Here is a 61,293-nt window from a genome sequence, read left to right on the forward strand (position 1 = left end):
GTGTATACCTGCTGTACCCTGTACATTATTACTGTGCTCTGCTACTAGTGAGGCTAGGTGTATACCTGCTGTACCCTGTACATTGTTACTGTGCTCTGCTACTAGTGAGGCTAGGTGTATACCTGCTGTACCCTGTACATTGTTACTGTGCTCTGCTACTAGTGAGGCTAGGTGTATACCTGCTGACCCCTGTACATTGTACTGCGCTCTGCTACTAGTGAGGCTATGTATATACCTGCTGACCCCTGTACATTGATACTGTGCTCTGCTACTAGTGAGGCTAGGTGTATACCTGCTGACCCCTGTACATTGTACTGTGCTCTGCTACTAGTGAGGCTAGGTGTATACCTGCTGACCCCTGTACATTGATACTGTGCTCTGCTACTAGTGAGGCTATGTATATACCTGCTGACCCCTGTACATTGTACTGTGCTCTGCTACTAGTGAGGCTAGGTGTATACCTGCTGACCCCTGTACATTGTTACTGTGCTCTGCTACTAGTGAGGCTAGGTGTATACCTGCTGACCCCTGTACATTGTACTGTGCTCTGCTACTAGTGAGGCTAGGTGTATACCTGCTGTCCCCTGTACATTGTTACTGTGCTCTGCTACTAGTGAGGCTAGGTGTATACCTGCTGAACCCTGTACATTGTTACTGTGCTCTGCTACTAGTGAGGCTAGGTGTATACCTGCTGTACCCTGTACATTGTACTGTGCTCTGTTACTAGTGAGGCTAGGTGTATACCTGCTGTCCCCTGTACATTGTTACTGTGCTCTGCTACTAGTGAGGCTAGGTGTATACCTGCTGACCCCTGTACATTGTTACTGTGCTCTGCTACTAGTGAGGCTAGGTGTATACCTGCTGACCCCTGTACATTGTACTGTGCTCTGCTACTAGTGAGGCTAGGTGTATACCTGCTGACCCCTGTACATTGTTACTGTGCTCTGCTACTAGTGAGGCTAGGTGTATACCTGCTGACCTCTGTACATTGTTGCTGTGCTCTGCTACTAGTGAGGCTAGGTGTATACCTGCTGTACTGTGCTCTGCTACTAGTGAGGCTAGGTGTATACCTGCTGTCCCCTGTACATTGTACTGTGCTCTGCTACTAGTGAGGCTAGGTGTATACCTGCTGACCCCTGTACATTGTTACTGTGCTCTGCTACTAGTGAGGCTAGGTGTATACCTGCTGTACCCTGTACATTGTACTGTGCTCTGTTACTAGTGAGGCTAGGTGTATACCTGCTGTCCCCTGTACATTGTTACTGTGCTCTGCTACTAGTGAGGCTAGGTGTATACCTGCTGTACCCCTGTACATTGTACTGTGCTCTGTTACTAGTGAGGCTAGGTGTATACCTGCTGTAACCTGTACATTGTACTGTGCTCTGCTACTAGTGAGGCTAGGTGTATACCTGCTGACCCCTGTACACAGTACTGTGCTCTGCTACTAGTGAGGCTAGGTGTATACCTGCTGACCCCTGTACATTGTACTGTGCTCTGCTACTAGTGAGGCTAGGTGTATACCTGCTGACCCCTGTACATTGTACTGTGCTCTGCTACTAGTGAGGCTAGGTGTATACCTGCTGACCCCTGTACATTGTACTGTGCTCTGCTACTAGTGGGGCTAGGTGTATTCCTGCTGTACCCCTGTACATTGTTACTGTGCTCTGCTACTAGTGAGGCTAGGTGTATACCTGCTGACCCCTGTACACTGTTACTGTGCTCTGCTACTAGTGAGGCTAGGTGTATGCCTGCTGTACCCTGTACATTGTTACTGTCCTCTGCTACTAGTGAGGCTAGGTGTATACCTGCTGACCCCTGTACATTGTACTGTGCTCTGCTACTAGTGAGGCTAGGTGTATACCTGCTGACCCCCGTACATTGTTGCTGTGCTCTGCTACTAGTGAGGCTAGGTGTATACCTGCTGTACTGTGCTCTGCTACTAGTGAGGCTAGGTGTATACCTGCTGACCCCTGTACATTGTACTGTGCTCTGCTGCTAGTGAGGCTAGGTGTATACCTGCTGATCCATGTACATTGTACTGTGCTCTGCTACTAGTGAGGCTATGTATATACCTGCTGACCCCTGTACATTGTTACTGTGCTCTGCTACTAGTGAGGCTAGGTGTATACCTGCTGACCCCTGTACATTGTACTGTGCTCTGCTACTAGTGAGGCTAGGTGTATACCTGCTGACCCCTGTACATTGTTACTGTGCTCTGCTACTAGTGAGGCTAGGTGTATACCTGCTGACCCCTGTACATTGTACTGTGCTCTGCTACTAGTGAGGCTAGGTGTATACCTGCTGTATCCTGTACATTGTTACTGTGCTCTGCTACTAGTGAGGCTAGGTGTATACCTGCTGTACCCTGTACATTATTACTGTGCTCTGCTACTAGTGAGGCTAGGTGTATACCTGTTGAAACCTGTACATTGCTACTGTGCTCTGCTACTAGTGAGGCTAGGTGTATACCAGCTGTAACCTGTACATTGCTACTGTGCTCTGCTACTAGTGAGGCTAGGTGTATACCTGCTGTACCCTGTACATTATTACTGTGCTCTGCTACTAGTGAGGCTAGGTGTATACCTGCTGTACCCTGTACATTGTTACTGTGCTCTGCTACTAGTGAGGCTAGGTGTATACCTGCTGACCCCTGTACATTGTACTGCGCTCTGCTACTAGTGAGGCTATGTATATACCTGCTGACCCCTGTACATTGTTACTGTGCTCTGCTACTAGTGAGGCTAGGTGTATACCTGCTGACCCCTGTACATTGCTACTGTGCTCTGCTACTAGTGAGGCTATGTATATACCTGCTGACCCCTGTACATTGTACTGTGCTCTGCTACTAGTGAGGCTAGGTGTATACCTGCTGACCCCTGTACATTGTTACTGTGCTCTGCTACTAGTGAGGCTAGGTGTATACCTGCTGACCCCTGTACATTGTACTGTGCTCTGCTACTAGTGAGGCTAGGTGTATACCTGCTGTCCCCTGTACATTGTTACTGTGCTCTGCTACTAGTGAGGCTAGGTGTATACCTGCTGAACCCTGTACATTGTTACTGTGCTCTGCTACTAGTGAGGCTAGGTGTATACCTGCTGTACCCTGTACATTGTACTGTGCTCTGTTACTAGTGAGGCTAGGTGTATACCTGCTGTCCCCTGTACATTGTTACTGTGCTCTGCTACTAGTGAGGCTAGGTGTATACCTGCTGTACCCCTGTACATTGTACTGTGCTCTGCTACTAGTGAGGCTAGGTGTATACCTGCTGACCCCTGTACATTGTACTGTGCTCTGCTACTAGTGGGGCTAGGTGTATTCCTGCTGTACCCCTGTACATTGTTACTGTGCTCTGCTACTAGTGAGGCTAGTTGTATACCTGCTGACCCCTGTACATTGTTACTGTGCTCTGCTACTAGTGAGGCTAGGTGTATACCTGTTGACCCCTGTACATTGTACTGTGCTCTGCTACTAGTGAGGCTAGGTGTATACCTGCTGACCCCTGTACATTGTACTGTGCTCTGCTACTAGTGAGGCTAGGTGTATACCTGCTGACCCCTGTACATTGTACTGTGCTCTGCTACTAGTGGGGCTAGGTGTATTCCTGCTGTACCCCTGTACATTGTTACTGTGCTCTGCTACTAGTGAGGCTAGTTGTATACCTGCTGACCCCTGTACATTGTTACTGTGCTCTGCTACTAGTGAGGCTAGGTGTATGCCTGCTGTACCCTGTACATTGTTACTGTGCTCTGCTACTAGTGAGGCTAGGTGTATACCTGCTGACCCCTGTACATTGTACTGTGCTCTGCTACTAGTGAGGCTAGGTGTATACCTGCTGACCCCTGTACATTGTTGCTGTGCTCTGCTACTAGTGAGGCTAGGTGTATACCTGCTGTACTGTGCTCTGCTACTAGTGAGGCTAGGTGTATACCTGCTGACCCCTGTACATTGTACTGTGCTCTGCTGCTAGTGAGGCTAGGTGTATACCTGCTGATCCCTGTACATTGTACTGTGCTCTGCTACTAGTGAGGCTATGTATATACCTGCTGACCCCTGTACATTGTTACTGTGCTCTGCTACTAGTGAGGCTAGGTGTATACCTGCTGACCCCTGTACATTGTACTGTGCTCTGCTACTAGTGAGGCTAGGTGTATACCTGCTGACCCCTGTACATTGTTACTGTGCTCTGCTACTAGTGAGGCTAGGTGTATACCTGTTGAACCCTGTACATTGCTACTGTGCTCTGCTACTAGTGAGGCTAGGTGTATACCAGCTGTAACCTGTACATTGCTACTGTGCTCTGCTACTAGTGAGGCTAGGTGTATACCTGCTGTACCCTGTACATTATTACTGTGCTCTGCTACTAGTGAGGCTAGGTGTATACCTGCTGTACCCTGTACATTGTTACTGTGCTCTGCTACTAGTGAGGCTAGGTGTATACCTGCTGACCCCTGTACATTGTACTGCGCTCTGCTACTAGTGAGGCTATGTATATACCTGCTGACCCCTGTACATTGTTACTGTGCTCTGCTACTAGTGAGGCTAGGTGTATACCTGCTGACCCCTGTACATTGCTACTGTGCTCTGCTACTAGTGAGGCTATGTATATACCTGCTGACCCCTGTACATTGTACTGTGCTCTGCTACTAGTGAGGCTAGGTGTATACATGCTGACCCCTGTACATTGTTACTGTGCTCTGCTACTAGTGAGGCTAGGTGTATACCTGTTGACCCCTGTACATTGTACTGTGCTCTGCTACTAGTGAGGCTAGGTGTATACCTGCTGACCCCTGTACATTGTACTGTGCTCTGCTACTAGTGAGGCTAGGTGTATACCTGCTGACCCCTGTACATTGTACTGTGCTCTGCTACTAGTGGGGCTAGGTGTATTCCTGCTGTACCCCTGTACATTGTTACTGTGCTCTGCTACTAGTGAGGCTAGTTGTATACCTGCTGACCCCTGTACATTGTTACTGTGCTCTGCTACTAGTGAGGCTAGGTGTATGCCTGCTGTACCCTGTACATTGTTACTGTGCTCTGCTACTAGTGAAGCTAGGTGTATACCTGCTGACCCCTGTACATTGTACTGTGCTCTGCTACTAGTGAGGCTAGGTGTATACCTGCTGACCCCTGTACATTGTTGCTGTGCTCTGCTACTAGTGAGGCTAGGTGTATACCTGCTGTACTGTGCTCTGCTACTAGTGAGGCTAGGTGTATACCTGCTGACCCCTGTACATTGTACTGTGCTCTGCTGCTAGTGAGGCTAGGTGTATACCTGCTGATCCATGTACATTGTACTGTGCTCTGCTACTAGTGAGGCTATGTATATACCTGCTGACCCCTGTACATTGTTACTGTGCTCTGCTACTAGTGAGGCTAGGTGTATACCTGCTGACCCCTGTACATTGTACTGTGCTCTGCTACTAGTGAGGCTAGGTGTATACCTGCTGACCCCTGTACATTGTTACTGTGCTCTGCTACTAGTGAGGCTAGGTGTATACCTGTTGAACCCTGTACATTGCTACTGTGCTCTGCTACTAGTGAGGCTAGGTGTATACCAGCTGTAACCTGTACATTGCTACTGTGCTCTGCTACTAGTGAGGCTAGGTGTATACCTGCTGTACCCTGTACATTATTACTGTGCTCTGCTACTAGTGAGGCTAGGTGTATACCTGCTGTACCCTGTACATTGTTACTGTGCTCTGCTACTAGTGAGGCTAGGTGTATACCTGCTGACCCCTGTACATTGTACTGCGCTCTGCTACTAGTGAGGCTATGTATATACCTGCTGACCCCTGTACATTGTTACTGTGCTCTGCTACTAGTGAGGCTAGGTGTATACCTGCTGACCCCTGTACATTGCTACTGTGCTCTGCTACTAGTGAGGCTATGTATATACCTGCTGACCCCTGTACATTGTACTGTGCTCTGCTACTAGTGAGGCTAGGTGTATACCTGCTGACCCCTGTACATTGTTACTGTGCTCTGCTACTAGTGAGGCTAGGTGTATACCTGCTGACCCCTGTACATTGTTACTGTGCTCTGCTACTAGTGAGGCTAGGTGTATACATGCTGACCCCTGTACATTGTTACTGTGCTCTGCTACTAGTGAGGCTAGGTGTATACCCGCTGAACCCTGTACATTGTTACTGTACTCTGCTATTAGTGAGTCTAGGTGTATACCCGCTGTAACCTGTACATTGTTACTGTGCTCTGCTACTATTGAGGCTAGGTGTATACCCGCTGTACCCTGTACATTGTTACTGTGCTCTGCTACTAGTGAGGCTAGGTGTATACCTGCTGACCCCTGTACATTGTTACTGTGCTCTACTACTAGTGAGGCTAGGTGTATACCTGCTGACCCCTGTACATTGTTACTGTGCTCTGCTACTAGTGAGGCTAGGTGTATACCTGCTGACCCCTGTACATTGTTACTGTGCTCTGCTACTAGTGAGGCTAGGTGTATACCTGCTGTACCCTGTACATTGTACTGTGCTCTGTTACTAGTGAGGCTAGGTGTATACCTGCTGTCCCCTGTACATTGTTACTGTGCTCTGCTACTAGTGAGGCTAGGTGTATACCTGCTGTACCCCTGTACATTGTACTGTGCTCTGTTACTAGTGAGGCTAGGTGTATACCTGCTGTAACCTGTACATTGTACTGTGCTCTGCTACTAGTGAGGCTAGGTGTATACCTGCTGTACCCTGTACATTGTTACTGTGCTCTGCTACTAGTGAGGCTAGGTGTATACCTGCTGTACCCTGTACATTGTTGCTGTACTCTGCTACTAGTGAGGCTAGGTGTATACCTGCTGACCCCTGTACATTGTTACTGTGCTCTGCTACTAGTGAGGCTAGGTGTATACCTGCTGACCCCTGTACATTGTACTGTGCTCTGCTACTAGTGAGGCTAGGTGTATACCTGCTGACCCCTGTACATTGTTACTGTGCTCTGCTACTAGTGAGGCTAGGTGTATACCTGCTGACCTCTGTACATTGTTGCTGTGCTCTGCTACTAGTGAGGCTAGGTGTATACCTGCTGTACTGTGCTCTGCTACTAGTGAGGCTAGGTGTATACCTGCTGACCCCTGTACATTGTACTGTGCTCTGCTGCTAGTGAGGCTAGGTGTATACCTGCTGACCCCTGTACATTGTTACTGTGCTCTGCTACTAGTGAGGCTATGTATATACCTGCTGACCCCTGTACATTGCTACTGTGCTCTGCTACTAGTGAGGCTATGTATATACCTGCTGACCCCTGTACATTGCTACTGTGCTCTGCTACTAGTGAGGCTATGTGTATACCTGCTGACCCCTGTACATTGCTACTGTGCTCTGCTACTAGTGAGGCTAGGTGTATACCTGCTGACCCCTGTACATTGCTACTGTGCTCTGCTACTAGTGAGGCTATGTATATACCTGCTGACCCCTGTACATTGCTACTGTGCTCTGCTACTAGTGAGGCTATGTATATACCTGCTGACCCCTGTACATTGCTACTGTGCTCTGCTACTAGTGAGGCTATGTATATACCTGCTGACCCCTGTACATTGCTACTGTGCTCTGCTACTAGTGAGGCTAGGTGTATACCTGCTGACCCCTGTACATTGCTACTGTGCTCTGCTACTAGTGAGGCTATGTATATACCTGCTGACCCCTGTACATTGCTACTGTGCTCTGCTACTAGTGAGGCTATGTATATACCTGCTGACCCCTGTACATTGCTACTGTGCTCTGCTACTAGTGAGGCTATGTATATACCTGCTGACCCCTGTACATTGTACTGTGCTCTGCTACTAGTGAGGCTAGGTGTATACCTGCTGTATCCTGTACATTGTTACTGTGCTCTGCTACTAGTGAGGCTAGGTGTATACCTGCTGACCCCTGTACATTGTACTGTGCTCTGCTACTAGTGAGGCTAGGTGCATACCTGCTGACCCCTGTACATTGTACTGTGCTCTGCTACTAGTGAGGCTAGGTGTATACCTGCTGACCCCTGTACATTGTACTGTGCTCTGCTACTAGTGAGGCTAGGAGTATACCTGCTGTATCCTGTACATTGTTACTGTGCTCTGCTACTAGTGAGGCTAGGTGTATACCTGCTGACCCCTGTACATTGTACTGTGCTCTGCTACTAGTGAGGCTAGGTGTATACCTGCTGACCCCTGTACATTGTACTGTGCTCTGCTACTAGTGAGGCTAGGTGTATACCTGCTGACCCCTGTACATTGTACTGTGCTCTGCTACTAGTGAGGCTAGGTGTATACCTGCTGTATCCTGTACATTGTTACTGTGCTCTGCTACTAGTGAGGCTAGGTGTATACCTGCTGACCCCTGTACATTGTACTGTGCTCTGTTACTAGTGAGGCTAGGTGTATACCTGCTGTAACCTGTACATTGTACTGTGCTCTGCTACTAGTGAGGCTAGGTGTATACCTGCTGACCCCTGTACACAGTACTGTGCTCTGCTACTAGTGAGGCTAGGTGTATACCTGCTGACCCCTGTACATTGTTACTGTGCTCTGCTACTAGTGAGGCTAGGTGTATACCTGCTGTACCCCTGTACATTGTTGCTGTACTCTGCTATTAGTGAGGCTAGGTGTATACCTGCTGACCCCTGTACATTGTTACTGTGCTCTGCTACTAGTGAGGCTAGGTGTATACCTGCTGACCCCTGTACATTGTACTGTGCTCTGCTACTAGTGAGGCTAGGTGTATACCTGTTGACCCCTGTACATTGTTACTGTGCTCTGCTACTAGTGAGGCTAGGTGTATACCTGCTGACCTCTGTACATTGTTGCTGTGCTCTGCTACTAGTGAGGCTAGGTGTATACCTGCTGTACTGTGCTCTGCTACTAGTGAGGCTAGGTGTATACCTGCTGACCCCTGTACATTGTACTGTGCTCTGCTGCTAGTGAGGCTAGGTGTATACCTGCTGACCCCTGTACATTGTTACTGTGCTCTGCTACTAGTGAGGCTAGGTGTATACCTGCTGACCCCTGTACATTGCTACTGTGCTCTGCTACTAGTGAGGCTATGTATATACCTGCTGACCCCTGTACATTGCTACTGTGCTCTGCTACTAGTGAGGCTATGTATATACCTGCTGACCCCTGTACATTGTACTGTGCTCTGCTACTAGTGAGGCTAGGTGTATACCTGCTGTAACCTGTACATTGTACTGTGCTCTGCTACTAGTGAGGCTAGGTGTATTCCTGCTGTACCCTGTACATTGTTACTGTGCTCTGCTACTAGTGAGGCTATGTATATACCTGCTGACCCCTGTACATTGTACTGTGCTCTGCTACTAGTGAGGCTAGGTATATACCTGCTGACCCCTGTACATTGTACTGTGCTCTGCTACTAGTGAGGCTAGGTGTATACCTGCTGACCCCTGTACATTGTACTGTGCTCTGCTACTAGTGAGGCTAGGTGTATACCTGATGTAACCTGTACATTGTACTGTGCTCTGCTACTAGTGAGGCTAGGTGTATACCTGCTGTAACCTGTACATTGTTACTGTGCTCTGCTACTAGTGAGGCTAGGTGTATACCTGCTGACCCCTGTACATTGTACTGTGCTCTGCTACTAGTGAGGCTAGGTGTATACCTGATGTAACCTGTACATTGTACTGTGCTCTGCTACTAGTGAGGCTAGGTGTATACCTGCTGTAACCTGTACATTGTTACTGTGCTCTGCTACTAGTGAGGCTAGGTGTATACCTGCTGACCCCTGTACATTGTTACTGTGCTCTGCTACTAGTGAGGCTAGGTGTATACCTGCTGACCCCTGTACATTGTACTGTGCTCTGCTACTAGTGAGGCTAGGTGTATACCTGCTGTAACCTGTACATTGTACTGTGCTCTGCTACTAGTGAGGCTAGGTGTATACCTGCTGTAACCTGTACATTGTACTGTGCTCTGCTACTAGTGAGGCTAGGTGTATACCTGCTGTAACCTGTACATTGTACTGTGCTCTGCTACTAGTGAGGCTAGGTGTATACCTGCTGTAACCTGTACATTGTACTGTGCTCTGCTACTAGTGAGGCTAGGTGTATACCTGCTGTAACCTGTACATTGTACTGTGCTCTGCTACTAGTGAGGCTAGGTGTATACCTGCTGTAACCTGTACATTGTACTGTGCTCTGCTACTAGTGAGGCTAGGTGTATACCTGCTGTAACCTGTACATTGTACTGTGCTCTGCTACTAGTGAGGCTAGGGGCTTCATTCAGACCCACTCGCGAGGCCGCCCTGCTGAAGAGAGGCTGGTGTCTACCCTGAGGTATCTGGCTACAGGAAGGCCACTGGAAGACCTGAAGTTTGGGACCCTCATCTCCCCTCAGTCCTTGGGCGTCATCATCCCGGAGACCTGCAAGGCTATTATTAAAGTGCTGCAGTACCAGTATTGCAAGGTAAGAAAAAAATAAATAAAGTTTAAATATATTTTTGATGGTTGTTTTTAACCCTTTATATAACAGTACTGTCAGCCAATAAAGCTGTATTAGTAACACTGCACAGTAATAAATACCTTTTTTTTAATATAAATTTTTAAGTATGTATATAAAATGTAGAAAACAGCATTATCACCAAATGTTATCACTCCCTATAGGTAGGCTGCTGTATGCTATACGGTGGGTCAGATGCCAGACTGAACAGGCCAATACACACATGGCACAAGTACCGATTGTGGCCCCGGCTTCCATCAATCTGTACTTACGCCATGTGTGTAGTGACCTTGTCCAATCAGCGTCATCACCACCGTATAGCATACAGCACCTATTGGGAGTGATGAAATTTGGTGATGGTACAGGCAGTTCTGGGCTGGGGGAAGCCTCACAGAGGCGGTTGAGGCAGGTGAGGGTCTGCTATATATGTTTAACCATGTAAATTTGAATTTAGAGACCTAAAAAATAGCTCATACACCAGCCTCTAGAACTTTGTTTTTACGCACTGTGCTATTGATATGTGCCCTGAAGTCATCAATAACGTCCGGCTGTTTTTGGAGGATTCATTCTGCCTGCTGCAGGAATATGTCCTTCGGCCCTGTATATTGCTGCTGCTTTTTACCCTGCCTTTTTTTTCTTCTTTGGGGAGGTGCGGTCCCCGATCTGACTGATGTTGAGGAATATCAGGCTCTTGGGTGGGAGTCTATATATAGGAAAAAATGGAGAAACAATATTATGTCATGTTTTAATCCATTTTATACTATTTTTATAGTTTCCAAACACCGTGGAGGAGGGGACCAGCATCGCGGAAGATTTTGAACAACGTTGGAATTTCCCTAACTGCGGAGGAGCCATCGATGGGAAACACATCCGCATCAACCCACCTGCCAACACCGGATCATATTACTACAACTATAAAGGCTTCTTCAGCATCGTTCTCATGGCAGTAGTGAATGCTAACTACGATTTTTTGTTTGTGGATGTTGGCAAGAATGGCCCTGCTTCAGATGGTGGGTCCCTCAAACAGACGGCATTCTACCAGAGACTCACCAATAAAACCCTCAACTTGCCGTCAGTGGACGAGACAAAGCACGGCCTAAATTACGTTTTCTTTGCAGACGAGGCTTTTGCATTACATGAACATTTGATGAAGCCATTTGCACAGAGGGGCCTGACCAGAGAGAAGAGGATCTACAACTATTGTCTGTCCCGGGCATGGCGCATTGTGGAAAATGCGTTTGGAATACTGAGTAACCGGTTTTGCATTTTCTACACCACCATAAACCTACGTAATGACAACAGACTGGGTCGTGATGGCGTGCTGTGTGCTGCATAATTTTTTGAGAAGAAACGGGGGACCGGTCACAGCTAGACCAGAAGATGCTGGACCTCTGGAGGAGATTTCCCAGGTTACATCAGTGTCTGCACCTCCAATGCACACAACATCAACAGCATGTGCCAAAGAAGTGAGGGAGGAGTATATGGCCTATTTCAACGGACCAGGTGTGGTGCCATGGCAGGGTGTATAATACATGACCCAGCTACCGCAAGCCTCATATAAGTGGGCGATGGCTGGGTCATGCATTTACAGGGGGACAGTGGGTGGCTCACATTGGGGGATAGGGTGTATAATGCATGACCCAGCCACCGCAAGCCTCATATAAGCGGGCGATGGCTGGGTCAAGCATTTATAGGGGGACAGTGGGTGGCTCACATTGGGGGATAGGGTGTATAATGCATGACCCAGCCACCGCAAGCCTCATATAAGTGGGCGGTGGCTGGGTCATGCATTTACAGGGGGACAGTGGGTGGCTCACATTGGGGGATAGGGTGTATAATGCATGACCCAGCCACCGCACGCCTCATATAAGCGGGCGATGGCTGGGTCATGCATTTATAGGGGGACAGTGGGTGGCTCACATTGGGGGATAGGGTGTATAATGCATGACCCAGCCACCGCACGCCTCATATAAGCGGGATAGGGTGTATAATGCATGACCCAGCCACCGCACGCCTCATATAAGCGGGCGATGGCTGGGTCAAGCATTTATAGGGGGACAGTGGGTGGCTCACATTGGTGGGCAGTGGGTAGGTGGGTGGTTCACATTGGGGGACAGAGTGTATAATGCATGGCCCAGCCAGATTGGAAAATCTGCCCTACCGCACAGCAGATCTGAAGATGCGATGTACGACCAGCGGGTACGCGCATCGGCATCGTGAGTGGAAACTCGTGATTTGGCCATATTTTACACGATTCGTCGGAATCGGCCAAATCATGTAAAAAAATTGCCAAGTGTGTAGGCACCTTGAGTGTCAGGAGAGATGCTGTGCGTGAGACAGGTCACACTTGCCGCATATGCTGCACGGCTGCCCAATCTGCGTCCATGTTACCGATGTTTACGCTGGTGCACGACGTCGGAGGGATATAAGGCAGCCGTGGGCGTTCCTATACTCAGGTAAACTTTGGAAATATTAGCATATTTTCGTTATTGCAAACTGTGTGAAATGGCAGCTGTGATTGCGGTAACGTACAGCTGTGATTGCGGTAACGTACAGCTGTGATTGCGGTAACGTACAGCTGTGAATCAGGCCCTATGTTTCCAGGTACTACGCAGCCTAAATGTATCATGTAATAAATGTATCATGTAATAATCAGATTCAACTCCTGGCCAGTGTTTTACAGCACAGAGTAATGACGGGATATGAAAGAACCAAGGTATAAGATTGGCTATAGTTACTATAGAAACAGGACGGTTATCTTGTCAAGTGGGCGATGTGTGACTTGTGATGGACACCTCTCTTGCTTTCTCACTATATATAATATATGTATATATATATATATATATATATATACCAATCCTCCAACATGCGGCACACCAAGCATACAAGAACGACACTGGACTCACCGGCTATAATAGTCAACGTTTCAATAAACATCATTTTCATCAGGACAAGTGTATGTAACAATATCTTACCTTATATACAAACAGACACTTAGTAACAAACAGCGAAGCATGACCGGTGGTGGGACCACACACCCGGCCGACTCATAGGCACTTCACTCTGTGTACCATCACCATGGAAACAATAAAAACAACAACAGACTACACATAGATACACGTTGGGTATGATATCCCGGCCCTGAACCCTCCTAATATTCCACCCCTAACCCTCCCTTAGTGATGCCTAACCCTAATCTCCCCCCGAGGGTGCTTAACCCTAACTCACCCTCCCCGCAGCCTAACCCAAACCCTACGGGGGGGGGTGCCTAATCCGGTATACGTTTAGGAAGCCAGCGGACGGAATGCCGACCGCCGGCTTTCAGACAATTTAATAACGACGAGGGATGAATGACAGGCGTCTAAATCTAGATGCCTGTCATTTTACTGATGCTGGGAGACCGGCGCCCGGCATCCCGATCGAGCAGATGCCGGGCGCCATAGCGGACAGCCGCAGAGGGGGGAGGGTTAGGTTTAGGGCTCCCGGGGGGGATTTAGGCTAGGGGGAGGGAGGGTTAGTCACCCTCGGGGGGAGGTTAGGGTTAGGCACCCCCCCTGGGGGACTTAGGTTTAGACGGCGGGGAAGGGGGGCATTAGGTTTAAGCACTTAGAGGGGGGATTAGGGTTAGGCATAGGGGGGGGGAGGTTAGGGTTAGGCACCCTAAAGGAGGGTTAGGGGGAAAGATAGGTTAGTTGATACTTACCTAGGGACGATCGGGATTTCCTCCTCTGTCGGCCAGCCGCTGTCGGGATTTGAACCGCCGACCAGGGGTCCAGTGGTAATTCATACCGATTCCCCTAAACCTAACCCACCCCATCCCCGCGCTAACACTAAAAGTAAGCGGATACTTACCTACAGGATACCGGTGGCCGATGCCAGTATCTTCAACCTGTTCATGATTTCGGTGTCATGATTTAGACGGCGGGCATCCCGTCCTCTGGCATTTTGACTAATATATATATATATATATATATAATGAAGTGCCAAAGCCAGTCATGGGATAGATGCTTAGTTTCGTGTAGGACAACATCTAGCCCGGCGAAGTGCAGCAACTCAACGTGGCATCGACTCCACTAGTGGATGGAAGACCTATATTGACCCATGCCATCTGGATAGTGTAGGTCCAGAATCCTGGGTGCAAATGGACCTCTCCACCACATCCCATAAATTCTTGATTAGGTTCATGTTGGGCGAACGTGGTGGCCACACCATTCGTTAGAACTCTCCAGAATGCTCCTCAAACCAATTCTGGACAACCTGAGAACGATGACACGGTGCATTAACCTGCTGGAATATTCCATCGTTGTGAAGATACATGAAGTCCAGTGTTCTCCCCAGGCTGTTTGTTGCGGTCGCAACATCCGGGAAGAAATAGCTACTGCCTGGCACTTACCCCCGCCCCAATGCACAGCGTCCCCTGTCACCCTCAACGTGTCCTTGGTGCCACGGACACAGCTGCCACGGATGTGATGCCGAGCTGTGCCGACATCACATGTCCTTCACATCAGAGGCTCCTTGTCCGCCGGCAATCAGGACACATTAGTTAGGGTTCCGGACGACGGGTCGCAGCGCATTGAGGCGGGGGGGAGAGTTACAGGGCAGGGGACGTGGCATTGGGGCGGGGGGAAGTGCCGGGCAGGGGACGCGACATTGGGGTGGGGGGAGAGTTACAGGGCAGGGGACGTGGCATCGGGGCGGGGGGAGAGTTACAGGGCAGGGGACGCGGCTTCGGGGCGGGAGGAAGTGCCAGGCAGGGGACGCGAAATTGGGGTGGGGGGGGGGGGGGAGTGCTGGGTTGTCCATCACAGTGCAGGGGTGGTGTCAGGCTGGAAGGCAGAGATCCATCCTCCTGTATAAAAGCACGGGCGTATTGTTCAGACGGGAACAGTCGTCTGAACACATTAAAGAGAGTAGTCCTGCGTCCACTCTCTCTGTTTAGGAGCTGAAAAAAATAATCTGCGGGGCCAGTAACTGTGGAGCTGTACGAAATAAATTCTGTAGTGCCAGCAGCACTTCTGCTCCCATATGCCATGGAAGCTAAAGAGCGCTGTACTACCTTGCTGGATGTGCGTCTGTTACCTCCTGCTTTGAATGTGGATGTGATTTGAGCCAGTGTCGCTTGTCTATTACCACGGACAGTTCTGGGCATATGCTGCTGGTTACGATCATTAAGAACCTATGGTTGGCCACTCCGCTGTCCACGGTGGGTTATAATGCCTTCCATGAGGTATTCCTGGTACACACGTGGCAACGTAGATCGAGAAATGTTGAATATCCGCACAACTTCGGAAATGGAATGTCCCATCCGTCGGCCACCCAGTATCATGCCCCGTTTGAACTCTGATAATTCACGTCGCCACGCCACGAGCAGCCTAGCCGGTGTCCAAGCTGTCTCACAAGATGTCAGATTACAACTGATGCAGGTCTGGGCATTTCCAGCTGTTACAATATGGCGGCACCACCTACCATTACCTTTACATACTGCTATCACATATATATATATTTTCTGTTTTTATTTATTTAAGCAATGTGGCTACAAGCCACTTGCACCCCAAATCTGGGAGTGGCGAGTGCAGTGGATTTTTTACTTTGTTTATTTGGTTAGTTTCTAATTAGCCTTTTTGTGATCACAGCTTCCTCATGCGCCCCTGTGCAACCTCATTTATACTAACCTGTGTCAGCTGCCTTTTTGGTAATATGATAGAAGCTATGTTTGGTGACTGTCTTGCCTTGAAAAGCCATAAGTTAGTCGGCAGGTGAGCTTTCAGCCAGGTAACATTTGTCATTTATTCAGTTTAAACTCTGTGACAGCAGCTACCAGGTTCCCATAAGTATGACGGATAGTGTAGGACCTGCAGAGAGATGGGGTCCAGTGATGTGGGCTGCAGGCTTATATGCATTGATCAATCCATGAACCAAAACCCCATTATTTATGTATTACTGAGAGTGATTTAACAATGGTGAGTGCTGAGTTTTCTGTTTTTATCTATCTATCTATCTATCTATATATATATATATATATATATATATATATATATACATACACATATACATACACACACACACACACACTGACTTGCAAGTACATAATGAGGATAAGCAGGGCTTTGCAACGTTTCGATTTATTCAGCCGTCATCTGCCTGATTATCCTCATTATGTACTTGCAAGTCCTGGAGTGCCACCGTTAAAGAAGTCAGTGTGTGTATCTATCTTGGTTGTTCACCTAGGCCCGGTCTTTTGGAAGGGTGAGTGCCAGTTCTGTGACTATGTGTGTATATATATATATATATATATATATATATATATCTCGAAGGTTGCATGGAGATATACTGAGGTATACATCATCCTATAACACCTGGCATGGGGCTATACTGAGTATACTGAGGTATACATCACCCTATAACACCTGGAATGGAGATATACTGAGGTATACATCACCCTATAACACCTGCCATGGAGCTATACTGAGGTATACATCACCCAATAACACCTGGCATGGAGATATACTGAGGTATACATCACCCTATAACACCTGGCATGGAGATATACTGAGGTATATATCACCCTATAACACCTGGCATGGAGATATACTGAGGTATACATCACCCTATAACACCTGGCATGGAGATATACTGAGGTATACATCATCCTATAACACCTGGCATGGAGATATACATCACCCTATAACACCTGGCATGGAGCTATACTGAGGTATACATCACCCAATAACAACTGGCATGTAGATATACTGAGGTATACATCATCCTATAACACCTGGCATGGAGATATACATTACCCTATAACACCTGGCATGGAGCTATACTGAGGTATACATCACCCTATAACACCTGGCATGGAGCTATACTGAGGTATACATCACCCTATAACACCTGGCATGGAGCTATACATCACCCTATAAAACCTGGCATGGAGCTATACTGAGGTATACATCACCCTATAACACCTGGCATGGAGCTATACTGAGGTATACATCACCCTATAACACCTGGCATGGAGATATACTGAGGTATACATCATCCTATAACACCTGGCATGGAGCTATACTGAGGTATACATCACTATATAACACCTGGCATGGAGCTATACTGAGGTATACATCACCCAATAACACCTGGCATGGAGATATACTGAGGGATACATCACCCTATAACACCTGGCATGGAGATATACTGAGGTATATATCACCCTATAACACCTGGCATGGAGATATACTGAGGCATACATCACCCTATAACACCTGGCATGGAGATATACTGAGGTATACATCATCCTATAACACCTGGCATGGAGATATACATCACCCTATAACACCTGGCATGGAGATATACTGAGGTATACATCATCCTATAACACCTGGCATGGAGCTATACTGAGGTATGCATCACCCAATAACACCTGGCATGGAGATATACTGAGGTATATATCACAATATAACACCTGGCATGGAGATATACTGAGGTATACATCACCCTATAACACCTGGCATGGAGATATACTGAGGTATACATCATCCTATAACACCTGGCATGGAGCTATACTGAGGTATGCATCACCCAATAACACCTGGCATGGAGATAAACTGAGGTATATATCACCCTATAACACCTGGCATGGAGATATACTGAGGTATACATCACCCTATAACACCTGGCATGGAGATATACTGAGGTATACATCATCCTATAACACCTGGCATGGAGATATACATCATCCTATAACACCTGGCATGGAGCTATATACTGAGGTATACATCACCCTATAACACCTGGCATGGAGCTATACTGAGGTATACATCACCCTATAACACCTGGCATGGAGCTATACTGAGGTATACATCACACAATAACACCTGGCATGGAGATATACTGAGGTATACATCACCCTATAACACCTGGCATGGAGATATACTGAGGTATACATCATCCTATAACACCTGGCATGGAGCTATACTTAGGTATACATCACCCTATAACACCTGGCATGGAGCTATACTGAGGTATACATCACCCTATAACACCTGGCATGGAGCTATACTGAGGTATACATCACCCTATAACACCTGGCATGGAGCTATACTGAGGTATACATCACCCTATAACACCTGGCATGGAGCAATACTGAGGTATACATCACCCTATAACACCTGGCATTGGAGCTATACTGAGGTATACATCACCCTATAACACCTGGCATGGAGATATACTGAGGTATACATCATCCTATAACACCTGGCATGGAGCTATACTGAGGTATACATCACCCTATAACACCTGGCATGGAGCTATACTGAGGTATACATCACCCTATAACACCTGGCATGGAGCTATACTGAGGTATACATCATCCTATAACACCTGGCATGGAGCTATACTGAGGTATACATCACCCTATAACACCTGGCATGGAGCTATACTGAGGTATACATCACCCTATAACACCTGGCATGGAGATATACTGAGGTATACATCACCCTATAACACCTGGCAAGGAGATATACTGAGGTATACATCACCCTACAACACCTGGCATGGAGATATACTGAGGTATACATCACCCTACACCACCTGGCATGGAGATATACTGAGGTATACATCACCCTACAACACCTGGCATGGAGCTATACATCACCTTACAACACCTGGCATGGAGATATACTGAGGTATACATCATCCTATAACACCTGGCATTGAGATATACTGAGGTATATATCACCTGGCATGGAGATATACTGAGGTATACATCACCCTATAACACCTGGCATGGAGCTATACTGAGGTATACATCACCCTATAACACCTGGCATGGAGCTATACTGAAGTATACATCACCCAATAACACCTGGCAAGGAGATATACTGAGGTATATATCACCCTATAAGACCTGGCATGGAGCTATACTGAGGTATACATCACCTTATAACTGGCATGGAGCTATACTGAGGTATACATCATCCTATAACACCTGGCATGGAGATATACTGAGGTATACATCACCCTATAACACCTGGCATGGAGCTATACTGAGGTATACATCACCCAATAACACCTGGCATGGAGATATACTGAGGTACACATCACCCTATAACACCTGGCATGGAGATATACTGAGGTATATATCACCCTATAACATCTGGCATGGAGATATACTGAGGTATACATCATCCTATAACACCTGGCATGGAGATATACATCACCCTATAACACCTGGCATGGAGATATACTGAGGTATACATCATCCTTTAACACCTGGCATGGAGCTATACTGAGGTATACATCACCCAATAACACCTGGCATGTAGATATACTGAGGTATACATCATCCTATAACACCTGGCATGGAGATATACATCACCCTATAACACCTGGCATGGAGCTATACTGAGGTATACATCACCCTATAACACCTGGCATGGAGATATACTGAGGTATACATCATCCTATAACACCTGGCATGGAGCTATACTGAGGTATACATCACCCTATAACACCTGGCATGGAGCTATACTGAAGTATACATCACCCAATAACACCTGGCATGGAGATATACTGAGGGATACATCACCCTATAACACCTGGCATGGAGATATACTGAGGTATATATCACCCTATAACACCTGGCATGGAGATATACTGAGGTATGCATCACCCAATAACACCTGGCATGGAGATATACTGAGGTATATATCACAATATAACACCTGGCATGGAGATATACTGAGGTATACATCACCCTATAACACCTGGCATGGAGATATACTGAGGTATACATCATCCTATAACACCTGGCATGGAGCTATACTGAGGTATGCATCACCCAATAACACCTGGCATGGAGATATACTGAGGTATATATCACCCAATAACACCTGGCATGGAGATATACTGAGGGATACATCACCCTATAACACCTGGCATGGAGATATACTGAGGTATATATCACCCTATAACACCTGGCATGGAGATATACATCACCCTATAACACCTGGCATGGAGATACTGAGGTATACATCATCCTATAACACCTGGCATGGAGCTATACTGAGGTATACATCACCCTATAACACCTGGCATGGAGCTATACTGAGGTATACATCACCCTATAACACCTGGCATGGAGCTATACTGAGGTATACATCATCCTATAACACCTGGCATGGAGATATACTGAGGTATACATCACCCTATAACACCTGGCATGGAGCTATACTGAGGTATACATCACCCAATAACACCTGGCATGGAGATATACTGAGGTATACATCACCCTATAACACCTGGCATGGAGATATACTGAGGTATACATCATCCTATAACACCTGGCATGGAGATATACATCACCCTATAACACCTGGCATGGAGCTATACTGAGGTATACATCACCCAATAACACCTGGCATGGAGATATACTGAGGTATACATCATCCTATAACACCTGGCATGGAGATATACATCACCCTATAACACCTGGCATGGAGCTATACTGAGGTATACATCACCCTATAACACCTGGCATGGAGCTATACTGAGGTATACATCACCCTATAACACCTGGCATGGAGCTATACTGAGGTATACATCACCCTATAACACCTGGCATGGAGATATACTGAGGTATATATCACCCTATAACACCTGGCATGGAGCTATACTGAGGTATACATCACCCTATAACACCTGGCATGGAGATATACTGAGGTATACATCATCCTATAACACCTGGCATGGAGCTATACTGAGGTATACATCACCCTATAACACCTGGCATGGAGCTATACTGAGGTATACATCACCCAATAACACCTGGCATGGAGATATACTGAGGGATACATCACCCTATAACACCTGGAATGGAGATATACTGAGGTATATATCACCCTATAACACCTGGCATGGAGATATACTGAGGCATACATCACCCTATAACACCTGGCATGGAGATATACTGAGGTATACATCATCCTATAACACCTGGCATGGAGATATACATCACCCTATAACACCTGGCATGGAGATATACTGAGGTATACATCATCCTATAACACCTGGTATGGAGCTATACTGAGGTATGCATCACCCAATAACACCTGGCATGGAGATATACTGAGGTATATATCACCCTATAACACCTGGCATGGAGATATACTGAGGTATACATCACCCTATAACACCTGGCATGGAGATATACTGAGGTATACATCATCCTATAACACCTGGCATGGAGCTATACTGAGGTATGCATCACCCAATAACACCTGGCATGGAGATATACTGAGGTATATATCACCCTATAACACCTGGCATGGAGATATACTGAGGTATACATCACCCTATAATACCTGGCATGGAGATATACTGAGGTATACATCATCCTATAACACCTGGCATGGAGATATACTGAGGTATACATCACCCTATAACACCTGGCATGGAGCTATACTGAGGTATACATCACCCTATAACACCTGGCATTGGAGCTATACTGAGGTATACATCACCCTATAACACCTGGCATGGAGATATACTGAGGTATACATCATCCTATAACACCTGGCATGGAGCTATACTGAGGTATACATCACCCTATAACACCTGGCATGGAGCTATACTGAGGTATACATCACCCTATAACACCTGGCATGGAGCTATACTGAGGTATACATCATCCTATAACACCTGGCATGGAGCTATACTGAGGTATACATCACCCTATAACACCTGGCATGGAGCTATACTGAGGTATACATCACCCTATAACACCTGGCATGGAGATATACTGAGGTATATATCACCCTATAACACCTGGCATGGAGATATACTGAGGTATACATCACCCTACAACACCTGGCATGGAGCTATACTGAGGTATACATCACCCTATAACACCTGGCAAGGAGATATACTGAGGTATACATCACCCTACAACACCTGTCATGGAGATATACTGAGGTATACATCACCCTACACCACCTGGCATGGAGATATACTGAGGTATACATCACCCTACAACACCTGGCATGGAGCTATACATCACCCTACAACACCTGGCATGGAGATATACTGAGGTATACATCATCCTATAACACCTGGCATTGAGATATACTGAGGTATATATCACCTGGCATGGAGATATACTGAGGTATACATCACCCTATAACACCTGGCATGGAGCTATATACTGAGGTATACATCATCCTATAACACCTGGCATGGAGCTATACTGAGGTATATATCACCCTATAACACCTGGCATTGAGATATACTGAGGTATATATCACCCTATAACACCTGGCATGGAGATATACTGAGGTATATATCACCCTATAACACCTGGCATGGAGCTATACTGAGGTATACATCACCCTATAACACCTGGCATGGAGCTATACTGAGGTATACATCATCCTATAACACCTGGCATGGAGCTATACTGAGGTATACATCACCCTATAACACCTGGCATGGAGCTATACTGAGGTATACATCACCCTATAACACCTGGCATGGAGATATACTGAGGTATATATCACCCTATAACACCTGGCATGGAGATATACTGAGGTATACATCACCCTACAACACCTGGCATGGAGCTATACTGAGGTATACATCACCCTATAACACCTGGCAAGGAGATATACTGAGGTATACATCACCCTACACCACCTGGCATGGAGATATACTGAGGTATACATCAACCTACACCACCTGGCATGGAGATATACTGAGGTATACATCACCCTACAACACCTGGCATGGAGCTATACATCACCCTACAACACCTGGCATGGAGATATACTGAGGTATACATCATCCTATAACACCTGGCATTGAGATATACTGAGGTATATATCACCTGGCATGGAGATATACTGAGGTATACATCACCCTATAACACCTGGCATGGAGCTATATACTGAGGTATACATCATCCTATAACACCTGGCATGGAGCTATACTGAGGTATATATCACCCTATAACACCTGGCATTGAGATATACTGAGGTATATATCACCCTATAACACCTGGCATGGAGCTATACTGAGGTATACATCACCCTATAACACCTGGCATGGAGCTATACTGAGGTATATATCACCCTATAACACCTGGCATGGAGCTATACTGAGGTATACATCACCCTATAACACCTGGCATGGAGCTATACTGAGGTATACATCACCCTATAACACCTGGCATGGAGATATACTGAGGTATACATCACCCTATAACACCTGGCATGGAGCTATACTGAGGTATACATCACCCTATAACACCTGGCATGGAGCTATACTGAGGTATACATCACCCTATAACACCTGGCATGGAGCTATACTGAGGTATACATCACCCTATAACACCTGGCATGGAGCTATACTGAGGTATACATCATCCTATAACACCTGGCATGGAGATATACTGAGGTATACATCATCCTATAACACCTGGCATGGAGATATACATCACCCTATAACACCTGGCATGGAGATATACTGAGGTATACATCATCCTTTAACACCTGGCATGGAGCTATACTGAGGTATACATCACCCAATAACACCTGGCATTGAGATATACTGAGGTATATATCACCCTATAACACCTGGCATGGAGATATACTGAGGTATACATCACCCTATAACACCTGGCATGGAGCTATATACTGAGGTATACATCATCCTATAACACCTGGCATGGAGCTATACTGAGGTATATATCACCCTATAACACCTGGCATTGAGATATACTGAGGTATATATCACCCTATAACACCTGGCATGGAGCTATACTGAGGTATACATCACCCTATAACACCTGGCATGGAGCTATACTGAGGTATATATCACCCTATAACACCTGGCATGGAGCTATACTGAGGTATACATCACCCTATAACACCTGGCATGGAGATATACTGAGGTATACATCACCCTATAACACCTGGCATGGAGCTATACTGAGGTATACATCACCCTATAACACCTGGCATGGAGCTATACTGAGGTATACATCACCCTATAACACCTGGCATGGAGCTATACTGAGGTATACATCACCCTATAACACCTGGCATGGAGCTATACTGAGGTATATATCACCCTATAACACCTGGCATGGAGCTATACTGAGGTATACATCATCCTATAACACCTGGCATGGAGCTATACTGAGGTATATATCACCCTATAACACCTGGCATTGAGATATACTGAGGTATATATCACCCTATAACACCTGGCATGGAGCTATACTGAGGTATACATCACCCTATAACACCTGGCCTGGAGCTATACTGAGGTATATATCACCCTATAACACCTGGCATGGAGCTATACTGAGGTATACATCACCCTATAACACCTGGCATGGAGATATACTGAGGTATACATCACCCTATAACACCTGGCATGGAGCTATACTGAGGTATACATCACCCTATAACACCTGGCATGGAGCTATACTGAGGTATACATCACCCTATAACACCTGGCATGGAGATATACTGAGGTATACATCACCCTATAACACCTGGCATGGAGATATACTGAGGTATACATCACCCTATAACACCTGGCATGGAGCTATATACTGAGGTATACATCATCCTATAACACCTGGCATGGAGCTATACTGAGGTATACATCACCCTATAACACCTGGCATGGAGCTATACTGAGGTATATATCACCCTATAACACCTGGCATGGAGATATACTGAGGTATACATCACCCTATAACACCTGGCATGGAGCTATACTGAGGTATACATCACCCTATAACACCTGGCATGGAGATAAACTGAGGTATATATCACCCTATAACACCTGGCATGGAGCTATACTGAGGTATACATCACCCTATAACACCTGGCATGGAGCTATACTGAGGTATACATCACCCTATAACACCTGGCATGGAGCTATACTGAGGTATATATCACCCTATAACACCTGGCATGGAGCTATACTGAGGTATACATCACCCTATAACACCTGGCATGGAGCTATACTGAGGTATACATCACCCTATAACACCTGGCATGGAGATATACTGAGGTATACATCATCCTATAACACCTGGCATGGAGATATACTGAGGTATACATCACCCTATAACACCTGGCATGGAGATATACTGAGGTATACATCACCCTATAACACCTGGCATGGAGATATACTGAGGTATACATCATCCTATAACACCTGGCATGGAGATATACTGAGGTATACATCACCCTATAACACCTGGCATGGAGATATACTGAGGTATACATCATCCTATAACACCTGGCATGGAGATATACATCACCCTATAACACCTGGCATGGAGCTATACTGAGGTATACATCACCCTATAACACCTGGCATGGAGCTATACTGAGGTATACATCACCCTATAACACCTGGCATGGAGATATACATCACCCTATAACACCTGGCATGGAGCTATACTGAGGTATACATCACCCTATAACACCTGGCATGGAGCTATACTGAGGTATACATCACCCTATAACACCTGGCATGGAGCTATACTGAGGTATATATCACCCTATAACACCTGGCATGGAGCTATACTGAGGTATACATCACCCTATAACACCTGGCATGGAGCTATACTGAGGTATACATCACCCTATAACACCTGGCATGGAGATATACTGAGGTATACATCATCCTATAACACCTGGCATGGAGATATACTGAGGTATACATCACCCTATAACACCTGGCATGGAGATATACTGAGGTATACATCACCCTATAACACCTGGCATGGAGATATACTGAGGTATACATCATCCTATAACACCTGGCATGGAGATATACTGAGGTATACATCACCCTATAACACCTGGCATGGAGATATACTGAGGTATACATCATCCTATAACACCTGGCATGGAGATATACATCACCCTATAACACCTGGCATGGAGCTATACTGAGGTATACATCACCCTATAACACCTGGCATGGAGCTATACTGAGGTATACATCACCCTATAACACCTGGCATGGAGATATACATCACCCTATAACACCTGGCATGGAGCTATACTGAGGTATACATCACCCTATAACACCTGGCATGGAGCTATACTGAGGTATACATCACCCTATAACACCTGGCATGGAGCTATACTGAGGTATATATCACCCTATAACACCTGGCATGGAGCTATACTGAGGTATACATCACCCTATAACACCTGGCATGGAGCTATACTGAGGTATATATCACCCTATAACACCTGGCATGGAGATATACTGAGGTATACATCATCCTATAACACCTGGCATGGAGATATACTGAGGTATACATCACCCTATAACACCTGGCATGGAGATATACTGAGGTATACATCACCCTATAACACCTGGCATGGAGATATACTGAGGTATACATCATCCTATAACACCTGGCATGGAGATATACTGAGGTATACATCACCCTATAACACCTGGCATGGAGATATACTGAGGTATACATCATCCTATAACACCTGGCATGGAGATATACATCACCCTATAACACCTGGCATGGAGCTATACTGAGGTATACATCACCCTATAACACCTGGCATGGAGATATACATCACCCTATAACACCTGGCATGGAGCTATACTGAGGTATACATCACCCTATAACACCTGGCATGGAGCTATACTGAGGTATACATCACCCTATAACACCTGGCATGGAGCTATACTGAGGTATACATCACCCTATAACACCTGGCATGGAGCTATACTGAGGTATACATCACCCTATAACACCTGGCATGGAGCTATACTGAGGTATATATCACCCTATAACACCTGGCATGGAGCTATACTGAGGTATACATCACCCTATAACACCTGGCATGGAGATATACTGAGGTATACATCACCCTATAACACCTGGCATGGAGCTATACTGAGGTATACATCACCCTATAACACCTGGCATGGAGCTATACTGAGGTATACATCACCCTATAACACCTGGCATGGAGATATACTGAGGTATACATCACCCTATAACACCTGGCATGGAGATATACTGAGGTATACATCACCCTATAACACCTGGCATGGAGCTATATACTGAGGTATACATCATCCTATAACACCTGGCATGGAGCTATACTGAGGTATACATCACCCTATAACACCTGGCATGGAGCTATACTGAGGTATATATCACCCTATAACACCTGGCATGGAGCTATACTGAGGTATACATCACCCTATAACACCTGGCATGGAGCTATACTGAGGTATATATCACCCTATAACACCTGGCATGGAGATATACTGAGGTATACATCATCCTATAACACCTGGCATGGAGATATACATCACCCTATAACACCTGGCATGGAGCTATACTGAGGTATACATCACCCTATAACACCTGGCATGGAGATATACATCACCCTATAACACCTGGCATGGAGCTATACTGAGGTATACATCACCCTATAACACCTGGCATGGAGCTATACTGAGGTATACATCACCCTATAACACCTGGCATGGAGCTATACTGAGGTATACATCACCCTATAACACCTGGCATGGAGCTATACTGAGGTATACATCACCCTATAACACCTGGCATGGAGCTATACTGAGGTATATATCACCCTATAACACCTGGCATGGAGCTATACTGAGGTATACATCACCCTATAACACCTGGCATGGAGATATACTGAGGTATACATCACCCTATAACACCTGGCATGGAGCTATACTGAGGTATACATCACCCTATAACACCTGGCATGGAGCTATACTGAGGTATACATCACCCTATAACACCTGGCATGGAGATATACTGAGGTATACATCACCCTATAACACCTGGCATGGAGATATACTGAGGTATACATCACCCTATAACACCTGGCATGGAGCTATATACTGAGGTATACATCATCCTATAACACCTGGCATGGAGCTATACTGAGGTATACATCACCCTATAACACCTGGCATGGAGCTATACTGAGGTATATATCACCCTATAACACCTGGCATGGAGCTATACTGAGGTATACATCACCCTATAACACCTGGCATGGAGCTATACTGAGGTATATATCACCCTATAACACCTGGCATGGAGATATACTGAGGTATACATCATCCTATAACACCTGGCATGGAGATATACTGAGGTATACATCACCCTATAACACCTGGCATGGAGATATACTGAGGTATACATCACCCTATAACACCTGGCATGGAGATATACTGAGGTATACATCATCCTATAACACCTGGCATGGAGATATACTGAGGTATACATCACCCTATAACACCTGGCATGGAGATATACTGAGGTATACATCATCCTATAACACCTGGCATGGAGATATACATCACCCTATAACACCTGGCATGGAGCTATACTGAGGTATACATCACCCTATAACACCTGGCATGGAGATATACATCACCCTATAACACCTGGCATGGAGCTATACTGAGGTATACATCACCCTATAACACCTGGCATGGAGCTATACTGAGGTATACATCACCCTATAACACCTGGCATGGAGCTATACTGAGGTATACATCACCCTATAACACCTGGCATGGAGCTATACTGAGGTATACATCACCCTATAACACCTGGCATGGAGATATACTGAGGTATACATCACCCTATAACACCTGGCATGGAGATATACTGAGGTATACATCACCCTATAACACCTGGCATGGAGCTATACTGAGGTATACATCACCCTATAACACCTGGCATGGAGCTATACTGAGGTATACATCACCCTATAACACCTGGCATGGAGATATACATCACCCTATAACACCTGGCATGGAGCTATACTGAGGTATACATCACCCTATAACACCTGGCATGGAGCTATACTGAGGTATACATCACCCTATAACACCTGGCATGGAGCTATACTGAGGTATACATCATCCTCTAATACTGTGATCCGTAATAAAGAATAGACCTGGGCAATGGTTGGTCAGCTGGGGTGGAACTACAGATCCCAGCACATCCGCCACCTACGCTGGGATCCCTGCTTCCACCGCAGCTGGAGGAGAAGAGACTGCAGGACGGCGGCTACTTGCAGGAACGGAGCAGTAATGAGGCGGCACTAGGACCTGGAAGTGCTGCGGCGTCATCAGCTCTGCGACCAAAGGGAGAGAAGGAACCGTCAGGCCCGGGGCGGGGAGCGGAGGACGGGGGAGAGCCGGGAACATCAGGCTGCGGGGATCGGTGAGAGAGCGGGAGGCTCACACCGGCTGCCGGGGGGACCGGGAGCATATAGGGGAGGGGGTGCAGCCGCTGCCTCCTGTCATACTCACTGCTAGTGTACTGTACACCCCCTCACTGCTAGTGTACTGTACACCCCCCTCACTGCTAGTGTACTGTACACCCCCTCACTGCTAGTGTACTGTACACCCCCTCACTGCTAGTGTACTGTACACCCCCTCACTGCTAGTGTACTGTACACCCCCTCACTGCTAGTGTACTGTACACCCCCCTCACTGCTAGTGTACTGTACACCCCCCTCACTGCTAGTGTACTGTACACCCCCCTCACTGCTAGTGTACTGTACACCCCCCTCACTGCTAGTGTACTGTACACCCCCCTCACTGCTAGTGTACTGTACACCCCCTCACTGCTAGTGTACTGTACACCCCCCTCACTGCTAGTGTACTGTACACCCCCTCACTGCTAGTGTACCGTACACCCCCCTCACTGCTAGTGTACTGTACACCCCCCTCACTGCTAGTGTACTGTACACCCCCTCACTGCTAGTGTACTGTACACCCCCCTCACTGCTAGTGTACTGTACACCCCCTCACTGCTAGTGTACTGTACACCCCCTCACTGCTAGTGTACTGTACACCCCCTCACTGCTAGTGTACTGTACACCCCCCTCACTGCTAGTGTACTGTACACCCCCCTCACTGCTAGTGTACTGTACACCCCCCTCACTGCTAGTGTACTGTACACCCCCCTCACTGCTAGTGTACTGTACACCCCCCTCACTGCTAGTGTACTGTACACCCCCTCACTGCTAGTGTACTGTACACCCCCCTCACTGCTAGTGTACTGTACACCCCCTCACTGCTAGTGTACCGTACACCCCCCTCACTGCTAGTGTACTGTACACCCCCCTCACTGCTAGTGTACTGTACACCCCCTCACTGCTAGTGTACCGTACACCCCCCTCACTGCTAGTGTACTGTACACCCCCTCACTGCTAGTGTACTGTACACCCCCTCACTGCTAGTGTACTGTACACCCCCTCACTGCTAGTGTACTGTACACCCCCTCACTGCTAGTGTACTGTACACCCCCTCACTGCTAGTGTACTGTACACCCCCCTCACTGCTAGTGTACTGTACACCCCCCTCACTGCTAGTGTACTGTACACCCCCCTCACTGCTAGTGTACTGTACACCCCCCTCACTGCTAGTGTACTGTACACCCCCCTCACTGCTAGTGTACTGTACACCCCCCTCACTGCTAGTGTACTGTACACCCCCTCACTGCTAGTGTACTGTACACCCCCTCACTGCTAGTGTACTGTACACCCCCTCACTGCTAGTGTACTGTACACCCCCTCACTGCTAGTGTACTGTACACCCCCTCACTGCTAGTGTACCGTACACCCCCCTCACTGCTAGTGTACCGTACACCCCCCTCACTGCTAGTGTACTGTACACCCCCCTCACTGCTAGTATAATATACCCCCCTCACTGCTAGTGTACTGTACACCCCCCTCACTGCTAGTGTACTGTACACCCCCCTCACTGCTAGTGTACTGTACACCCCCTCACTGCTAGTGTACTGTACACCCCCCTCACTGCTAGTGTGCTGTACACCCCCCTCACTGCTAGTGTACCGTACACCCCCCTCACTGCTAGTGTGCTGTACACCCCCCTCACTGCTAGTGTGCTGTACACCCCCTCACTGCTAGTGTACTGTACACCCCCTCACTGCTAGTGTACTGTACACCCCCTCACTGCTAGTGTGCTGTACACCCCCTCACTGCTAGTGTACTGTACACCCCCTCACTGCTAGTGTACTGTACACCCCCTCACTGCTAGTGTACTGTACACCCCCTCACTGCTAGTGTACTGTACACCCCCTCACTGCTAGTGTACTGTACACCCCCTCACTGCTAGTGTACTGTACACCCCCTCACTGCTAGTATAATATATACCCTCACTGCTAGTGTACTGTACACCCCCTCACTGCTAGTGTACTAAACCCCCCTCACTGCCAGTGCACTGTACACCCCCCTCACTGCTAGTTTCCCCCTTTAGAATGTAAGCTCCTATGAGCAGGGCCCTCTACCCTCTTGTGCTTCTCCGTTCTCTACTTTCATCTACTTCTTACTCCCCACCTAACACTTGGTTACTTTGGAATGTTGCTTTTCTGGGTGTTATGGTGGCGAATGTAGCAATGTATGTTATCCATGTCCTGTATTGTATTGTACTGTAAGTCAACCTATTTGCCTATGTACTTTGTAAGGTGCTGCAGAACACTTGTGTGCCATATAAATAAATGTTAATAATAGTATAATATCCACCCTCACTGCTTGTATAATACACCCTCACTGCTGGGAGTGTAACATCCACCCTCACTGCTGGGAGTGTAACATCCTCCCTCACTGCTGGGAGTGTAACATCCTCCCTCACTGCTGGGAGTGTAACATCCTCCCTCACTGCTGGGAGTGTAACATCCTCCCTCACTGCTGGGAGTGTAACATCCACCCTCACTGCTGGGAGTGTAACATCCACCCTCACTGCTGGGAGTGTAACATCCACCCTCACTGCTGGGAGTGTAACATCCTCCCTCACTGCTGGGAGTGTAACATCCACCCTCACTGCTGGGAGTGTAACATCCTCCCTCACTGCTGGGAGTGTAACATCCACCCTCACTGCTGGGAGTGTAACATCCTCCCTCACTGCTGGGAGTGTAACATCCTCCCTCACTGCTGGGAGTGTAACATCCTCCCTCACTGCTGGGAGTGTAACATCCTCCCTCACTGCTGGGAGTGTAACATCCTCCCTCACTGCTGGGAGTGTAACATCCTCCCTCACTGCTGGGAGTGTAACATCCTCCCTCACTGCTGGGAGTGTAACATCCTCCCTCACTGCTGGGAGTGTAACATCCTCCCTCACTGCTGGGAGTGTAACATCCTCCCTCACTGCTGGGAGTGTAACATCCTCCCTCACTGCTGGGAGTGTAACATCCTCCCTCACTGCTGGGAGTGTAATATATCTTGCACCCAGGCTGACTTTATTTTATTTTCGTTGTCTTTCAGATCCGATAATGACCACTTTAACGCGCCAAGATTTGAACTTCGGGCAAGGTACAAAGTCTTCATGTATATGACACAGTCAGTGCTCACAGTGTGGTGTACGGTGTCCCTGTAACATGATTTCGGTGCTGAGCATACTACGTTCTATGTCTCTGCTTCGTGTCCATGTTTGTTTTCCTCCTGGGGTAATGGGGAGTCATAGTCCCCAGGAGACCCTTCTGCAGCTCATACTTTTCTCCTACTCCCCCTTTGGACCCCTGCCTATTGTCTTGAGGGCAGACTCTGAGATTGCTGCTGTGGCGCCCTCCGGCCTTTCTACGAGGGGAGCCATTATGGGTTCCTGACATCTCGTGTGTGTTCTCCTGGAGGAACGTTCTCAGGAATCGTGAGTGTCTGTGGCTGTGTGATAGCCTGCGAGGAGAAGCATCACTGTAGCCCCTATTATCCTGCATTTTATAACACTTCTAGCACGCTGGGCTCCAGGTCATTGTGCTCTTACAAGGCCACGATAGTCTGGGACCCCCATAGTTGGGGATAGGGGGGATGTTGGGTACACATCACATTCAGTATTCCTTTAGGTATAAAGCACCGTGTGTAAAATAGCTTCTGGTAACACAACAGCTGTTAATGTTGTGGATGGTGCCTAGGAATGTGGTAGAGTGTGACACAGGTGGGAGAGGTGCAGGTAACAAGGCGCAGGCAGCACAGGTGGGAGAGGTGCAGGTAACAAGGCACAGGCAGCACAGGTGGGAGATGCAGGTAACAAGGCACAGGCAGCACAGGTGGGAGATGCAGGTAACAAGGCACAGGCAGCACAGGTGGGAGATGCAGGTAACAAGGCACAGGCAGCACAGGTGAGAGAGGTGCAGGTAAGAAGGCACAGGCAGCACAGGTGGGAGATGCAGATAACAAGGCGCAGGCAGCACAGGTGGGAGAGGTGCAGGTAACGGCACAGGTGGGAGAGGTGCAGGTAAGAAGGCACAGGCAGCACAGGTGAGAGAGGTGCAGGTAAGAAGGCACAGGCAGCACAGGTGGGAGATGCAGGTAACAAGGCGCAGGCAGCACAGGTGGGAGGTGCAGGTAAGACGGCACAGGCAGCACAGGTGGGAGATGCAGGTAACGGCACAGGCAGCACAGGTGGGAGAGGTGCAGGTAACGGCACAGGCAGCACAGGTGGGAGATGCAGGTAACAAGGCACAGGCAGCACAGGTGGGAGATGCAGATAACAAGGCACAGGTGGGAGAGCTGAAGGTAACTAGGCACAGGCAGCACAGGTGAGAGAGGTGCAAGTAACAAGGCACAGGCAGCACAGGTGGGAGATGCAGGTAAGAAGGTGCAGGCAGCACAGGTGGGAGAGGTGCAGGTAACGGCACAGGTGGGAGAGGTGCAGGTAAGAAGGCACAGGCAGCACAGGTGAGAGAGGTGCAGGTAAGAAGGCACAGGTGGGAGATGCAGGTAACAAGGCACAGGCAGCACAGGTGGGAGATGCAGGTAAGAAGACACAGGCAGCACAGGTGGGAGAGGTGCAGGTAAGAAGGCACAGGCAGCACAGGTGGGAGATGCAGATAACAAGGCACAGGCAGCACAGGTGGGAGAGCTGCAGGTAACTAGGCACAGTCAGCACAGGCGAGAGGTGCAAGTAACAAGGCGCAGGCAGCACAGGTGGGAGATGCAGGTAAGAAGGTGCAGGCAGCACAGGTGGGAGAGGTGCAGGTAAGAAGGCACAGGCAGCACAGGTGGGAGATGCAGATAACAAGGCACAGGCAGCACAGGTGGGAGAGCTGCAGGTAACTAGGCACAGGCAGCACAGGTGAGAGGTGCAAGTAACAAGGCGCAGGCAGCACAGGTGGGAGATGCAGGGAAGAAGACACAGGCAGCACAGGTGGGAGAGGTGCAGGTAAGAAGGCACAGGCAGCACAGGTGGGAGATGCAGATAACAAGGCACAGGCAGCACAGGTGGGAGAGCTGCAGGTAACTAGGCACAGGCAGCACAGGTGAGAGGTGCAAGTAACAAGGCGCAGGCAGCACAGGTGGGAGAGGTGCAGGTAAGAAGGTGCAGGCAGCACAGGTGGGAGAGGTGCAGGTAACAAGGCGCAGGCAGCACAGGTGGGAGAGGTGCAAGTAAGAAGGCACAGGCAGCACAGGTGGGAGAGGTGCAAGTAAGAAGGCACAGGCAGCACAGGTGGGAGATGCAGGTAACAAGGCACAGGCAGCACAGGTGGGAGAGGTGCAGGTAACAAGGCACAGGCAGCACAGGTGGGAGAGGTGCAGGTAACAAGGCACAGGCAGCACAGGTGGGAGCTGCAGGTAACAAGGCGCAGGCAGCACAGGTGGGAGAGGTGCAAGTAAGAAGGCACAGGTGAGAGATGCAGGTAACAAGGCACAGGTGGGAGATGCAGGTAACAAGGCGCAGGCAGCACAGGTGGGAGAGGTGCAAGTAAGATGGCACAGGCAGCACAGGTGGGAGATGCAGGTAACAAGGCACAGGTGGGAGAGGTGCAGGTAACAAGGCGCAGGCAGCACAGGTGGGAGAGGTGCAGGTAACAAGGCGCAGGCAGCACAGGTGGGAGATGCAGGTAACAAGGCGCAGGCAGCACAGGTGGGAGAGCTGCAGGTAACAAGGCGCAGGCAGCACAGGTGGGAGATGCAGGTAACAAGTCACAGGCAGCACAGGTGGGAGATGCAGGTAACAAAGCACAGGTGGGAGAGGTGCAGGTAACAAGGCGCATGCAGCACAGGTGGGAGAGGTGCAGGTAACAAGGCGCAGGCAGCACAGGTGGGAGATGCAGGTAACAAGGCGCAGGCAGCACAGGTGGGAGATGCAGGTAACAAGGCGCAGGCAGCACAGGTGAGAGGTGCAGGTAACAAGGCGCAGGCAGCACAGGTGAGAGGTGCAGGTAACAAGGCGCAGGCAGCACAGGTGGGAGATGCAGGTAACAAGGCGCAGGCAGCACAGGTGAGAGTTGCAGGTAACAAGGCGCTGGCAGCACAGGTGAGAGGTGCAGGTAACAAGGAGCAGGCAGCACAGGTGAGAGGTGCAGGTAACAAGGCGCAGGCAGCACAGGTGGGAGACGCAGGTAACAAGGCACAGGCAGCACAGGTGGGAGATGCAGGTAACAAGGCGCAGGCAGCACAGGTGGGAGATGCAGGTAACAAGGCGCAGGCAGCACAGGTGGGAGATGCAGGTAACAAGGCGCAGGCAGCACAGGTGGGAGATGCAGGTATCAAGGCGCAGGCAGCACAGGTGGGAGATGCAGGTAACAAGGCGCAGGCAGCACAGGTGGGAGATGCAGGTAACAAGGCGCAGACAGCACAGGTGGGAGATGCAGGTAACAAGGCGCAGACAGCACAGGTGGGAGATGCAGGTAACAAGGCGCAGACAGCACAGGTGGGAGATGCAGGTAACAAGGCGCAGGCAGCACAGGTGGGAGATGCAGGTAACAAGGCGCAGGCAGCACAGGTGGGAGATGCAGGTAACAAGGCGCAGGCAGCACAGGTGGGAGATGCAGGTAACAAGGCGCAGGCAGCACAGGTGGGAGATGCAGGTAACAAGGCGCAGGCAGCACAGGTGGGAGAGGTGCAGGTAACAAGGCGCAGGCAGCACAGGTGGGAGAGGTGCAGGTAACAAGGCGCAGGCAGCACAGGTGGGAGATGCAGGTAACAAGGCGCAGGCAGCACAGGTGGGAGATGCAGGTAACAAGGCGCAGGCAGCACAGGTGGGAGATGCAGGTAACAAGGCGCAGGCAGCACAGGTGGGAGAGGTGCAGGTAACAAGGCGCAGGCAGCACAGGTGGGAGAGGTGCAGGTAACAAGGCGCAGGCAGCACAGGTGGGAGATGCAGGTAACAAGGCGCAGGCAGCACAGGTGGGAGAGGTGCAGGTAACAAGGCGCAGGCAGCACAAATGGGCTGCAATCAGTAGTGACCAGGCGTTGGCGTTCCTTACACTTTCTTGCACAGTCACCGGTCAGTGATTGGTCACTTTGGATTATGGTAGATATGAGCTGTGTGTAATAATAAGCCTGTGTCAGTGATTGGTCACTTTGGATTATGGTAGATATGAGCTGTGTGTAATAATAAGCCTGTGTCAGTGATTGGTTACTTTGGATTATGGTAGATATGAGCTGTGTAATAATAAGCCTGTGTCAGTGATTGGTCACTTTGGATTATGGTAGATATGAGCTGTGTAATAATAAGCCTGTGTCAGTGATTGGTTACTTTGGATTATGGTAGATATGAGCTGTGTGTAATAATAAACCTGTGTCAGTGATTGGATACTTTGGATTATGGTAGATATGAGCTGTGTGTAATAATAAGCCTGTGTCAGTGATTGGTCACTTTGGATTATGGTAGATATGAGCTGTGTGTAATAATAAGCCTGTGTCAGTGATTGGTCACTTTGGATTATGGTAGATATGAGCTGTGTGTAATAATAAGCCTGTGTCACTGATTGGTCACTTTGGATTATGGTAGATATGAGCTGTGTAATAATAAGCCTGTGTCAGTGATTAGTCACTTTGGATTATGGTAGATATGAGCTGTGTAATAATAAGCCTGTGTCAGTGATTGGTCACTTTGGATTATGGTAGATATGAGCTGTGTAATAATAAGCCTGTGTCAGTGATTGGTCACTTTGGATTATGGTAGATATGAGCTGTGTGTAATAATAAGCCTGTGTCAGTGATTAGTCACTTTGGATTATGGTAGATATGAGCTGTGTGTAATAATAAGCCTGTGTCAGTGATTGGTCACTTTGGATTATGGTAGATATGAGCTGTGTGTAATAATAAGCCTGTGTCAGTGATTGGTCACTTTGGATTATGGTAGATATGAGCTGTGTAATAATAAGCCTGTGTCAGTGATTAGTCACTTTGGATTATGGTAGATATGAGCTGTGTAATAATAATACCTGTGTCACTGATTGGTCACTTTGGATTATGGTAGATATGAGCTGTGTGTAATAATAAGCCTGTGTCACTGATTGGTCACTTTGGATTATGGTAGATATGAGCTGTGTAATAATAAGCCTGTGTCAGTGATCGGTCACTTTGGATTATGGTAGATATGAGCTGTGTGTAATAATAAGCCTGTGTCAGTGATTGGTCACTTTGGATTATGGTAGATATGAGCTGTGTGTAATAATAAACCTGTGTCAGTGATTGGTCACTTTGGATTATGGTAGATATGAGCTGTGTGTAATAATAAGCCTGTGTCAGTGATTGGTCACTTTGGATTATGGTAGATATGAGCTGTGTAATAATAAGCCTGTGTCAGTGATTGGTTACTTTGGATTATGGTAGATATGAGCTGTGTGTAATAATAAGCCTGTGTCACTGATTGGTCACTTTGGATTATGGTAGATATGAGCTGTGTAATAATAAGCCTGTGTCAGTGATCGGTCACTTTGGATTATGGTAGATATGAGCTGTGTGTAATAATAAGCCTGTGTCAGTGATTGGTCACTTTGGATTATGGTAGATATGAGCTGTGTGTAATAATAAACCTGTGTCAGTGATTGGTCACTTTGGATTATGGTAGATATGAGCTGTGTGTAATAATAAGCCTGTGTCAGTGATTGGTCACTTTGGATTATGGTAGATATGAGCTGTGTAATAATAAGCCTGTGTCAGTGATTGGTTACTTTGGATTATGGTAGATATGAGCTGTGTGTAATAATAAGCCTGTGTCACTGATTGGTCACTTTGGATTATGGTAGATATGAGCTGTGTAATAATAAGCCTGTGTCAGTGATTGGTCACTTTGGATTATGGTAGATATGAGCTGTGTGTAATAATAAGCCTGTGTCAGTGATCGGTCACTTTGGATTATGGTAGATATGAGCTGTGTGTAATAATAAGCCTGTGTCAGTGATCGGTCACTTTGGATTATGGTAGATATGAGCTGTGTAATAATAAGCCTGTGTCAGTGATTGGTCACTTTGGATTATGGTAGATATGAGCTCCCACCTAAATTACACATTATCAGCATCTGTATAGCACAGAATAAGAATTCTGTCTGCGTCTATGGGAGATATAAGGGGACGTATACAAGCTCTCACACCTGTACCCCTGCTCGTCTCTGCTGGGTAAGGGGAGATAGACCATGGACTCAGCAACTTCTTAAGCTTGATACACACTTGCTGATGCCGGGTCTGACAAGGGGGAGCTATGTGTCCTGCTGCATTCGCTAGCGACCCGCAGAAGTGCTCATATCACGGGTACCCACTAGATGATGTACCCGATATGCCGGCCTGATTTGTAGGATTTACCTAGCGTGTACCCAGCTAATAATCAATCACTCTTTGGGGGAATTAGGTTCTCTGCAAGGTGCTGTCGGGACACAGTCACTTCATAGCCACCAGCATAAGGTGTCCGCTCTCACCCCATACATAGTACCATAATTCTCTGTGGCCTGAGCAGCAGAACATCGCTCCGGCACACTGCAGAGCATTCATTTCCCCTCCTTCCTCTCCAGATTGGCATTGATGTTGTTTTTGAAAATCAGCTGGATGCTCTTCTCTCCCTGATCACTAAATCCCTAAATTGTTCCCAAGCAGCACAGAGCGCGGCCAAATGTCAGAAGGGCTGATGGACCGGTACAGCCGTGTGAATGCCAGCCGAGCAGATCCTCCTCCTGGCGCTCTGCTTGGCCAACATGCTTAGGAGCTTGCTGCTGGGCCGCGCCCCTCTGACTCATAACACGCCCCCGTGGCATGAGGTGTGGGGCAGTGACATGATGTGAGGAGGGGAATGGAGGCAGCAGGAAGTCACAGACTGAGAGTTATATAGTGGGAGGAGCAGGGTCCCCAGCAGCACAGAGTATATCAGGAGATGAGTGATATGTCAGTGAGGACAGGGCTGCATGTGACGGGCAGTGACATGATGGGAGGAGGGGAATGTAGGCAGCAGGAAGTCACAGACTGAGAGTTATATAGTGGGAGGAGCAGGGTCCCCAGCAGCACAGAGTATATCAGGAGATGAGTGATGTGACAGTGAGGACAGCGCTGCATGTGACAGGGGCAGTGACATGATGGGAGGAGGGGAATGGAGGCAGCAGGAAGTCACAGACTGAGAGTTATATAGTGGGAGGAGCAGGGTCCCCAGCAGCACAGAGTATATCAGGAGATGAGTGATGTGACAGGGGCAGTGACATGATGGGAGGAGGGGAATGGAGGCAGCAGGAAGGCACAGACTGAGAGTTATATAGTGGGAGGAGCAGGGTCCCCAGCAGCACAGAGTATATCAGGAGATGAGTGGTGTGTCAGTGAGGACAGGGCTGTATGTGACAGGGGCAGTGACATGATGTGAGGAGGGGAATGGAGGCAGCAGGAAGTCACAGACTGAGAGGTATATAGTGGGAGGAGCAGGTTCCCCAGCAGCACAGAGTATATCAGGAGATGAGGGATGTGTTAGTGAGGACAGGGCTGCATGTGACAGGGGCAGTGACATGATGGGAGGAGGGGAATGGAGGCAGCAGGAAGTCACAGACTGAGAGTTATATAGTGGGAGGAGCAGGGTCCCCAGCAGGACAGAGTATATCAGGAGATGAGTGATGTGTCAGTGAGGACAGGGCTGCATGTGACAGGGGCAGTGACATGATGTGAGGAGGGGAATGGAGGCAGCAGGAAGTCACAGACTGAGAGTTATATAGTGGGAGGAGCAGGGTCCCCAGCAGGACAGAGTATATCAGGAGATGAGTGATGTGTCAGTGAGGACAGGGCTGTATGTGACAGGGGCAGTGACATGATGTGAGGAGGGGAATGGAGGCAGCAGGAAGTCACAGACTGAGAGTTATATAGTGGGAAGAGCAGGGTCCCCAGCAGCATCACTGATCAGTTACTGTTGGCAAGTGCAATGAGGAGGGCTCAAGCTTTCTGCGTTGCTTTATACACAGATATATACACAGATATATACACAGCTATAGCATACTATATGAGAGCAGACAGTCATATATAAGTTGCTGACCTATATGTGTACTTCATGTGTTGCAGCCTGACAGCCGCTTTCTCCTCTGTTCCCTCCTGTAGTGGTGGCAGATATTTTGTGTGAGTTTCTGGAGGTCGCTGTGCATCTGATACTTTATGTCCGAGAGGTTTATCCCATCGGGATCTTTCAGAAGAGGAAAAAATACAATGTACCAGTGCAGGTAGACGGCTCTTCTGTGTTCCTTTGTCTTCCAGCAGTGTATGGAAAGTCACCATGTCCTTATTGGCAGCATCTCCCCATCCTGATTCCTGGGGTGACAGACTGGTACCCGATGATGATATTTAAATCAGTAGCCCTGGGGCCAGACAGGAAACGTTCTTTTGATTCCTTTGGGGTCTCGGGTTAATATGATTTATACAGAGTGGGTGTGGATTCAGAGAGATTAACCCTAACCGTCGGGGTAGATGCCTGACCCTAATTCTCCTGTAAGTGCCTAACCCTCACCCTCCCTCCTGGTGCCTGACCCTAACCCTCCCTCCTGGTGCCTGACCCTAACCCTCCCTCCTGGTGCCTGACCCTCACCCTCCCTCCTGGTGCCTAACCCTAACCGTCCTTTTTTGTGCCTGACCCTAATCCTCCCTCTCTGGTGCCTGACCCTAACCCTCCCCCCCTGGTGCCTGACCCTAACCCTCCCCCCCCTGGTGCCTGACCCTATCCCTCCCTTCTAGTGCCTGACCCTAACCGTCCTTTCTTGTGCCTGACCCTCACCCTCCCTCCTGGTGCCTGACCCTAACCGTCCTTTCTTGTGCCTGACCCTCACCCTCCCTCCTGGTGCCTGACCCTAGCCGTCCTTTCTAGTGCCTGACCCTAACCCTTCCTCCTGGTGCCTAACCCTAATTGTCCCTTCTAGTGCCTGACCCTTACCATCCCTCCTGGTGCCTAACCCTAGTTATTGGGGTAAGTCTCAAGCAGTCGCCCTAACCCTCTGGTAAGTGACTAACACCCGCAAAAAAAAAAAAAAATCATGTTTTCATAATATTTTTTTTTTATTTACGTCAATCATTTTGTGTCTACCCTTTGACAATGTCGACTATTTGTACCTTTAGTGTGTGGACCTTTTGTCCCAGACCTATTGACTGTCTAACATCTGGTGTTATCTAGACATTGTCGACCTTTTTACTGACTATTGTCCGGAACCCATGCAGCGTAGCCTATGACAGGGAGAGGGGTGTCCTCTGTGCCCCATACTCACAACGTTGCGCTGCGTCCGGATTTGGGAATCCCGATCTGTAATGGCCAATGAACACATTCCCTGTGTATTATGTAATGTAACATAAAGGGATGAATGTATAATTATATCTGTGGGACGCGTTAGAGGTCACCTTTAGGCTGGCTACACAAAATTAACCTGTTGATGGCCAGTGATATAGGGTTTTATTTATGTAACTAAGAATGGTTCTAATGTTTGATTACTTAGCGTGTCTTAGCCTGGGCATCGCTCTGCAGGACGGCTTGTATACGGATCTGCCTCATAATAATAATAATGAATATAATATTGCTGCTATATCGGTATGTACTAAGTAACAGTGACCGGACGTGAGAGACCAGTCCTATGCTCTGACACCCATCTAGTGATGAGCCTCATGTCGCTGTCTTTGCTCTTTCTGTCTATTCCCAGATGTCCTGTCACCCGGAACTGAACCGGTACATCCAGGACACGCTGCACTGCGTGAAGCCTCTGATAGAGAAGGTGAGGGGCGCCAGCTCTGGGCATCTGATGGTGGTGGGTATAGAGCGCTCTATAACCACCATCTCCTGTGCTGAGATGTATTTCTGTCCAGGCTGTTTGCCCGTTGAGCACACACTTTATTTTCTTCCTGTCCTTGCAGAATGATGTGGAGAAAGTGGTGGTGGTAATTCTGGATAAAGAGCACCACCCGGTGGAGAGATTTGTCTTTGAAATCGCACAGCCTCCTCTCCTTTCTATCAGGTAATAAGGTCAGAGGCTTGCCGTAACTGACCCGCCCAGGCTACCTGTGTCCTATATTTATTTATCCCAGCATGTCTACGGTTCTGATGCTTTCCTTCAGGCTGGGAAGTAGCTTAGCACATTATCTATTCCTAGCCTTATCCTAAAGTGTCTTTCCTATGCCATTGTGTGTGCCAAGCCAACCTCCCTGAGAATGCCGCCTGTTACATCGTTAGGATCAAACTACACTACACAGCTGAGACCTTAGTGACGCTGCTGAATGTTGTTCAGCCTTTGCTGCCTACGTTAGCACTCGCATGCACACACTCGCATGCACACACTCGCATACACACACATACTCACATATACAGTCAGGTGCATAAATATTGGGACATTGACAGAATTTTCATATTTCTACTTCAGGGTCCATAGGGGGTCCACAGGGTTGACCTTGGGGTATAGCTGGATCTGGATCCATGGGCACCACGCAGTTAAAGCTTTAGCTGCTCCCAGGATGCACTTGGGTCCGTCCTCCTCTATACCCCGCCCCCGGCCACAGCACCTCAGTTTGAGTTGGTGCCCGGCCGGAGTCGGGTCACCTGCGCAGGGGGGCTGCAGGAGCAGCCCCCAAAAGCTTTCTATTTTTATTTAAAAAAAAAAAAAAAAAAAAAGAGCCTGTTAGATTTTTATTTTAAAACAGAGGCTCTATTGTGGCAGCGACGGGCTGTCTATGCAGACGCCCACGCTGCCGCTCTCCTTCCCCGCTGGCGCCGCGACGCCAGTACTGCACTGGGGATCGCGGCGGGAGGCCAGAGTCCGTACTAGCCGGACTCTGGGTCCCTCCCTGGACTGCTGCCGGAGTCGCCGGGGACAAGGTAAGCCGCGAGTCGCCGATTAGCGGCGGCTCGCGGGTTTTGCCTGCAGATGCAGTCCTTTGCCCCCGGTCCTAGGGGACAGACCGGGGGCCGCTAGCGGTGGCGGCGGGCTCCCCCTCTGAGGAGGAATAACCCGTGGGACCACTAGACCACCAGGGATATATGGCAAGCGGGATGCCGGCAAGCCCTGGGGTTAATATGCTAGCCAGGGGAGGAAGCCTTCCCTGTCAGCGGCTCCTCCCCTCAGCTCAGCGCGCCTTTCAGCACGGAGTCTGGCGTCGCTGAGCTGCAGTTACACGGCCACTCCTCCTCTGAGGTCTCCAGCAGCCATTTTCTCACAGTGGCAGCGCAGATCTTCAGGGAGCACGCGGACCGGTCCCCCTGTGTACCTCTCCCCTGATTAAGGACAGCGTACACAGCACTATAGCCCTCCCAGACACTGAATCTGGGCAGGTTGATTGTAGTGTAAAGGTGCAGTGAGTATATCTTCCTGCATGGTATGTGACTTTTGCTAGTGCTGCCTGTCTGTGCTTATTTTCTACTTACTGTCAGCTTATACCTATCCCTTTACTTCTCCTACAAGCCCTACAGGTGTGTGGGGGAGGGGCGTTTCTACTGACCTCACTTATATAGATCACGTATTTGTGAGGTCCGTCACATACAGTTGTGTGCTACTCAGTGCCATATTGTGGGCTGTTGTTCAGCACACCGGTGAGTGCGTTTTACTTCTACCCTGGTGCCAGATATATAATATATTCTGTCATGTCAGACGAGGAGGTTGAGTGCTCAGTGGCTCCGGTGTTGGCCTCCTGCGGACGCTGTTCTGCAGGAGTAGATAGGGAGGATTTGTCACAGGATGGCCTGTGTAGTCGATGCCAGGTGGCTCCTGGCCCATCCAGACCTTCTCTGGCGCAGGAACCACCGTGGGCGATGTTTTCTCAAGTGCTGGTGTCTATTGCGGACCGTCTGTCGGTCCCGACTGCTCTCCCTACTAGGTCGTTGTCCCAGCCGACCATCCCCCATTCCCCGGGTGTCCCGCAGTTATTGCGGAGTCCTCCTGGGTCTCAGTCGGTGGGTCCCTATGCGGGGTTGCCTATGTATATACAGGCTTCCCCTGTGCCGCAGCAGCCTGTGGTACCTTTTCAGGCCCCTATGGTGACTCCTCCACCCTGGGTGGATGTGCTCTCCAACTCTGTGCAAAATTTGGCGGCCGCTTCCTCGGCTTTTCAGTCAATGTTGCAGACTGACATGCCTTCTAGGATTTCAAAACGCCCACTCATGACACGGGCTGCTCAGGTATCGGACTCAGAGGGTTCCTCAGATGATGGGGAGGTCCCTGATGACACTGACTCGGACGCCTCGGTCCAGGAAATGGATACCAAGTCGTCCATTAATGTGCGAGCACTAGTTAGGGCGGTGCGAGCTATTCTTCTTATAGAGGATGAGGCACCGGTTCCTAAGTCGAAGTTTCCTAGTTTCAAAAAAACTAAGGTGGCTTCTGCGGTGTTTCCCCTGTCGGATCAGTTGACGGACCATATGGCGGTAGCTTGGCAGGCGCCCAGTAAGAGATTCCTTCCTCAGAAGCGGTTGGCTTCTAATTACCCCTTCCCTGAGGCACATTGTAAAAAATGGGAAACTCCACCGGCGGTGGATTCCCATGTCACCCGTTTAACTCGGGGCGCCACCTTACCATTACCGTCGATATCCTCGCTGAAGGATCCCACGGACAGGAAAGTTGAGACTTGCTTAAAGTCTATTTACTCCCTCTCCGGGGCGGTGGCCCGACCGTCCATGGCTATCACCTGGGTGGCCAAGGCCATTGAGGGGTGGGCCAATGCATTGGAAGATACCTTCCCGGACGACGCTCCGGATGTCCAGCGGGCGTTGTTGGGACAAATGAGGGACGCTGCTTCTTACATTGGAGAAGCTTCTTTAGATGCTAGTCTGCTGACCTCGAGGGTATCGGCTGCAGCGGTGTCTGCCCGCCGATCCTTATGGTTGCGGTCCTGGAGAGCGGACTCTGATTCAAAGAAAGGTCTGGAGGCCTTACCTTTCAATGGGGAATTACTATTTGGTCCGGACTTGGACAAAATAGTGGACACCCTGGCTAAATCCAAGTCGGCCTTCCTCCCTTCGGCGGCACTGCCTGCTAAGGTTCGGAGTTCGGCTTTTCGTTCCTTTCGGGTTCAGGGTAAGGCGAAAGGTCAGTCCTTCCCGAGACAGTCTGCGAGTAAGACGGCCTCTAAACCCAAGAAGCAAGCCTGGAGTGCTCGGCGCCCTTCTTCCAAGCAGGAAGATAAACCTGCGGCCTGATGGGACGGGCCTCCCTCTGGGGGACCTCAGAGTGGGAGGCCGACTTCTTCTATTTGCCCAGTGCTGGCACAATACCACCACAGATGCCTGGGTTCGATAAGTGGTCTCCCAGGGGTACGCCCTGTCTTTTCGGCACAGACCACCCCACCAGTTTTTCTGCACAAGTCCTTCTCAGGACAAGACCAAGGCGTTACAGGTTCAGGAGGCTATAGAGTCCTTGCTGAAAGCAGGGGTCATTGTTCCCGTTCCGCTATCACAACGAGGGACGGGGTATTATTCGTCTCTGTTTCTGGTGCAGAAACCCAATGGTTCTCATCGCCCTATCCTCAACTTGAAGTCTCTGAACAAATTCCTCAGGGTTCCCAAGTTCAGGATGGAAACGTTACGTTCCATTATTCTGGCGATGGAACCGGGGGATTACATGGTGTCCCTGGACATCCAGGACGCCTACCTCCATGTTCCGATAGCATCTTCACACCAGCGGTATCTGAGGTTCGCTATCCTTCAACACCACTATCAGTTCCGGGCGCTACCCTTTGGTCTCTCCACGGCACCGAGGGTGTTCACGAAGATTATGGCGGTCATGGCTGCTGCCGTACCTGGACGACCTCCTGTTGCTGGCGAGCTCTCCGGAGGTACTGCTTCAACATCTCCACCTGACGATCGCTTGCCTGCAAGCACACGGGTGGTTGATAAATTGGAAAAAGTCCTCCCTGATTCCATCACAGCGGATGGTTCATTTGGGAGCCCTGCTGGATTTGCGTCAGCAAAGGATCTTCCTGACTCCGGAGAAGGTCGCCTCCCTACAGCTGCGGATACGCAGTTGCCTGAGCCGTTGCCGCCTGTCGGTCCATTCGGCTATGAGAGTTCTGGGGTCCATGGTGTCGACATTCGACATGGTGGAATTTGCCCAGTTCCATTCCCGGCCCCTGCAGGGGCTGATTCTATCAGAATGGAACGGGTTACCTCACCGGATCCGCTCTCAGGTGCTGGTGTTGTCTCCGGACGTTCGGCTATCTTTGGCTTGGTGGCTTCAGACAGCTCATCTGGTCGAGGGGCGCCCATTTTGGATCCCGGACTGGGTCCTGCTCACGACGGATGCCAGTCTCCGGGGTTGGGGGGCAGTGACCGGCTCTTTGTCGCTTCAGGGTCATTGGTCAGCGGAAGAAGCACTTCTCCCCATCAACATCCTGGAACTGCGGGCAGTATACAGGGCCCTGCAGTCGTCCGGCCCCGCTCTTCACGGAAGGGCGGTACAGGTGCAGTCCGACAACGCCACCACGGTGGCGTATATCAATCACCAAGGCGGAACTCGCAGTCAGGCAGCGATGTCGGAGGTGTCTCGTATCCTGACTTGGGCGGAGGGTCACATTCCAGCGATCTCGGCGGTCTTCATCCCCGGAGTCCTCAATTGGGAGGCGGACTTCCTCAGCCGTCACGACGTGCATCCTGGGGAATGGTCGCTTCACCCAGAGGTGTTTCAGCTACTCGTGGACAGGTGGGGACTGCCGGAGCTGGACTTGATGGCCTCCCGTCACAATCACAAGTTGCCCGTTTACGGGTCAAGGACAAGAGACGCAGGTGCAAGTCTGGTGGACGCGCTGTCGGTGAAATGGACGTTTCACCTGGCGTATCTGTTTCCTCCGATATCCCTGCTTCCTCGGGTTCTGCGGAAATTCAAGCAGGACGGCGGCATGCTCGTGCTGGTAGCTCCGGCGTGGCCCAGACGTCCTTGGTACTCCGATCTCAGGAGCCTCTCCATCGACGCTCCGTACCTTCTTCCTCAGCGTCGGGACCTGTTGTCTCAGGGGCCCTGCCTTTACCCGTATCTGGGTCGGCTGTCTTTGACGGCGTGGCTCTTGAGACAGCCGTCTTGAGGTCTCGGGGCTTCTCCAGTTCGGTTATTGGTACCATGCTCAGGGCACGCAAGCCTGCTTCAGCACGGATTTATCACAGTGTGTGGCACACTTACTTTCAGTGGTGTGAGTCCAGACATTATGATCCTCAGGTGTTCCGAGTTTCTAGGATCTTGGAATTTCTTCAGTCAGGATTGGATCTCGGCTTACGCCTTGCATCTCTGAAGGTTCATGTGTCCGCCTTGTCCGTGTGGTTTCAACGGCGGATTGCAATACTACCAGACGTTCACACCTTTTTCCAGGGTGTTCTCAGGATCCAGCCTCCCTTTGTGCCTCCTGTGGCTCCTTGGGACTTGGCGGTGGTGCTACGGGTCCTGCAGGGTCCTCCGTTTGAGCCTCTTGAGGCGGTGGAGCTCAAGTGGCTGACATTTAAGACGGTTTTTCTCCTGGCAATTGCTTCGGCAAGGAGGGTGTCTGAATTGGGGGCGCTTTCCTGTCGCCCTCCTTTCCTGATTTTTCACCAGGACAGAGCGGTGCTCCGCACTCGTCCTGAGTTTTTGCCCAAAGTGGTCTCGAAGTTCCATATTAATCAGGAACTTGTTGTGCCAGCTTTTCAGTCCCCTGATCTTTCAGCTGGTGAGACTTCCTTAGATGTGGTCCGGGCGCTTAGAATTTATGTAGACCGGACGGCTTCGGTTAGGAAGTCTGATTCCTTGTTTATCCTCTTTGGTTTTCACAAGAGGGGTTGGCCTGCCAACAAACAAACGTTAGCCCGTTGGCTTCGTTCCGTTATTTGTGAGGCTTATGCACAGGAGGGATTACCTGTGCCAGCCTCTGTTAAGGCTCATTCCACTCGTTCTGTGGGTCCCTCTTGGGCTGCTAGACGTGGCGCTTCTGCTGTTCAGCTGTGTAAGGCGGCCACTTGGTCTTCAATTCAAACGTTTTTGAGGTTCTATGCGTTTGACACCTTTGCCTCTCAGGATGCATCCTTTGGGCGCCGGGTACTCCTTTCAGCACAGGAGCGTCCCCGCCCTTAGTTGTACTGCTTTGGGACATCCCCAAGGTCAACCCTGTGGACCCCCTATGGACCCTGAAGTAGAAAACAAGAGATATGGTAAGAACTTACGTTTGTTATCTCTGTTTCTACGAAGTCCATAGGGTCCACAGGGCGCCCGCCCTGACGCGCCTGGCTTCAAATGGGCTGTGTGGCTGGTCACCGGTTTTCCGTCTCCCATTTCTGTGAGTATGGTTTCTTGTGTGTTCCAGTCTTCCTTCTCTCTGTTTAGTCTCCTCCTCCGGCCTTGGCTGCTTACCAACTGAGGTGCTGTGGCCGGGGGCGGGGTATAGAGGAGGACGGACCCAAGTGCATCCTGGGAGCAGCTAAAGCTTTAACTGCGTGGTGCCCATGGATCCAGATCCAGCTATACCCCAAGGTCAGCCCTGTGGACCCTATGGACTTCGTAGAAACAGAGATAACAAAGGTAAGTTCTTACCATATCTCTTGTTTTTGCCCTCTAGTCACCACCACAATGGCTGTGAAATGAAACAAACAAGATGTGATTTAACTGCAGACTTTCAGATTTAATTTGAGGGTAATAACATCCAAATCAGGTGAACGGTGTAGGAATTACAACGGTTTCTATATGTGCCTCCCACTTTTTAAGGGGCCAAAAGTAATGGGACTATGAACTCAAAAGCTATTTCATGGACAGGTGTGGGCTATTCCCTCGTTATTTCATTATCAATTAAGCAGGTAAAAGGTCTGGAGTTGATTCTAGGTGTGACATTTGCATTTGGAATCAGTTGCTGTCGACTCTCAATATGAGATCCAAAGAGCTGTCACTATCAGTGAAGCCATCATTAGGCTGAAAAATCAAAACAAACCCATCAGAGAGATAGCAAAAACATTAGGTGTGGCCAAATCAACTGTTTGGAACATTCTTAAAAAGAAAGAACGCACCAGAGAGCTCAGCAACACCAAAAGACCCGGAAGACCACGGAAAACAGCTGTGGTGGATGACAGAAGAATTATTTCCCTGGTGAAGAAAAACCCCTTCACAACAGTTGGCCAAATCAAGAACACTCTCCAGGAGGTAGGTGTATATGTGTCAAAGTCAACAATCAAGAGAAGACTTCACAAGAGTGAATATAGAGGGTTCACCACAAGATGTAAACCATTGGTGAGCCACAAAAACAGGAAGACCAGATTAGAGTTTGCCAAACAACATCTAAAAAAGCCATTACAGTTCTGGAACAACATCCTATGGACAGATGAGACAAAGATCAACTTGTACCAGAGTGATGGGAAGAGAAGAGTATGTAGAAGGAAAGGAACTGCTCATGATCCAAAACATACCACCTCATCAGTGAAGCATGGTGGTGGTAGTGTCATGGCGTGGGCATGTAGGGCTGCCAATGGAACTGGTTCCCTAGTATTTATTGATGATATGACTGCTGACAAAAGCAGCAGAATGAATTCTGAAGTGTTTCGGGCAATATTATTTGCTCATATTCAGTCAAATGCTTCAGAACTCATTGGACGGCGCTTGACAGTGCAGATGGACAATGACTCGAAGCATACTGCAAAAGCAACCAAAGAGTTTTTTAAGGCTAAAAAGTGGAATGTTATGCAATGGCCAAGTCAATCCCCTGACCTGAATCCGATTGAGCATGCATTTCACTTGATGAAGACAAAACTGAAGGGAAAATGCCCCAAGAACAAGCAGGAACTGAAGACATTTGCAGTAGAGGCCTGGCAGAGCATCACCAGGGATGAAACCCAGCGTCTGGTGATGTCTATACGTTCCAGACTTCAGGCTGTAATTGCCTGCAAAGGATTTGCAACAAAGTATTAAAAAGTGAAAGTTAGATTTAGGACTGTTTAGTTTGTCCCATTACTTTTGTCCCCTTAAAAAGTGGGAGGCACATATAGAAACCGCTGTAATTCCTACACCGTTCACCTGATTTAGATGTAATTACCCTCAAATTAAATCTGAAAGTCTGCAGGTAAAGCACATCTTGTTTGTTTCATTTCAAAGCCATTGTGGTGGTGACTAGAGGCCAAAATATGACAACTCTGTCAATGTCCCAATATTTATGCACCTGACTATGTGTGTGTATGTATATATATATATATATATGTATATATATATATATATATATATATATATATATATATATATACATACATATACACACACACTCGCATATATATACACACACATATATATATACTCGCATACACACATACACACACCCCCGACCCTTCTCCACACTTTGTTGAACCACTTACTGGGAGTTAGAAATAGTAACTTGTGTCCATTGCAGTCAATGAGCAGCTTTTCTGTCCTGTGTCTAGTGAGGTCCTAGTATGTGTCCTGAGTATTCCTGTGCTCTCTGTGCTCTCTCCAGCTCAGACTCTTTGCTGTCTCATGTGGAGCAGTTACTCAGGGCGTTCATTCTGAAGATCAGTGTATGTGATGCCGTCCTGGACAACAACCCCCCGGGTACGTCCCCCCTAACATTCAAATTCATCCATCCCATTATAACTATACATGTAATACACTATACCATTATAACTATACATGTAATACACTATATTTATACCATTATAACTATACATGTAATACACTACATTTATACCATTATAACTATACATGTAATACACTATACCATTATAACTATACATGTAATACACTACATTTATACCATTATAACTATACATGTAATACACTATACCATTATAACGATACATGTAATACACTACATTTATACCATTATAACTATACATGTAATACACTATACCATTATAACTATACATGTAATACACTACATTATACCATTATAACTATACATGTAATACACTATATTTATACCATTATAACTATACATGTAATACACTATATTTATACCATTATAACTATACATGTAATACACTATACCATTATAACTATACATGTAATACACTACATTTATACCATTATAACTATACATGTAATACACTATATTTATACCATTATAACTATACATGTAATACACTATATTTATACCATTATAAACTATACATGTAATACACTATACCATTATAACTATACATGTAATACACTATACCATTATAACTATACATGTAATACACTACATTTATACCATTATAACTATACATGTAATACACTATATTTATACCATTATAACTATACATGTAATACACTATATTTATACCATTATAACTATACATGTAATACACTATACCCATTATAACTATACATGTAATACACTACATTTATACCATTATAACTATACATGTAATACACTATATTTATACCATTATAACTATACATGTAATACACTATATTTATACCATTATAACTATACATGTAATACACTATACCATTATAACTATACATGTAATACACTACATTTATACCATTATAACTATACATGTAATACACTATATTTATACCATTATAACTATACATGTAATACACTATATTTATACCATTATAACTATACATGTAATACACTATATTTATACCATTATAACTATACATGTAATACACTATACCATTATAACTATACATGTAATACACTATATTTCTACCATTATAACTATACATGTAATACACTATACCATTATAACTATACATGTAATACACTACATTTATACCATTATAACTATACATGTAATACACTATATTTATACCATTATAACTATACATGTAATACACTATATTTATACCATTATAACTATACATGTAATACACTATACCATTATAACTATACATGTAATACACTATATTTATACCATTATAACTATACATGTAATACACTATACCATTATAACTATACATGTAATACACTATATTTATACCATTATAACTATACATGTAATACACTACATTTATACCATTATAACTATACATGTAATACACTATATTTATACCATTATAACTATACATGTAATACACTACATTTATACCATTATAACTATACATGTAATACACTATACCATTATAACTATACATGTAATACACTACATTTATACCATTATAACTATACATGTAATACACTACATTTATACCATTATAACTATACATGTAATACACTATATTTATACCATTATAACTATACATGTAATACACTACATTTATACCATTATAACTATACATGTAATACACTACATTTATACCATTATAACTATACATGTAATACACTACATTTATACCATTATAACTATACATGTAATACACTACATTTATACCATTATAACTATACATGTAATACACTATACCATTATAACTATACATGTAATACACTATATTTATACCATTATAACTATACATGTAATACACTATACCATTATAACTATACATGTAATACACTATATTTATACCATTATAACTATACATGTAATACACTATACCATTATAACTATACATGTAATACACTACATTTATACCATTATAACTATACATGTAATACACTACATTTATACCATTATAACTATATATGTAATACACTATATTTATACCATTATAACTATACATGTAATACACTATACCATTATAACTATACATGTAATACACTATATTTATACCATTATAACTATACATGTAATACACTATATTTATACCATTATAACTATACATGTAATACACTATACCATTATAACTATACATGTAATGACACTACATTTATACCATTATAACTATACATGTAATACACTATATTTATACCATTATAACTATACATGTAATACACTATACCATTATAACTATACATGTAATACACTACATTTATACCATTATAACTATACATGTAATACACTACATTTATACCATTATAACTTATACATGTAATACACTACATTTATACCATTATAACTATACATGTAATACACTACATTTATACCATTATAACTATACATGTAATACACTATACCATTATAACTATACATGTAATACACTATATTTATACCATTATAACTATACATGTAATACACTATACCATTATAACTATACATGTAATACACTATATTTATACCATTATAACTATACATGTAATACACTATACCATTATAACTATACATGTAATACACTATACCATTATAACTATACATGTAATACACTATACCATTATAACTATACATGTAATACACTATATTTATACCATTATAACTATACATGTAATACACTATATTTATACCATTATAACTATACATGTAATACACTATATTTATACCATTATAACTATACATGTAATACACTATACCATTATAACTATACATGTAAGATACACTACATTTATACCATTATAACTATACATGTAATACACTATATTTATACCATTATAACTATACATGTAATACACTATATTTATACCATTATAACTATACATGTAATACACTATATTTCTACCATTATAACTATACATGTAATACACTATACCATTATAACTATACATGTAATACACTACATTTATACCATTATAACTATACATGTAATACACTATATTTATACCATTATAACTATACATGTAATACACTATATTTATACCATTATAACTATACATGTAATACACTATATTTATACCATTATAACTATACATGTAATACACTATACCATTATAACTATACATGTAATACACTATATTTATACCATTATAACTATACATGTAAGATACACTACATTTATACCATTATAACTATACATGTAATACACTACATTTATACCATTATAACTATACATGTAATACACTACATTTATACCATTATAACTATACATGTAATACACTATATTTATACCATTATAACTATACATGTAATACACTACATTTATACCATTATAACTATACATGTAATACACTACATTTATACCATTATAACTATACATGTAATACACTATATTTATACCATTATAACTATACATGTAATACACTATACCATTATAACTATACATGTAATACACTATATTTATACCATTATAACTATACATGTAATACACTATATTTATACCATTATAACTATACATGTAATACACTATACCATTATAACTATACATGTAATACACTATATTTATACCATTATAACTATACATGTAAGATACACTACATTTATACCATTATAACTATACATGTAATACACTACATTTATACCGTTATAACTATACATGTAATACACTACATTTATACCAATATAACTATACATGTAATACACTACATTTATACCATTATAACTATACATGTAATACACTATACCATTATAACTATACATGTAATACACTATATTTATACCATTATAACTATACATGTAATACACTATACCATTATAACTATACATGTAATACACTATACCATTATAACTATACATGTAATACACTACATTTATACCATTATAACTATACATGTAATACACTATATTTATACCATTTATAACTATACATGTAATACACTATACCATTATAACGTATACATGTAATACACTATACCATTATAAATATACATGTAATACACTATATTTATACCATTATAACTATACATGTAATACACTATATTTATACCATTATAACTATACATGTAATACACTATACCATTATAACTATACATGTAATACACTATATTTATACCATTATAACTATACATGTAATACACTATATTTATACCATTATAACTATACATGTAATACACTATATTTATACCATTATAACTATACATGTAATACACTATACCATTATAACTATACATGTAATACACTATATTTATACCATTATAACTATACATGTAAGATACACTACATTTATACCATTATAACTATACATGTAATACACTATATTTATACCATTATAACTATACATGTAATACACTACATTTATACCATTATAACTATACATGTAATACACTACATTTATACCATTATAACTATACATGTAATACACTATATTTATACCATTATAACTATACATGTAATACACTATACCATTATAACTATACATGTAATACACTATATTTATACCATTATAACTATACATGTAATACACTATATTTATACCATTATAACTATACATGTAATACACTATACCATTATAACTATACATGTAATACACTATATTTATACCATTATAACTATACATGTAATACACTATATTTATACCATTATAACTATACATGTAATACACTATATTTATACCATTGTAACTATACATGTAATACACTATATTTATACCATTATAACTATACATGTAATACACTATATTTATACCATTATAACTATACATGTAATACACTATACCATTATAACTATACATGTAAGATACACTACATTTATACCATTATAACTATACATGTAATACACTATATTTATACCATTATAACTATACATGTAATACACTATATTTATACCATTATAACTATACATGTAATACACTATATTTATACCATTATAACTATACATGTAATACACTATACCATTATAACTATACATGTAATACACTACATTTATACCATTATAACTATACATGTAATACACTATATTTATACCATTATAACTATACATGTAATACACTATATTTATACCATTATAACTATACATGTAATACACTATATTTCTACCATTATAACTATACATGTAATACACTATACCATTATAACTATACATGTAATACACTATATTTATACCATTATAACTATACATGTAAGATACACTACATTTATACCACTATAACTATACATGTAATACACTATATTTTATACCATTATAACTATACATGTAATACACTACATTTATACCATTATAACTATACATGTAATACACTACATTTATACCATTTATAACTATACATGTAATACACTATATTTATACCATTATAACTATACCATTATAACTATACATGTAATACACTATATTTATACCATTTATAACTATACATGTAATACACTATATTTTATACCATTATAACTGATACATGTAATACACTATACCATTATAACTATACATGTAATACACTATATTTATACCATTATAACTATACATGTAAGATACACTACATTTATACCATTATAACTATACATGTAATACACTATATTTATACCATTATAACTATACATGTAATACACTACATTTATACCAATATAACTATACATGTAATACACTACATTTATACCATTATAACTATACATGTAATACACTATACCATTATAACTATACATGTAATACACTATATTTATACCATTATAACTATACATGTAATACACTATACCATTATAACTATACATGTAATACACTATACCATTATAACTATACATGTAATACACTACATTTATACCATTATAACTATACATGTAATACACTACATTTATACCATTATAACTATACATGTAATACACTACATTTATACCATTATAACTATACATGTAATACACTACATTTATACCATTATAACTATACATGTAATACACTACATTTATACCATTATAACTATACATGTAATACACTATACCATTATAACTATACATGTAATACACTATATTTATACCATTATAACTATACATGTAATACACTATACCATTATAACTATACATGTAATACACTATACCATTATAACTATACATGTAATACACTATACCATTATAACTATACATGTAATACACTATATTTATACCATTATAACTATACATGTAATACACTATATTTATACCATTATAACTATACATGTAATACACTATATTTATACCATTATAACTATACATGTAATACACTTATACCATTATAACTATACATGTAAGATACACTACATTTATACCATTATAACTATACATGTAATACACTATATTTATACCATTATAACTATACATGTAATACACTATATTTATACCATTATAACTATACATGTAATACACTATATTTATACCATTATAACTATACATGTAATACACTATACCATTATAACTATACATGTAATACACTACATTTATACCATTATAACTATACATGTAATACACTATATTTATACCATTATAACTATACATGTAATACACTATATTTATACCATTATAACTATACATGTAATACACTATATTTATACCATTATAACTATACATGTAATACACTATACCATTATAACTATACATGTAATACACTATATTTATACCATTATAACTATACATGTAAGATACACTACATTTATACCATTATAACTATACATGTAATACACTACATTTATACCATTATAACTATACATGTAATACACTACATTTATACCATTATAACTATACATGTAATACCACTATATTTATACCATTATAACTATACATGTAATACACTACATTTATACCATTATAACTATACATGTAATACACTACATTTATACCATTATAACTATACATGTAATACACTATATTTATACCATTATAACTATACATGTAATACACTATACCATTATAACTATACATGTAATACACTATATTTATACCATTATAACTATACATGTAATACACTATATTTATACCATTATAACTATACATGTAATACACTATACCATTATAACTATACATGTAATACACTATATTTATACCATTATAACTATACATGTAAGATACACTACATTTATACCATTATAACTATACATGTAATACACTACATTTATACCGTTATAACTATACATGTAATACACTACATTTATACCAATATAACTATACATGTAATACACTACATTTATACCATTATAACTATACATGTAATACACTATACCATTATAACTATACATGTAATACACTATATTTATACCATTATAACTATACATGTAATACACTATACCATTATAACTATACATGTAATACACTATACCATTATAACTATACATGTAATACACTACATTTATACCATTATAACTATACATGTAATACACTATATTTATACCATTATAACTATACATGTAATACACTATACCATTATAACTATACATGTAATACACTATACCATTATAAATATACATGTAATACACTATATTTATACCATTATAACTATACATGTAATACACTATATTTATACCATTATAACTATACATGTAATACACTATACCATTATAACTATACATGTAATACACTATATTTATACCATTATAACTATACATGTAATACACTATATTTATACCATTATAACTATACATGTAATACACTATATTTATACCATTATAACTATACATGTAATACACTATACCATTATAACTATACATGTAATACACTATATTTATACCATTATAACTATACATGTAAGATACACTACATTTATACCATTATAACTATACATGTAATACACTATATTTATACCATTATAACTATACATGTAATACACTACATTTATACCATTATAACTATACATGTAATACACTACATTTATACCATTATAACTATACATGTAATACACTATATTTATACCATTATAACTATACATGTAATACACTATACCATTATAACTATACATGTAATACACTATATTTATACCATTATAACTATACATGTAATACACTATATTTATACCATTATAACTATACATGTAATACACTATACCATTATAACTATACATGTAATACACTATATTTATACCATTATAACTATACATGTAATACACTATATTTATACCATTATAACTATACATGTAATACACTATATTTATACCATTGTAACTATACATGTAATACACTATATTTATACCATTATAACTATACATGTAATACACTATAATTTATACCATTATAACTATACATGTAATACACTATACCATTATAACTATACATGTAAGATACACTACATTTATACCATTATAACTATACATGTAATACACTATATTTATACCATTATAACTATACATGTAATACACTATATTTATACCATTATAACTATACATGTAATACACTATATTTATACCATTATAACTATACATGTAATACACTATACCATTATAACTATACATGTAATACACTACATTTATACCATTATAACTATACATGTAATACACTATATTTATACCATTATAACTATACATGTAATACACTATATTTATACCATTATAACTATACATGTAATACACTATATTTCTACCATTATAACTATACATGTAATACACTATACCATTATAACTATACATGTAATACACTATATTTATACCATTATAACTATACATGTAAGATACACTACATTTATACCATTATAACTATACATGTAATACACTATATTTATACCATTATAACTATACATGTAATACACTACATTTATACCATTATAACTATACATGTAATACACTACATTTATACCATTATAACTATACATGTAATACACTATATTTATACCATTATAAACTATACCATTATAACTATACATGTAATACACTATATTTATACCATTTATAACTATACATGTAATACACTATATTTATACCATTATAACTATACATGTAATACACTATACCATTATAACTATACATGTAATACACTATATTTATACCATTATAACTATACATGTAAGATACACTACATTTATACCATTATAACTATACATGTAATACACTATATTTATACCATTATAACTATACATGTAATACACTACATTTATACCAATATAACTATACATGTAATACACTACATTTATACCATTATAACTATACATGTAATACACTATACCATTATAACTATACATGTAATACACTATATTTATACCATTATAACTATACATGTAATACACTATACCATTATAACTATACATGTAATACACTATACCATTATAACTATACATGTAATACACTACATTTATACCATTATAACTATACATGTAATACACTGACATTTATACCATTATAACTATACATGTAATACACTACATTTATACCATTATAACTATACATGTAATACACTACATTTATACCATTATAACTATACATGTAATACACTACTATTTATACCATTATAACTATACATGTAATACACTACATTTATACCATATAACTATACATGTAATACACTATAACCATTATAACTATACATGTAATACACTATATTTATACCATTATAACTATACATGTAATACACTATACCATTATAACTATACATGTAATACACTTATACCATTATAACTATACATGTAATACACTATACCATTATAACTATACATGTAATACACTACATTTATACCATTATAACTATACATGTAATACACTATATTTATACCATTATAACTATACATGTAATACACTATACCATTATAACTATACATGTAGATACACTACATTTATACCATTATAACTATACATGTAATACACTATATTTATACCATTATAACTATACATGTAATACACTATATTTATACCATTATAACTATACATGTATACACTACATTTATACCATTATAACTATACATGTAATACACTACATTTATACCATTATAACTATACATGTAATACACTACATTTATACCATTATAACTATACATGTAGATACACTATAACCATTATAACTATACATGTAATACACTATACCATTATAACTATACATGTAATACACTACATTTATACCATTTATAACTATTACATGTAATACA

General features: G+C 44.1%; 1 protein-coding gene across 1 annotated transcript; it reads left to right on the plus strand.

Moving 5' to 3' along the window:
* Window positions 1-29,477: 29,477 nt before the first annotated feature.
* MAD2L2 (mitotic arrest deficient 2 like 2) lies at window positions 29,478-51,221 on the plus strand (the record flags this gene model as incomplete). Its single annotated transcript, XM_088466493.1, has 6 exons — window positions 29,478-29,715; window positions 32,783-32,830; window positions 40,804-40,922; window positions 42,381-42,452; window positions 42,592-42,692; window positions 51,127-51,221. Coding segments are annotated over exons 2-6 (427 nt in total), but the record flags the coding sequence as incomplete, so codon positions are not given.
* Between the last annotated feature and the right edge of the window lie 10,072 nt (window positions 51,222-61,293).

This window comes from Taudactylus pleione, unplaced genomic scaffold (assembly GCF_031769625.1).
Source record: "Taudactylus pleione unplaced genomic scaffold, aTauple2 ptg003302l, whole genome shotgun sequence".
In the NCBI taxonomy this organism is placed as follows: Eukaryota; Metazoa; Chordata; class Amphibia; order Anura; family Myobatrachidae; genus Taudactylus; species Taudactylus pleione.